Source organism: Perissodus microlepis, chromosome 4 (assembly GCF_051167445.1).
Source record: "Perissodus microlepis isolate ML-2025 ecotype Zambia chromosome 4, ASM5116744v1, whole genome shotgun sequence".
NCBI classification, from domain to species: Eukaryota; Metazoa; Chordata; class Actinopteri; order Cichliformes; family Cichlidae; genus Perissodus; species Perissodus microlepis.
In genome coordinates, this window is record NC_140464.1 from 21,876,074 (window position 1) to 21,945,372 (window position 69,299).

The 69,299-nt window shown below is 39.7% G+C and overlaps 2 protein-coding genes across 8 annotated transcripts in view; both read right to left on the reverse strand.

Annotated features, from left to right (window-relative positions):
* LOC146388893 (dynein axonemal intermediate chain 2-like) overlaps positions 1-11,243 on the reverse strand; it is a 12,767-nt gene extending 1,524 nt beyond the window's left edge. The window contains exons 1-7 of one of the 6 annotated variants that reach the window (XR_014800102.1): positions 11,090-11,243; positions 9,345-9,477; positions 7,523-7,706; positions 4,693-4,855; positions 1,089-1,709; positions 792-924; positions 1-441 (exon numbers count right to left, since the gene is read on the reverse strand). The exon at positions 1-441 is cut by the window's left edge and continues 1,524 nt beyond it. Coding sequence is in view for 1 of the 6 variants with exons in the window: in XM_084926462.1 (XP_084782588.1) it covers positions 4,772-4,855; positions 7,523-7,705 (267 nt within the window). In the remaining 5 variants the exon portion in view is untranslated. Of the gene's footprint in view, positions 442-791; positions 925-1,088; positions 1,710-1,999; positions 4,856-7,522; positions 8,866-9,344 lie in introns of those variants that run through there. The other 5 variants (XR_014800101.1, XR_014800100.1, XR_014800098.1 and 2 more) reach the window with 5 other exon arrangements.
* Positions 11,244-52,907: 41,664 nt separating this feature from the next.
* On the reverse strand, positions 52,908-60,704 carry LOC146388894 (dynein axonemal intermediate chain 2-like). 2 transcript variants are annotated; one of them, XR_014800103.1, is made up of 6 exons: positions 59,439-60,704; positions 59,144-59,327; positions 54,699-58,023; positions 54,253-54,403; positions 53,956-54,088; positions 52,908-53,605 (listed from the first exon to the last, which is right to left on the reverse strand). XR_014800103.1 is itself a non-coding variant. In XM_084926463.1 (6 exons), exons 2-4 carry the CDS (start codon positions 59,324-59,326, stop codon positions 54,870-54,872), a joined length of 354 nt encoding a protein of 117 aa, XP_084782589.1. In that variant the 5' UTR covers position 59,327; positions 59,439-60,704; the 3' UTR covers positions 52,908-53,605; positions 53,956-54,088; positions 54,253-54,869. The 2 variants fall into 2 exon arrangements, 1 of the variants encoding a protein (XP_084782589.1); XM_084926463.1 differs by having other exon boundaries at positions 54,253-54,873; positions 57,857-58,023.
* Between the last annotated feature and the right edge of the window lie 8,595 nt (positions 60,705-69,299).

Below are 69,299 nucleotides of genomic sequence, written 5' to 3' on the forward strand. Positions count from 1 at the left end.
AATTCTGGAAAAAGCAGTTGCAGATCAACTTACTGCTTTTTTAGAAAAACATGACAAATTTCAGTCTGGTTTCCGTAAGTGTCACTCAACAGAAACCGCATTAATTAAGGTCTCTAGTGTTTGCAAGAGGGTCTGCAGAGGAGAGACACTGCATGGTGAAACAACCTTAAACTTAAACTTCTTTCTTTGTCTCTATAAAATGCTAGTGTACAAGCATCTGATTGTGTATTAGAGAAACATTTGGCTCAAAGACACTCAGTAATCTCCTATTACAGCTACGCTAGGAAATCACACACTAACCGGCAGGTCCGGGTGATGGCGAGGGCAAACAGAAAAACTGGGACTGGGACAATCGCCCAACAACCGTGTGAGATTGAACCTCCACCTCTTCTGACTTCAAGGTTTGGGGATGAAGGAACGCAGCTGTTTGGACTGAGTGTACTGAAACAAACAATAAATGATATACAGACAGGGATGTCATACATGCATCTTACATGCAGTGTATAATGAATAACGCCATAATGAATAATGAAGTTACATGTAAAATTATTAGACTGATAGAAAAGTATTATACAAAGATTTTCCATGATTGAATTCTTTTGAAAAAAGAAACAAAGAAAACAAATCATCATCCTTGAGAGTGAGAGGAAGATCATGCATCTAGGCCAGACAATGTGGTACACATGTACATATTTTAATAAATAACCATCAGATCCTAAAACATAAAAATATTTGCATATGTGAGAAAGAGATGCCAGAAAATCTTTTTTTTCCCATGCCATGACACTGACCGTGGATTCTGGCGAAGCTCTTAATGATGATGGCGCATCCTTCCAGGTGTCGCGGCTCTTGGGCAGCGTGCTCTCTGCTGGATCCCTCTCCATAGTTCTCGTCACCAACTACCACCCAGCTCGCTCCGTTAGCCTGTAACGTAAAAGGAATATCTGAGGAACATTTTTAACTGCATCTGCTCTTAAAGCCCTGAGCCGAAAATGGAGAAATAGTCTGTTAGAAAAAGATGAAACATCAAAAGGAAGGTGTGCAAATTCAATCAATCTTAACCTGACGCGGTCTCGCATCACATTTACCTTGTAGTAGCGAGCCACATCTGACACCCCACCATACTCTCCCGTCAGCTGGTTCTTGATCTTGTTGACGGCGGCGTTCTCGATGTTGACCGCACCGATCAGCAGATTGTTGGAGATGTTGTTCAGGTGGCCGCGAAATTTCAGCTAGGGCCTGAAGTTAACAGTTAAGTTTTCAGTCAAAATGGAGCTTATGAGATATTCTACCAGGTTTACAAGGATCACTTCATTGTGATAGTTTGGACTGTCATGTCCTCTAGGTCTTTTCCATTCCACTTGTTGAATGGCTCCAGCAGCTGCAGGCGCTTAGTGGAAGGATTTACATCTACCTGAACATTATCAAATAAGGGAGAGAAATAAAGGCTCTATGTATTTACAAAATATAGTGAGTCAAACAGGATTTGTCAGATCTTCGTAGACTGGGTTCTGTATCTGAAAAGAGTTATCACCTTGACTGAGCTGCTCTCAGCAGGGGGGTGCTGGTAGGTGTCCTGGTCTGGGTCAAAGTCTCTGGAGGAGCGCTAGTGGGGGGCTCCAGCTTGAACTTCTCCCCATTGGAGCAGTCAGGTAGTCATTTTCAGGGTTGAAGCTGAGGGTCTCGGCGAGGGCCAGGGCAGTGACTATCTACATAAAGTAACACAATGGGTCGACAGGTATAAGTGACATTTTTTAAGGTCACAAATATTCAGAGAAAGCCCATGTGTGGTCCCTGTAACTTCTTTCCTCAGGAGAAGTGACAAAAGTATTAGTGGCTGGGTTAGCATCGTTCCTGGCAGTGAGGTTCCTGTTGAAAGTTAATACAGTATTTTGTTACATTTCATTCTACACTGACCGGCCACTTTGTAAGGTGCACTTGTCTAACTCTTATTATTATTATTTAATGATGTATTTGCCATGGTCCTGGGTCATTTTGAGCCAGCGTTTTGTGTTAATTCTGATTTTGTATTTGTTTTTAGGGTTGGTTTTGGTGTTTAGTGTTTTATCATCCCTACCTGTGTCTTTCCTCTGTGCTCTGTTCGTCTCCCCGGGTTTTGTGTTGTAAAACAGTCTGTGAGTTTCCTGTTTTACTTTGTAGGTCTGTGTCTCGTTATGCTCTGAGCCTGGTTCTGTCGGAGGTTTCTTCCTGTTAAAAGGGAATTTTTCCTTCCCACTGTCATCAAAGTGCTTGCTTATAGGGGGTCATATGATTGTTGGGTTTTTCTCTGTATGTATTATTGTAGGGTCTGCCTTACAATATAAAGCGCCTTGAGGCGACTGTTGTTGTGATTTGGCACTGTATAAATAAAATTGAATTGAATTGAACTTTTACGTTTTTCTCAATCACTTTGGCACACTCCTCACAGCAGAAAAGTCAATCTCACCGCACAGATTCACTTGTGCAAAAGACACAACAACAATCAAAGCCTTTTTCACATTTGGCAAAACATGAGTAGTCAGTCAATGATTCAATTCTGTGATGAATGAATAGAAACTTTTCAGCACCCTTTAAAGACTCATTGAGTCATCAAAATATTTAGTGTTTTTCTCAAAAACTTACTGACTTGGGAAAGAGTTCCTGAAAAAACGAAGACCTGATGTAGAGTAAAAAGTGTTCAGACACAAAAATGAAATGTAAAGTATTATTTTGGAAACAAAATACAAAACAAAATTACCTTAATGGAGAAAGCAAAATGATACCTGTGAAACTATACGTGTCAGAAAACAGACAAAGAAAATGCATACAGTCTGAGACCATAGCACCATCTACTGTATAGTTCGGTATAGTCACGCTGTACAATCAGCACCTATTTTATTAGGCACAGCCTGTTCCACTGCTCGCTACAGTAATGCAAATATTAAATTAGCCAATCATGAGTCAGAAACTCAAAGCATTACAGGATACAGACATTGTCAAAAATAATAAACCTCTGACAGCATGTTACTGTATTTACTCTTTCGTCCATATTTGAAAAAAGTTTGAAGTAATTTGATTTAAAACACAAATGCAATGCTGGACACTATTCAGCAAGGTGGGTGGTTAAGAGTGAAAACAGAAGGTAGCACCCCCCTCCCAATATCTGAGGGTGCGGGCACAGCTGCTACTTCATACATCAGTTTTATGGTGTCAACAATCCAGAGAGGATGCTGTTGTTTGGAGAGCGTTTCCCTTGTTCTATCCAAGGAGCTGCTCTGTGCGCCTGAAGCTCTGTATTGCCGTTATGTGCAGCCACAGTGATCCAACCGGCAAATGAGCCCTTTTGTCCCACTCTGATTGAAATGGATGCTCTATGGGCTCATTTCCTGACAAGGCCTTGGGGAAAACAACTTTTGTCCGCATACGGCTGACAAAGACGATACACACCTCATTCACCAGCTTATTATCCATAACTGCTAAAAGAAAAGCACTATGCTTGGACCTCTCTCTCTGGGGCATTCCTGTCCTGGTCTCAAAGGGTGACTTTTCTAAGACTTGCTAAACCAATGGGAGGCCACATGTTGCAGCACGCCTCACGCTGAGCCTCATACAATCTGTGTCACCAAGAAATGTGCATTGACTAACTTGTCATCAGTTTGGTAATAATATACAAATACAGCTATCACATGAACCTTTAGTGTTGAAGTTGCTCGGCTGGCTTCAACAGGGTTCCCTCAAATGCCACAGTGTGTCATGCAAAAGGGAAGAGACTTTCCCTGTGCCATGAAGAGAATCAAACTCAACACCTCTGATTCAGCATCCTTGCTCAAGTCCTTGCATTTTACAGGGTATTAAAATCAGTCAGTAACAGCTGTGATACTTTTCCAGCCAGCTAGTACAAAAAGTCCATTCTTCTCTGGGTCTCCATTCAGCAGACAGAGAAGAGTCGAAAACCAGATCACTCACTGCCACTTGTGCTCCTTTAAGGCAGCAAACTCGCTATATTCTATTCATTATACCAATTAATAACACCAGTGGTAAACAAAAACACTACTTTAAAACAACTCAGTGCAAATAGGCATGCATGTTCATTTTCTTTCAACTCACAACAACAACTCAACTTCCAAACCAAAACACCAACACAAAGGAGTGTGAGTTTAGACAGCAGCAGTTAGCTAATCACATAGAACTGTAATCTTTGACATTTGTTTACCAAGTGAACAGCTTTAACATTTAAGCAGCTGCAACTGTTAGTGCAAACACTGTGTATTTATAAGGAAAGAGCTTCAGGTCTCCAGATCTACTAGCTAACAAAAGACACATTACGCTTTCACCTGCTTCTCTGCTTCAACAGCAACAATGTTCCTCTTACGTCAGAGGCACAGCTACAGCAAGTGTAGAGCTAAGCAGCCTCACCAGCGTAACCAGTGTTGCTCTTTTAGCTTTGAATTTTTTAACTTAAATACATTAACAACTTGTGTAATAATTCTAACAAAAGGTTTCTACTTTTATCTGTTTGTAACCCTGGGCTACACAACATCCATAAACAACATGTATCCATTCAATATCAATCCAACCAACAAACCTGCATTAACCCAACCATCCATAAAGCCAGCAACCATCCCGCCAACATGCATCAACCCAAAACTCCAACCAGACAGCATGCATCATAGTAAGACTAGGTGGACTGCTGTGGATTCATTTGGATCTTACTCTGCACAGCTGCAGAACACTGTTGATGCAGCTCTCGTCCTTTTCCACCTTATTCCTGAAAAGGCTTGTTTGTTTCTTGTCAGCAGGGTCGATGTCCTTGGGCCACCCCCCCCTCCACTTGGTTTACTCCACAGCTTCTTGTCTCGTGAAGTTTTGTGTTCACCTGAAAACAACAAGTAGCACCTGAGATTCACACAGACAGGCAATTCACACAGTGCACTGTTAATCAGGAGGTAGAGCAGGTCACTAATCAGAAGGTTGGTGGTTCAGTCCTTGGCTGCATCCCTTGGGCAAGATACTGAACCCTGAATTGCTTTCTGATGCATTCATCAGAGTGTGATAAAAAAAAAAAAAAACACAGAAAAGTTGCTTTTATGAATGGGTGAATGAGGCATGTTCTGTATATAAGAACCAGTCTCTTTACTATGTACAGGGAGTGCAGAATTATTAGGCAAATGAGTATTTTGTCCATATCATCCTCTTCATGCATGTTGTCTTACTCCAAGCTGTATAGGCTCGAAAGCCTACTACCAATTAAGCATATTAGGTGATGTGCATCGCTGTAATGAGAAGGGGTGTGGTCTAATGACATCAACACCTTATATCAGGTGTGCATAATTATTAGGCAACTTCCTTTCCTTTGGCAAAATGGGTCAAAAGAAGGACTTGACAGGCTCAGAAAAGTCAAAAATAGTGAGATATCTTGCAGAGGGATGCAGCAGTCTCAAAATTGCAAAGCTTCTGAAGCGTGATCATCGAACAATCAAGCGTTTCATTCAAAGTAGTCAACAGGGTCGCAAGAAGCGTGTGGAAAAACCAAGGCGCAAAATAACTGCCCATGAACTGAGAAAAGTCAAGCGTGCAGCTGCCAAGATGCCACTTGCCACCAGTTTGGCCATATTTCAGAGCTGCAACATCACTGGAGTGCCCAAAAGCACAAGGTGTGCAATACTCAGAGACATGGCCAAGGTAAGAAAGGCTGAAAGACGACCACCACTGAACAAGACACACAAGCTGAAACGTCAAGACTGGGCCAAGAAATATCTCAAGACTGATTTTTCTAAGGTTTTATGGACTGATGAAATGAGAGTGAGTCTTGATGGGCCAGATGGATGGGCCCGTGGCTGGATTGGTAAAGGGCAGAGAGCTCCAGTCCGACTCAGACGCCAGCAAGGTGGAGTACTGGTTTGGGCTGGTATCATCAAAGATGAGCTTGTGGGGCCTTTTCGGGTTGAGGATGGAGTCAAGCTCAACTCCCAGTCCTACTGCCAGTTTCTGGAAGACACCTTCTTCAAGCAGTGGTACAGGAAGAAGTCTGCATCCTTCAAGAAAAACATGATTTTCATGCAGGACAATGCTCCATCACACACGTCCAAGTACTCCACAGCGTGGCTGGCAAGAAAGGGTATAAAAGAAGAAAAACTAATGACATGGCCTCCTTGTTCACCTGATCTGAACCCCATTGAGAACCTGTGGTCCATCATCAAATGTGAGATTTACAAGGAGGGAAAACAGTACACCTCTCTGAACAGTGTCTGGGAGGCTGTGGTTGCTGCTGCACGCAATGTTGATGGTGAACAGATCAAAACACTGACAGAATCCATGGATGGCAGGCTTTTGAGTGTCCTTGCAAAGAAAGGTGGCTATATTGGTCGCTGATTTGTTTTTGTTTTGTTTTTGAATGTCAGAAATGTATATTTGTGAATGTGGAGATGTTATATTGGTTTCACTGGTAAAAATAAATAATTGAAATGGGTATATATGTTTTTTGTTAAGTTGCCTAATAATTATGCACAGTAATAGTCACCTGCACACACAGATATCCCCCTAAAATAGCTAAAACTAAAAACTACTTCCAAAAACATTCAGCTTTGATATTAATGAGTTTTTTGGGTTCATTGAGAACATGGTTGTTGTTCAATAATAAAATTATTCCTCAAAAATACAACTTGCCTAATAATTCTGCACTCCCTATATGTAATTTCAACCCTTTTGGCAATCCAGTTCAAGCTGTGTGTAGGTGATCAGTTGCTGCAGGAGCGTCACACTCATTTTAGTTCATGGACTGCTTCTAGCTTGATTTATCCTAGCCCAATACTAATAAGATAATAATAATGAATACTGTATTGATCCCCGAGGGAAAATCCCTCTCTGCATTTAACCCATTCACTCAGAGAAGGAGTGGGAAGCCACTGGGCACCCAAAGAGCAGTGCGTAGAGACAGCACCTTGCTCAGGGGTACCTCGGGGGAGCTGTTCAGTGGATTCAAACCCCCAACCTTCCAATCATAGGGCCACCACTGTACCTACTGAGCTATCCCTGCCCATAACTCTAGAGTATTCACATTTCTCTGTGTAAAAGCGGCTGATCTGACAGTGTCCACAACTCATAAATAATTTCTAAAACTCAGCAATAGCCTGAGATGTCTTCAGAAAAATAAAACATCTCCATTTCTACAAACTACAAAGAAACGCTGCAGTAAAAATTAGAGAAAACCATCAGCATGGCTCCTCAGGCTCACAGTCTATGATGGGGCAGGCAATTAATTCTCCCAAGGGCCCACATAAGAAACTGGGAAGTTCTGGCAGATCACGGTCACATATTCTAGTCTTGTATCTCTATTCAAACTTTTTGGAATGAAGTTTAAGTAATAAGTTACTTAAGTGGCAGGTAATTTCAGACTGACATAAGTCATTTCAGTCTGCATGCATCAAGACCCTTCAGATTCATACAATTTTGTTTTTAACGTTTTCTGTAATAATTATTTTATTATTTGATTTTGATAATTTAGTTGATAATTATCCCATGATCTCTTGGGAGTGAGGCTCACCTCGTGCTCTGACATCTCCACACCTGTCTGTGTGGCCAGGTCCCGGTGGCTCTTCTGGCTGAAATTGAGGGCCAGGCTTGGGTCCGGGTGGATGTCCACCAGCAGCTCAGCAGGCGAATCCGAAAACTGACACTGACGGCCAAACTCGCAGCGGTGCTTGGAGTAAGCATAAGTGTTTTCCATGCTGCCATGAAAACACAGAAGAGCCTGCTCTGTACTTGATTCTCTTAAGTACAGAGGTGGGAAGTGACGAAATACAAATATTTTGTTACTGCTACATTATGTGGTGTGAAATTGTGCCTATAAATCAATTTCCAGTAGACAAAAACCTGTTGATGAAAGTCAGAGAAAGTGGTTGGCAATCTATGAGATTCAAAGTCAAAGCGTACTTTAAAGTCTATTCCTCCAGAATTTAAAAATATTACATGAGGCATAATGAACCAGAATGACTGTTTGCTATATGGAAAGGACTTTACCCATTTAAGCTTTAAAACACCATGACACCAAAATAACTTGTTAGTTGTATAAAATGCTTTGAGTGCTCAGATACAGTAAAAAACAAAAAGCGCTATATGAGAACCAGACAATTTACCATAGATAAGCCCAGACAAACAGCACATCCTTGTCTTATCCCCTTTTTGATTTCAAATATCGGACATGCTCCATGACCTAAAGCTACTGAGCTGTTGATACTGTTATATAGCATCCCAATTACCTGGTTTTAAGGAACGTGTGAATAAATCACTGTCGTCAAGCAGATGAGAGGCTTTTTATTAATCTGTACGGATCAGGTAATACCGCTCTTCTTCTCGGCTTCTGTCCCCACACACCTAACTTCCTTTCAGAATTCCTCCACCAATCACAGGGCAGGGAACAGAACGCTACCAGGTGCTACTCCGTACATGAATAGGTGTATTTTTTTTCCATTACTGTCTTTGTTTGCCATATCTGTGCATCCTTCAAGTTTCCAAAAGCAGCTGTTAGATCAGCTTAGTACAATTCAATATGAGTCCTTAACTACTGCACTGCTGGTTCACAGAATGCAGGTGGTCGCCCTCTGGTGGACTATGTGAGAGCTGCATCTTGTAATTAGATTAACAAGAAAGACGCAAAGGAATAAAGCCATGAGGTTTAAAATGTTGATGTTAATCTTCCTTTTCTGACTTGTTTTTGATCCTGAACTTATATCTCATCTTAGCTGAAAAGAACTAAAATGGACCAGTGCCTGTGACATGCAAGAAGTAAAGCTGTTACTGGAGAATCATCCTTAACAAGCAAATCATCAGTGGAACAAAAAGAAAACAGAGAAGCAAATCCTTCATCTTTATCTGCTGTGATGATCAATATCTGAGCTACACAAACATAACAGCCACACAAGTAGGATGTGTTTTTTTTTTTGGTGGTGGTGGGGGGGGTTATTATTATTTAAAATTCACTCTGAATCCCCTGCGTGCTCTCCCTGCTGTCCTCCCCCTGCCGTCCTCCCTTCATGTTCAGGTTTGCTACTCTTTGGTTTAGTTTCTCCCAGTTTAGTTCATCCATAGTTCTGTTTTGCCATCCCCACTTTATGTTTGGTATTCTTAATAAATCACCCTCACATCTGAATAAGTGCTGCATTTGAGTCCTCCTTCCACACATCACACGGCTGCTGCCCCAGTCGTGACAGTATCAAAATTATGAATGAACACATATGGAATTATGTAGTAAACAAAAAAATGTGAAATAACTCTAAACATGTTTTATATTTTAAGTTCATTAAAATAGCTCCCGTTCGCTTTGATTACTCCTTTGCACATTCTCTCAATGAGCTTCATGTTGTCACCTGAAATGGCTTTCCAACAGTCATAAAGGAGATCCAGAGATGCTGAGCACTAGTTGGCCCTTTTGCCTTCACTCTGCAGTCCATCTCTTCTAGACAGGTGGTTCTTCTTCAGTGTCCTCAAGAAAAAGAGGTGCTGATGACTCAACCAGAGGAAGACAAGAAAAACAGGACAGGAGAGAAAGAAGAGAGGTTAGATTTAAAGGTAAGTGGAATTTGATAAACTGTCAATTTAAAGCTTACATGTAAGTCCTCATGTTCTTAAGCCAGACATTGGATCTGTACATGTGACAATGTTTTTTGTAATATATTTTGAAACGGGCTGTAAAACAAACTGATGTAGAATAAATGTGCTATTTAAAGACTGCATGAAAATCCTCTGCACATTAGTGCAGGATAAACGGATTAGTTTGCTCAAGTTAGTTGTTCAATTCAATTTTATTTATACAGCGCCCACTCACAACAACGGCTGCCTCAAGTCGCTTTATATTATAAGGTGGACCCTACAATAATACATATACAGAAAAACATATAGACAGTGGAAAGGAAAAACTCCCTTTTAACAGGAAGAAACCACCGGAAGAACGAGGCTCAGGGAGGGGCAGCGATCTGCTGCGACCGGTTGGGGTGAGAGAAGGAAGACAGGACAAAAGACATGCTGTGAAAGAGAGCCAGAGATTAATAACAAGTGCGGTCTCGATCAAAAGTTTAAGACCACTTGAAAAATGGTAAAATAATAATAATAAATCATATTTTGCATGGTTGGAACTTAACAAGGTTGCAAGTAGAGCTTCAACATGCAACTAGAAGAATTGGGAGTGAGACAAAACATTGTTTTGAACGTGCAATTTAACAGCGCTTAAACTGAAACAGACTGTTTTAAACCTAAGGTTGTCGAATAACTTTGAACTGTATCTCTTCTTAACTGTATAATGAAGCCTTTTTCTACAACCTTATGTCTCTGAAATATATTCTGTTTCCCTTGGACTAGCTGGCGCTTGGAGGCAGGGCAAGACATTGCATGTCTCTGCAGCTTTCAGCGCCAAAACCAAGGTGGGCATGAATCACTTCGAGCCGGCTCCAGCATTATGAGAAGTTGCATAAGAATACGGCTCATTTCTGCACAACTACAAGGCTGCAGTGGAAAAAGTCCAGCGCTGCCCCCTGCTGGATGATCCACAGCTGCCCTCAGGAGCTCTGATAGACTGAGCCAAACACCTGGGCAACCTGACTGTTGCGGCTCCTCCAACCTATGGCCGCGGCAGGCTAAACATGAGGACACAGATGACGCGCAACAATAAACGCATAAAATACACTTCTGTACCATTTGCTCCTTTTATTCCACATGCAACTGTCCAATATATAAATCAGCACATGGGATTAACTATTAAACAAATGCACAGATTGCACAAACAAATAACTGCAACTCACCAATAACTGCACTAATTACAATGCCAACTTACAATTTGGCCTATGGCATCAATTAGTGCACAGATATACAAAAACCATCAAGTTACAGTCAAAATACATCAAAATCATTCAAGCTGCGCTCAACAGAAAGTTTTGCCTCATGCTCACCCTACCTTTCTGCTCATCAACATCAGGTGCCATGAACAGGTGAGTGCAACCACATTTATCATCTACCACACCCATGAGACACGCCCCACACCCGTGCACCAATACAGTGAGTCCATTTAAACCAACCCACTTAGTCAAAAAGGAACAACTCATATGGCTCCTACACTGACCTTCAACATCTGGAACAACATGAAGGACATGGTCTCCTACACTCCTCTCATTCTGGGCCCAAACACTGCTCATCCAGACCTTATCCTGTCTGAAGATCTGAACAGTGAGAGAAGGAGCGAGGCAGCGGCTTCCTGATAGAAACCAACAGCCTCTTTCCTTGTTTTCTACAGTCATTGACTGCAGTGCAGAACAGTGGGTGGACACGCATAGTCATACTCACAGCGAGATGTGTCACTCTTCCAAACATTTTTTTCTCGGTAGTAGAATTGTCGTGCTCTCTCTATACTGATAGTGAACAAACATGCTTGCAACAAGATGAAACTTTTTATGCTCTCTGGTTTGATAGTCACAGTTTAATGACTGAATTAGCGCCTATCTGACCCGAGCGGATTGACGGACGCAGAAAGTAAAATTCAGACTGGATATAAACATCTTGATCTTCACTTACACATGCACTCTTTGACAGCAAAGGGACAGCAAAGGGGCGAAGGGGCAACAATTACTGGTATATAAAGCTCACCTCAGTCATTACTGTACAGTTGCATCAAAAATATGAAAACTCCGGAGTTATTTCTGCCTTTTCCTTGTCACGGCCTCTACGAAAGGACATGAAAATGGTAAGAGACTAATCCTCAGTAGCCTAACTGCATTCAAATTTACTGATCGGAGAAATGTATACAGTGCTGTAAATCTAAATGTTACGAATGTGAAATTGAAACTTTATAAATCCAGAATATAAAAGACAATAATAATACGGGGGATCTGGATTATACAGACTATTAGATACGACTGTTAAAGTGAGACCTACATTGCCAGAAAGAGGAAGTTTATGATCTTCCACCGTAGTTCTTTTTTGCACCTACGGGTGGTGGTATTTCTGTGGACCAAAACGAAGTAAAGTCTGTACTACTTAAATTCACTCACGGTTTAACATTTCTTTTCAAGAACAACGAAAACTGTAAGTCAGAAGAAGCAGCATAGGTAAGAACAAACTATAACAGCTACTCAGCCACAACTTTAAATATGTTTGATTTTATGGTTTCCCAAATTTCTTAGTTTTAGGGAGAAAAGAGAGGACAGTGGCTCTTATTAGTGGTTCTTATTAATGATTCTTCTTCTTATTATTAGTATTATCATTATTAGTTGTTGTAGTATTGGTAGTAGTAATAACAGAAGTATATACAACTGGAGAATTTAACTGTGAATGAATGAGTTTACTGTATCAGTCCTGTGTATTTCCACTATAGAAAAATCCTTTCTGTTAGAGGAAGGATTAAATGCATCCCTTGGCCAGCGGAAACAAACAAACAAACAAACAAACAATGAACAGAGGTGTCATTGAGAATAAGGAAAACGAAGGTTAACTGCAGAATGTGTATTAAAATATGGCAGCCCCAGTGTCATTATCAACTTTTATACTTTAAAAGTTAAGCTACTTATTTCCCCCTTTTCCTCACTGTGTTTGGTTATTACATGACCTACAGCTGTGGACAGATGTTTACATCCATCATGCGCATGAATGTCAGGGTCATTTTTGGAGTTTTAATGATTTCTCTGAACTGAACTTTTCTTAGGGAGGAAGAGCATACATCTTTAATGATTTCTGATTATTTCTGATTTTCTTGAATCCACGTGCACATGCTCATACATATCCCCACCATGATACATCAACCTGTCATCCTATGCTACCTCCATCAACCTTCTCTTACCACTGTGGTCACTCTCTACCACTTCATCAAACGTACTCCACAATTCATCTTTCTCCTCCAGCTGATATCCAACCTGGGAAGTGTGCATGCTGACAGCCAGCGTTTTAGGTCTTTGTCAGAGGTGAGATATTTAAAATATGAGCTATTGGTGGACACTTTGTGCACACCACCGGTGACAACATAGTGGAGTCTGTGCAGGCACGTATAGAGGGGGTGGAGGGGGCTTGAGCACCTTCCTGTTTTCCTCTTGGATCCCCCAAGCGCCCTTTTTTTTTCTAAATAAAAGCATCTGGCACATGATGCGGCAGAGCGTGCTGGTTACAAGCCGGGAGCGAGCTGGAAAAAAGCACACGCATTTTTGAGAAGGAGGCGGCTGCTCAGCCCCGGCTGTGTAGTCCAGAAAGGTCAAGTCAAGTCATAAAAGCTGGTCTGTTGAGTGCAATTACCAAAGTCACCTTGAATTTGGTTTTTATTAAACCTTTATTCATCCAGGTAAAAAAATCTCATTAAAAATCTAATTTCCAAGAGAGACCTGGCATCATGGCAACAAAAGTCAAAATACACATATGACATAAGGATAAGGTTGCTACTTTATTACCGAGATTACGGTAAGGGTGCTGAGTAGCTGAATAAGAAGTCTGTGCTGCAATTTTGAAACTGTTAATTTATTTGCAAAAGTTTCATTCTGCTACTTAATTCAATACAGGTTTTTATAATAAATTATTATGCATACATTATAAATCATAACAAAAATGTAATGAGTCATAAATCATGTAATACGTAAATCCTTAAGAGCTGACGACAAATCTGTAAAGAAATTCCATTTTGACTTTCATTCTATCGACAATTACTATTGATTGATTTTCATTACAAAAAAGATTTAATAGGTTCCTTTAAATAATAATAATAATAATAATAAAGAAGGAAAGAAGTCAAAAGTTATCTCGATGAATTATCAGATGAGTGCGTCATAAACTTTAACTCACCAAACTAGCAGCATAAATTATGATCTACAGACAAACATCGTTAACCAGATAAAGTTGTCAAACTTAATTTAAATCTTTTCTTTCAGCCAATGGGAAACTGTCAATCACATGCTAGCTTTCTAAATTGCCACTCAGCCACCAAAACAAAAATGTTGTAAAAGGGCAGGGAGATGCAGAACTCAAGAGAAAAACTTTATCGCTCGGTTTCTTTTGAAGCTGATATAAAATTGTATCAAAAACTCACACAGACGCAAAAGATTTGGACGTTTTTGGAATTCTAGCAAGTGTGAAATGACTTGCTATTGTTGGGATTTCTGCTTTGATATATTGGGGATTTTACCTTGCAATATAAGTCCTTTCATACAACACAATAAAACACAACAGAAATCAGAAGGTTTTTGTGATTTGGATTTTTATTTATTTATTCATTTTTTCTTTTCTTTTTTTGTCAGGTTAGTACGGTGGCCCTGAGAGGCCAAACGGACTGCAACTTAAGAAAACACCAGCGATGAGAAAAATGCTGTTTTGTTTTTTCCTATTTCCGTTGTGTTTTGTGTGCTTTTGCAGCATTTTTCTTACTGCTGGTGTTTTCTTAAGTTGCAGTCCGTTTGGCCTCTCAGGGCCACCGTAGGGTTGGAGATTTTGATTAATTTCAATGAAGTATACTTTAGTTTTATTGTTTTACTTTGATGCTATAATAGATGTTTATAAAATTCAGTTATATTTAAGATTATATAGCATCATGGCAAAACAACAGTCTCCTCAAGCTGCTTTATACTGTAAGGTGAAAACATTACAGTATAAGCAAGACAAACCCCAACAATCCAAAGATCCCCTTTGAGCAAGCACTGGGCGACAGTGGGGAGGAAAAACTCCCTTTAGGAAGAAACCTCCAGCAGAACCAGGCTCAAGAAGGGGCGGCCATCTGCTGCGACCGGTTGGGGGTGATGGAAAGAGAATATAGGGAGACAAGATGAAGTATACTTCTAATGGCCTATTACAGGGGTGGCCAACTCCAGGCCTCGAGAGCCGCTGTCCTGCAGGTTTTAGATGCGTCCTTGATCCAACACAGCTGATTTAAATGACTAAATGACCTCCTCAACATTTCTTGAAGTTCTCCAGAGGCCTGGTAATGAACTGATCCTTTGATTCAGGTGTGTTGACCCAGGGCGTTATCTAAAGCCTGCAGGACACCGGCTCTCGAGGCCTGGAGTTGGCCACCCCTGGCCTGTTAGATTATTTTTGATGAAATTACTAAATGCTTCAAAACCCTTTTGAAGTTTTAGCAGTTAATTTTTAACAATTAATTGGTGGTAAACCATCATCAGCATTGAGGAAAGGTGGTGTTGATGGAGACTCTACAGGGAGATACACTGGGGAAGGCCTTCCTATACGTCTGCCAGGGTGTTTTGGAGGCACTTGAATAAATTTAGTTTGCACTGGAGGTGGACGAGGTTTAATCTGAGACGGAGTCGGAGTCTCCCCATAACATCTCCCCATCACGCTTCTATGGACCAACGATGCGAGCTTTTGTCCTTTCTGTTTTTCTAATTTAAGCTCGAGTTGAACGTCTTTCACTCTAGATTTTAGATGACCTATCTCTTTTTCTTCATTGTCAGCCTTTCTGATCATCTGGTTCACTGGTCCAATGAGCTCCTGTTTTTGTTTGAATAAAGCGTATTCGGAAGACTTTACCATATCATTGTACTTCCTTTTAAATGATTCCAGCTCCCGTTTTTTATCTAGTAAAGCTGCCTCTAGATCCTTGCATCTGGTACGTAGAAAGTTCAGCTGTTTTTCAAGAAACTCCTTCGTTGTTCCAACAAAGGGGATGCCTTCCACACCGTCTACGTATTTCTTTTTCAAGTTGAGGAATATATCCCTAAATTCCACCTTTTCTTTTTCTCTGAAGTGACCTGCATGTGGAAATGCCTTTTCAAAGGACAAAACGCACTGGTACAATTCCTCTTGGAAGTGGCGCTTTTTCTTTTCCAGGCAATTCGTTTTTTGTGTGAATATTTCTGTTTGCTTTTTTGTGGAGCGCAGTTGCTCTTCCAGCGAGATCTTTTCAGCCAGTGCCTGATTGTGTGCCGTTTTTACTTTATGCCTGTCCACTGCTGTCTTTCTGTGTTCTTCCTTCTCTTTGCTTAAGGCCTTTTTTAGGTCTTCATTTTTCTTTTTCAGAGAAACAACTACTTCTTCGACCATAGCCTTCATTTTCTTTTCAAAGGCCACAGCCCTAATATTGCTCTGACATTTTTGTTTCATCTCCATTTGCTGGGCCGTTTTTTCGTTGATGGTCTTCCCCATTTGATCTTTCTCGTCTGTTAAATCTTTCACAGTTTTACCCATTAATTTGTTTTGGTCCTGTAGCTTTGTATTACGTGTCAAAAGGCCCTCGATCCAAAACTGCGAGGATTTATGTTCCTCCTCGCGTTCTTTGACTGCATTGATGGTCAGACTTTTACCAATTTCCATTTGCTTCTCAAGCTTTGCAATATATTTATCATAAATGCCTATGACGATTTTTAACGTCGTTTCTGCAGCATAAGCTTTGTCTGTGAGTTTTGATGTATTCTCGTCATAAAATTGCTGCATCTGATTTTTCTCCTCTTTGTGGCGTTTCACCAGTAAGTCAACGACTTGGCTGTTGTGAAACTGCTGACGCGCAACTTTTTCTTTTTCCGTTTCCAGCAGTGCTTGCAGCACTTCAACATCTTCTTCATGTTTCCTATTAAGTTCAGCCAGAGTTTGCTCCGTCTCTGCGCGGAACTTTATGAGAGCTTGGTGGTCATCTTTTATGGAGTTTAACCTGTCAGAGATACTGGTCCTGTCGTCCACGACAGAAGACAGCATCTTATTATTCTGCCAAAGTTCTTTGTTTTCTTTAGTTAGATCCTCGATCCGTTTGTTCTTGATTGTCTGCTGTTTTTTGAAGTATTCAAGCTCTGTTTTAAGCTTTTCAACTTCATCAATCATTGGTTGCAGTCTTTGGTCAAACTGGCTGGCATACGTGTCTTTTTCTTTTTGACATTTGCCTTTTAAACGGTTAACAATCTTTTTCAAGGTATTAACTTCACTTTCTTTCTTAGGTTTTGAACTCATTTTTGCTTTTTAAATGCTGTATCACTCCAACAGTAACAATGATATACAATAAACAATACACAAATGAACCCCTACTTAAGGGTTTAGGGACATCAAAGAAAACAAAAGATGAAAGGACTGTCATTAAACGTCACCGTGCACGTTCTGTGTCGTCAGCGGCTCCACGGTTTCTTGTGTACTTTTAAACAACAGATTCGAACATCAACTCTGCCTTTCCTCCGCCTCTGCGCGACACCTAAGGCGGGGTGCGCGCTCTTTTTTTTTTGAATACACTTTATTGACAAAGCACAAAATACAGATATACAAATACAAAATAGCAAACACAATGTCAGGGGGTTCGTATAAAAAACCCCCAAAATAGACACAGTCTATTAAAGAATCACATGATATTGAACAGGGAACATAAGTTTATGGTTTTGACAGCTTTTAGATTTTGAGAATGTTGTATGGTTTTAACATATTGTTTGGTTTCATTTAAAAAGCACTGAAAGGATGGTTTTGCGTTAGAAAATTTCGACTTATGTATATGAAATTTAGCCAATAATATCAATAAATTAATCAAATAAAATTCGTTTGCCCTGTGCATGGGGTACTTAAAGAAACCAAACAATATTTTCTCGTAACAAAGAGAGAACTCAGAAAAGATAAAGGAAACAACAAAAACACAAAATTCTTGCCAGAAAAGATTGGGGTGCGCGCTCTTCATTTATCCGCCTGGGCTCGGCTAGACGCGCTGCTGGTTGTAACACACGCCTTGAAAGTCTGCTGTCACACGGAAACCTGACGACAACCACACCGTAAACAACTGGCAGTAACCTTTTTCTTACCGGAAGTCCGGTGACAGTCAAAAGGTAAGATCTCACCTAAACAAATTGTATTTTATTGTAAGATTTAGCCAAATTTTTACTGGAAGAATTAAACTTCCCACATCAAATTTTCAGGTTTGCAAAACTAAAAATCTCAAGGTCTATAGGCACCAAAATAGAACTATATTATATGTTAAATGGTTCAATCCTCAATCCGAATTAGCAGAGCAGAGCGATCGTGGCTGAAATGCAGCGGAGCGGAGGTGTAAATGCCTGGCTTAAAACAGGACATGTTAGCTGCATTTAAAATGCTGTTACTCTTTATATAGTTAGGTAGGAGTCAGACCATGTTTCTTCTTAGCTGTAAAACATTACACCAAGGCAACCTGCAGTGTTGAAAACGTGTTTTCCGACAATTTTTGCTACCTTACAATCCGTCCTGCTCTGTAGTGAAATCAGCGAAATTCGACCGTCCTGTTGCTCCGATTGAAATTTATACAGCCTATTTAAAATCTAAAACGTAGTTGTCCGTAGTCTACTGTTGTTGTCCTGTTTGAAATGGAGCTGGTTATTTTGTCATATGTGCATGTGCCGATATTAAACCCAGGAGCAACATTCAGGTAAAACCGTAAGATCAAATGATCCCTCAATAAAGGATAATGTTGGATCAGTGTTTTAATATTTATATCTTTTATTAGATGTTGTTTGGTTCTTTGCCTTTTGGTTGAAAGTACACTGAGGACTTTTTTAAGTGATCTTAATAGTATTTTTCTTTTCATCTAATTGAATACAAACTATTTGTGTGTGATTGTCAGTCCAAAGAGGGAGAGAGGAAAGAGGGCAACATAAGGAGAAAGTGCAAGGTCAGGAAGAACCAGGTAAGAAAACAGACAGGGAATAGTGACAGCAAAACAGAAACTGCTAAACTGTTTGTGAGAGTTGACCACCAAAAAGCGATAGACAGATTTTCCAACCTCAAGGTGAGGTGAAATAGGTTAAAATAAAATAAAAAAAAAATGGCCAGACTGTACCTATTTTTAAAAGGTGGAGACAAAATCAGCTGCTGTTCGTTCTTACAGTATCACTCAGCTTCTCAATTTGTATGGGCCAGAAGCTGCTCAAAACTGCTGTGACTGTATTTTAACTTGAACACGATCCTGATCAGATTCTCTTTTATTTCTGCTTTACTATGTTTTTCGTGTTCCTGTTGATTAAGCTTGTTTGAGGAGAGTTTGTCTGTACTTGTAAAAGCGACTTTAAAAGATTGTAAGCAATAGAAATGGTGACTTCCAGAATTATCTTTGTACTCTTAAACCTGATAATGCTAATGAAATATATTTAAAAGCGATGCTACAATCAAAATGCTAATTATATTTAACTGTGTGTTTTCTTTATATTATGTTTTGACTACTGAATTAATAGAAAAGATCTAATTCATGATGTAAAAATTGTAATTCTTTCTTTCTTTTAAATAAAAGAAAAACCCATAAAAACCCAAAACATCCTACTTGTGTGGCTGTTATGTTTGTGTAGCTCAGATATTGATCATCACAGCAGATAAAGATGAAGGATTTGCTTCTCTGTTTTCTTTTTGTTCCACTGATGATTTGCTTGTTAAGGATGATTCTCCAGTAACAGCTTTACTTCTTGCATGTCACAGGCACTGGTCCATTTTAGTTCTTTTCAGCTAAGATGAGATATAAGTTCAGGATCAAAAACAAGTCAGAAAAGGAAGATTAACATCAACATTTTAAACCTCATGGCTTTATTCCTTTGCGTCTTTCTTGTTAATCTAATTACAAGATGCAGCTCTCACATAGTCCACCAGAGGGCGACCACCTGCATTCTGTGAACCAGCAGTGCAGTAGTTAAGGACTCATATTGAATTGTACTAAGCTGATCTAACAGCTGCTTTTGGAAACTTGAAGGATGCACAGATATGGCAAACAAAGACAGTAATGGAAAAAAAATACACCTATTCATGTACGGAGTAGCACCTGGTAGCGTTCTGTTCCCTGCCCTGTGATTGGTGGAGGAATTCTGAAAGGAAGTTAGGTGTGTGGGGACAGAAGCCGAGAAGAAGAGCGGTATTACCTGATCCGTACAGATTAATAAAAAGCCTCTCATCTGCTTGACGACAGTGATTTATTCACACGTTCCTTAAAACCAGGTAATTGGGATGCTATATAACAGTATCAACAGCTCAGTAGCTTTAGGTCATGGAGCATGTCCGATATTTGAAATCAAAAAGGGGATAAGACAAGGATGTGCTGTTTGTCTGGGCTTATCTATGGTAAATTGTCTGGTTCTCATATAGCGCTTTTTGTTTTTTACTGTATCTGAGCACTCAAAGCATTTTATACAACTAACAAGTTATTTTGGTGTCATGGTGTTTTAAAGCTTAAATGGGTAAAGTCCTTTCCATATAGCAAACAGTCATTCTGGTTCATTATGCCTCATGTAATATTTTTAAATTCTGGAGGAATAGACTTTAAAGTACGCTTTGACTTTGAATCTCATAGATTGCCAACCACTTTCTCTGACTTTCATCAACAGGTTCTTGTCTACTGGAAATTGATTTATAGGCACAATTTCACATCACATAATGCAGCAGTCTGGAATAATAGCTATACTGTTATTCATAGAAAATCTGGATATATGGAGAATCTTTTTTCCACAGGTGCTTGGGGAATATCACATGAATGATCTTGGTGATGTTATTGTGTAAAGAATTTTGTACAGTAGCTATGGCTCCGATCTCAGACACAGGATGGGCCAGGTTGGGTATGTACGGTCTGTTTATGTGGGGCTTCAGCTTTTATATGACAGCTTTTATATCACAGAGGCAAAATAAAGGAAGGTCAGGCACAAGTAGGGCTTTTTAAAGGTAGTGTTTTTATTTGCCCTCATAGGTCTATTATAACTGCACATGTGCATCATCAACTACAAACCTATAAATGTGTTGAACAGCCACACCCTGAGTGTGCTTGACTATGAGATCTTTGATACACAGTTATTTTAACAGTGCTTTCTTTACGATACATACAAACAAAACTGAGTAGTCTTCTGATTCCTAATCTTCTTGTCATGCTACTTCATGAAGTGTTTGAGCTCACCTTGCTCAGGTTGATCTCAGTATTTTGAGCCTGTATCTGGGACCAAGTCATCTTTGAACTGATCAGCCAGAGAGGCAGTCTCTGTAAAAGAAGTCACTGACTGACCTTCAAGGCCAGTTTTCTCCAGGTATGTCTTCATACGGTGGATGTAAAGGAGATACAAATTGATGTGAGACTGAAATAATGAACATTTTCTTTTAAATGTCAATTCCACCTTCTGTGCACAACACTGATATTCTTATGCAACTTCTCATAATGCTGGAGCCGGGCTCGAAGTGATTCATGCCCACCTTGGTTTTGGCACTGAAAGCTGCAGAGACATGCAATGTCTTGCCCTGCCTCCAAGCGCCAGCTAGTCCAAGGGAAACAGAATATATGTCAGAGACATAACGTTATAGAAAAAGGCTTCATTATACAGTTAAGAAGAGATACAGTTCAAAGTTATTCGACAACCTTAGGTTTAAAACAGTCTGTTTCAGTTTAAGCGCTGTTAAATTGCACGTTCAAAACAATGTTTTGTCTCACTCCCAATTCTTCTAGTTGCATGTTGAAGCTCTACTTGCAACCTTGTTAAGTTCCAACCATGCAAAATATGATTTATTATTATTATTTTACCATTTTTCAAGTGGTCTTAAACTTTTGATCGAGACCGCACTTGTTATTAATCTCTGGCTCTCTTTCACAGCATGTCTTTTGTCCTGTCTTCCTTCTCTCACCCCAACCGGTCGCAGCAGATCGCTGCCCCTCCCTGAGCCTCGTTCTTCCGGTGGTTTCTTCCTGTTAAAAGGGAGTTTTTCCTTTCCACTGTCTATATGTTTTTCTGTATATGTATTATTGTAGGGTCCACCTTATAATATAAAGCGACTTGAGGCAGCCGTTGTTGTGAGTGGGCGCTGTATAAATAAAATTGAATTGAATTGAACAACTAACTTGAGCAAACTAATCCGTTTATCCTGCACTAATGTGCAGAGGATTTTCATGCAGTCTTTAAATAGCACATTTATTCTACATCAGTTTGTTTTGCAGCCCGTTTCAAAATATATTACAAAAAACATTGTCACATGTACAGATCCAATGTCTGGCTTAAGAACATGAGGACTTACGTGTAAGCTTTAAATTGACAGTTTATCAAATTCCACTTACCTTTAAATCTAACCTCTCTTCTTTCTCTCCTGTCCTGTTTTTCTTGTCTTCCTCCGGTTGAGTCATCAGCACCTCTTTTTCTTGAGGACACTGAAGAAGAACCACCTGTCTAGAAGAGATGGACTGCAGAGTGAAGGCAAAAGGGCCAACTAGTGCTCAGCATCTCTGGATCTCCTTTATGACTGTTGGAAAACCATTTCAGGTGACAACATGAAGCTCATTGAGAGAATGTGCAAAGGAGTAATCAAAGCGAACGGGAGCTATTTTAATGAACTTAAAATATAAAACATGTTTAGAGTTATTTCACACTTTTTTGTTTACTACATAATTCCATATGTGTTCATTCATAATTTTGATACTGTCACGACTGGGGCAGCAGCCGTGTGATGTGTGGAAGGAGGACTCAAATGCAGCACTTATTCAGATGTGAGGGTGATTTATTAAGAATACCAAACATAAAGTGGGGATGGCAAAACAGAACTATGGATGAACTAAACTGGGAGAAACTAAACCAAAGAGTAGCAAACCTGAACATGAAGGGAGGACAGCAGGGAGAGCATGCAGGGGATTCACAGAGTAATGCAGAGTACGCAGGCTAACACAGAGGATGAACACAGACGACGCGACGAGGAACTGAGGGAAACACACACGATAAATACACAGAGGGACACTGGGAAATCACACACAAGTGGGAGACACAGCTGGACCTGATTAACCTGACGAGACAGGGGAACACTAACACCAGGGACCAACAGAGGGAGCACAAACCCAGAAACCCAGTATCTAAAATCCCAAAACACAAACCATCCCAAAACAGCCCACAAATAATAATGAAAATAATAACAATAAATACACCAAACACAAAATCACTGAGTCATGGACTCAGGATCATGACAGATGCCTTCAGTGAGAATCTACAATGTAAATAGTCATGAAAATAAATGAGAAGGTGTGTCCAAACTTTTAACTGGTAGTGTAAGTAAAAATTTTAATAACAATGTACCATATTTTGTTTATAGGTTGGTATAACTTGCACTGCCAGACTGTACTCACACAGTTTATGTTTGGCAGAGTGGTCTTATAAAAAGTGGCCAGCTACTGTAACTGCTGATACACTGTTTTTACTGGATATCTTCAGGACATTTGAAGAGATAAAAACTGTTGCAGCCAGTTTGCCAAGGTAAGGATTTCTGCAGAAGTTGGAGAGGAGGACTTGTCGCTTTGGAAGGGTAAGATCGGTGTGGACTAAAGCCACCTGACGTGGTAATCCAAGTGTACCTGTTTTTTTTAACTGATACAATGACAGTTGTAAAGCATTTTGTATGCTTGTACTTTGTGCTGATGCTAATTGAAAACTGTACAGATTTCAGCAATCAAAGCGGTGTGTTGTTTTATACTTCATTGTTGCCATATCTGTGTATTTAAAACACCGTGAGTCGAATTGTCATCTTGGTTAATCTTTTATTGTTACCTTTTTTCATGTGTTTATATTTAACAAAATGGATATTTAAAAACTATGAAAGTTGGATGTAACTTCCTTTATTTTTGGATCTACAGTGCGTGTTTGATTGTTCTTTGCCAGATTTGTGATGACAAGATTGTAAGTCTGTGTGAAGATATAAAATGTTCATGTTTGAGGCAGGAAGGATTTAAATCAACAAGTAGAAATTTGTTTTTGTCACGGCTGAAAGGCAGAAGTAGGAAAACGGACTCAAATGCAGACTGAGACGGAGGCACTGAGAAACGTGATAACAATACTTTATTTACAAACTGTAAGGGAAAACTTGAAAAGTCAATGATGTACTGTGAGCGCGCGCGCGCACACACACACACACACACACACACATGCGTGTGTGGTTGGAGAGGGAAGATAGTCAGAACTGAGGGGATCGAACTACCAGAAGGCAACACTGCAGACATCGAGGACAGTTACAAGTACCTGGGGATCCTACAGGCAAATGGAAACCATGAAGAGGCTGCTAAGAAAGCACCCACCAAGTACCTTCATTTTGTCACTCCTAGCTCTCCATACATACATACATGACAGCCTCTTTCCTTGTTTTCTACAGTCATTGACTGCAGTGCAGAACAGTGGGTGGACACGCATAGTCATACTCACAGCGAGATGTGTCGAGATGTGTCACTCTTCCAAACATTTTTTTCTCGGTAGTAGAATTGTCGTGCTCTCTCTATACTGATAGTGAACAAACATGCTTGCAACAAGATGAAACTTTTTATGCTCTCTGGTTTGATAGTCACAGTTTAATGACTGAATTAGCGCCTATCTGACCCGAGCGGATTGACGGACGCAGAAAGTAAAATTCAGACTGGATATAAACATCTTGATCTTCACTTACACATGCACTCTTTGACAGCAAAGGGACAGCAAAGGGGCGAAGGGGCAACAATTACTGGTATATAAAGCTCACCTCAGTCATTACTGTACAGTTGCATCAAAAATATGAAAACTCCGGAGTTATTTCTGCCTTTTCCTTGTCACGGCCTCTACGAAAGGACATGAAAATGGTAAGAGACTAATCCTCAGTAGCCTAACTGCATTCAAATTTACTGATCGGAGAAATGTATACAGTGCTGTAAATCTAAATGTTACGAATGTGAAATTGAAACTTTATAAATCCAGAATATAAAAGACAATAATAATACGGGGGATCTGGATTATACAGACTATTAGATACGACTGTTAAAGTGAGACCTACATTGCCAGAAAGAGGAAGTTTATGATCTTCCACCGTAGTTCTTTTTTGCACCTACGGGTGGTGGTATTTCTGTGGACCAAAACGAAGTAAAGTCTGTACTACTTAAATTCACTCACGGTTTAACATTTCTTTTCAAGAACAACGAAAACTGTAAGTCAGAAGAAGCAGCATAGGTAAGAACAAACTATAACAGCTACTCAGCCACAACTTTAAATATGTTTGATTTTATGGTTTCCCAAATTTCTTAGTTTTAGGGAGAAAAGAGAGGACAGTGGCTCTTATTAGTGGTTCTTATTAATGATTCTTCTTATTATTATTAGTATTATCATTATTAGTTGTTGTAGTATTGGTAGTAGTAATAACAGAAGTATATACAACTGGAGAATTTAACTGTGAATGAATGAGTTTACTGTATCAGTCCTGTGTATTTCCACTATAGAAAAATCCTTTCTGTTAGAGGAAGGATTAAATGCATCCCTTGGCCAGCGGAAACAAACAAACAAACAAACAAACAATGAACAGAGGTGTCATTGAGAATAAGGAAAACGAAGGTTAACTGCAGAATGTGTATTAAAATATGGCAGCCCCAGTGTCATTATCAACTTTTATACTTTAAAAGTTAAGCTACTTATTTCCCCCTTTTCCTCACTGTGTTTGGTTATTACATGACCTACAGCTGTGGACAGATGTTTACATCCATCATGCGCATGAATGTCAGGGTCATTTTTGGAGTTTTAATGATTTCTCTGAACTGAACTTTTCTTAGGGAGGAAGAGCATACATCTTTAATGATTTCTGATTATTTCTGATTTTCTTGAATCCACGTGCACATGCTCATACATATCCCCACCATGATACATCAACCTGTCATCCTATGCTACCTCCATCAACCTTCTCTTACCACTGTGGTCACTCTCTACCACTTCATCAAACGTACTCCACAATTCATCTTTCTCCTCCAGCTGATATCCAACCTGGGAAGTGTGCATGCTGACAGCCAGCGTTTTAGGTCTTTGTCAGAGGTGAGATATTTAAAATATGAGCTATTGGTGGACACTTTGTGCACACCACCGGTGACAACATAGTGGAGTCTGTGCAGGCACGTATAGAGGGGGTGGAGGGGGCTTGAGCACCTTCCTGTTTTCCTCTTGGATCCCCCAAGCGCCCTTTTTTTTTCTAAATAAAAGCATCTGGCACATGATGCGGCAGAGCGTGCTGGTTACAAGCCGGGAGCGAGCTGGAAAAAAGCACACGCATTTTTGAGAAGGAGGCGGCTGCTCAGCCCCGGCTGTGTAGTCCAGAAAGGTCAAGTCAAGTCATAAAAGCTGGTCTGTTGAGTGCAATTACCAAAGTCACCTTGAATTTGGTTTTTATTAAACCTTTATTCATCCAGGTAAAAAAATCTCATTAAAAATCTAATTTCCAAGAGAGACCTGGCATCATGGCAACAAAAGTCAAAATACACATACGACATAAGGATAAGGTTGCTACTTTATTACCGAGATTACGGTAAGGGTGCTGAGTAGCTGAATAAGAAGTCTGTGCTGCAATTTTGAAACTGTTAATTTATTTGCAAAAGTTTCATTCTGCTACTTAATTCAATACAGGTTTTTATAATAAATTATTATGCATACATTATAAATCATAACAAAAATGTAATGAGTCATAAATCATGTAATACGTAAATCCTTAAGAGCTGACGACAAATCTGTAAAGAAATTCCATTTTGACTTTCATTCTATCGACAATTACTATTGATTGATTTTCATTACAAAAAAGATTTAATAGGTTCCTTTAAATAATAATAATAATAATAATAAAGAAGGAAAGAAGTCAAAAGTTATCTCGATGAATTATCAGATGAGTGCGTCATAAACTTTAACTCACCAAACTAGCAGCATAAATTATGATCTACAGACAAACATCGTTAACCAGATAAAGTTGTCAAACTTAATTTAAATCTTTTCTTTCAGCCAATGGGAAACTGTCAATCACATGCTAGCTTTCTAAATTGCCACTCAGCCACCAAAACAAAAATGTTGTAAAAGGGCAGGGAGATGCAGAACTCAAGAGAAAAACTTTATCGCTCGGTTTCTTTTGAAGCTGATATAAAATTGTATCAAAAACTCACACAGACGCAAAAGATTTGGACGTTTTTGGAATTCTAGCAAGTGTGAAATGACTTGCTATTGTTGGGATTTCTGCTTTGATATATTGGGGATTTTACCTTGCAATATAAGTCCTTTCATACAACACAATAAAACACAACAGAAATCAGAAGGTTTTTGTGATTTGGATTTTTATTTATTTATTCATTTTTTCTTTTCTTTTTTTGTCAGGTTAGTACGGTGGCCCTGAGAGGCCAAACGGACTGCAACTTAAGAAAACACCAGCGATGAGAAAAATGCTGTTTTGTTTTTTCCTATTTCCGTTGTGTTTTGTGTGCTTTTGCAGCATTTTTCTTACTGCTGGTGTTTTCTTAAGTTGCAGTCCGTTTGGCCTCTCAGGGCCACCGTAGGGTTGGAGATTTTGATTAATTTCAATGAAGTATACTTTAGTTTTATTGTTTTACTTTGATGCTATAATAGATGTTTATAAAATTCAGTTATATTTAAGATTATATAGCATCATGGCAAAACAACAGTCTCCTCAAGCTGCTTTATACTGTAAGGTGAAAACATTACAGTATAAGCAAGACAAACCCCAACAATCCAAAGATCCCCTTTGAGCAAGCACTGGGCGACAGTGGGGAGGAAAAACTCCCTTTAGGAAGAAACCTCCAGCAGAACCAGGCTCAAGAAGGGGCGGCCATCTGCTGCGACCGGTTGGGGGTGATGGAAAGAGAATATAGGGAGACAAGATGAAGTATACTTCTAATGGCCTATTACAGGGGTGGCCAACTCCAGGCCTCGAGAGCCGCTGTCCTGCAGGTTTTAGATGCGTCCTTGATCCAACACAGCTGATTTAAATGACTAAATGACCTCCTCAACATTTCTTGAAGTTCTCCAGAGGCCTGGTAATGAACTGATCCTTTGATTCAGGTGTGTTGACCCAGGGCGTTATCTAAAGCCTGCAGGACACCGGCTCTCGAGGCCTGGAGTTGGCCACCCCTGGCCTGTTAGATTATTTTTGATGAAATTACTAAATGCTTCAAAACCCTTTTGAAGTTTTAGCAGTTAATTTTTAACAATTAATTGGTGGTAAACCATCATCAGCATTGAGGAAAGGTGGTGTTGATGGAGACTCTACAGGGAGATACACTGGGGAAGGCCTTCCTATACGTCTGCCAGGGTGTTTTGGAGGCACTTGAATAAATTTAGTTTGCACTGGAGGTGGACGAGGTTTAATCTGAGACGGAGTCGGAGTCTCCCCATAACATCTCCCCATCACGCTTCTATGGACCAACGATGCGAGCTTTTGTCCTTTCTGTTTTTCTAATTTAAGCTCGAGTTGAACGTCTTTCACTCTAGATTTTAGATGACCTATCTCTTTTTCTTCATTGCCAGCCTTTCTGATCATCTGGTTCACTGGTCCAATGAGCTCCTGTTTTTGTTTGAATAAAGCGTATTCGGAAGACTTTACCATATCATTGTACTTCCTTTTAAATGATTCCAGCTCCCGTTTTTTATCTAGTAAAGCTGCCTCTAGATCCTTGCATCTGGTACGTAGAAAGTTCAGCTGTTTTTCAAGAAACTCCTTCGTTGTTCCAACAAAGGGGATGCCTTCCACACCGTCTACGTATTTCTTTTTCAAGTTGAGGAATATATCCCTAAATTCCACCTTTTCTTTTTCTCTGAAGTGACCTGCATGTGGAAATGCCTTTTCAAAGGACAAAACGCACTGGTACAATTCCTCTTGGAAGTGGCGCTTTTTCTTTTCCAGGCAATTCGTTTTTTGTGTGAATATTTCTGTTTGCTTTTTTGTGGAGCGCAGTTGCTCTTCCAGCGAGATCTTTTCAGCCAGTGCCTGATTGTGTGCCGTTTTTACTTTATGCCTGTCCACTGCTGTCTTTCTGTGTTCTTCCTTCTCTTTGCTTAAGGCCTTTTTTAGGTCTTCATTTTTCTTTTTCAGAGAAACAACTACTTCTTCGACCATAGCCTTCATTTTCTTTTCAAAGGCCACAGCCCTAATATTGCTCTGACATTTTTGTTTCATCTCCATTTGCTGGGCCGTTTTTTCGTTGATGGTCTTCCCCATTTGATCTTTCTCGTCTGTTAAATCTTTCACAGTTTTACCCATTAATTCGTTTTGGTCCTGTAGCTTTGTATTACGTGTCAAAAGGCCCTCGATCCAAAACTGCGAGGATTTATGTTCCTCCTCGCGTTCTTTGACTGCATTGATGGTCAGACTTTTACCAATTTCCATTTGCTTCTCAAGCTTTGCAATATATTTATCATAAATGCCTATGACGATTTTTAACGTCGTTTCTGCAGCATAAGCTTTGTCTGTGAGTTTTGATGTATTCTCGTCATAAAATTGCTGCATCTGATTTTTCTCCTCTTTGTGGCGTTTCACCAGTAAGTCAACGACTTGGCTGTTGTGAAACTGCTGACGCGCAACTTTTTCTTTTTCCGTTTCCAGCAGTGCTTGCAGCACTTCAACATCTTCTTCATGTTTCCTATTAAGTTCAGCCAGAGTTTGCTCCGTCTCTGCGCGGAACTTTATGAGAGCTTGGTGGTCATCTTTTATGGAGTTTAACCTGTCAGAGATACTGGTCCTGTCGTCCACGACAGAAGACAGCATCTTATTATTCTGCCAAAGTTCTTTGTTTTCTTTAGTTAGATCCTCGATCCGTTTGTTCTTGATTGTCTGCTGTTTTTTGAAGTATTCAAGCTCTGTTTTAAGCTTTTCAACTTCATCAATCATTGGTTGCAGTCTTTGGTCAAACTGGCTGGCATACGTGTCTTTTTCTTTTTGACATTTGCCTTTTAAACGGTTAACAATCTTTTTCAAGGTATTAACTTCACTTTCTTTCTTAGGTTTTGAACTCATTTTTGCTTTTTAAATGCTGTATCACTCCAACAGTAACAATGATATACAATAAACAATACACAAATGAACCCCTACTTAAGGGTTTAGGGACATCAAAGAAAACAAAAGATGAAAGGACTGTCATTAAACGTCACCGTGCACGTTCTGTGTCGTCAGCGGCTCCACGGTTTCTTGTGTACTTTTAAACAACAGATTCGAACATCAACTCTGCCTTTCCTCCGCCTCTGCGCGACACCTAAGGCGGGGTGCGCGCTCTTTTTTTTTTTTGAATACACTTTATTGACAAAGCACAAAATACAGATATACAAATACAAAATAGCAAACACAATGTCAGGGGGTTCGTATAAAAAACCCCCAAAATAGACACAGTCTATTAAAGAATCACATGATATTGAACAGGGAACATAAGTTTATGGTTTTGACAGCTTTTAGATTTTGAGAATGTTGTATGGTTTTAACATATTGTTTGGTTTCATTTAAAAAGCACTGAAAGGATGGTTTTGCGTTAGAAAATTTCGACTTATGTATATGAAATTTAGCCAATAATATCAATAAATTAATCAAATAAAATTCGTTTGCCCTGTGCATGGGGTACTTAAAGAAACCAAACAATATTTTCTCGTAACAAAGAGAGAACTCAGAAAAGATAAAGGAAACAACAAAAACACAAAATTCTTGCCAGAAAAGATTGGGGTGCGCGCTCTTCATTTATCCGCCTGGGCTCGGCTAGACGCGCTGCTGGTTGTAACACACGCCTTGAAAGTCTGCTGTCACACGGAAACCTGACGACAACCACACCGTAAACAACTGGCAGTAACCTTTTTCTTACCGGAAGTCCGGTGACAGTCAAAAGGTAAGATCTCACCTAAACAAATTGTATTTTATTGTAAGATTTAGCCAAATTTTTACTGGAAGAATTAAACTTCCCACATCAAATTTTCAGGTTTGCAAAACTAAAAATCTCAAGGTCTATAGGCACCAAAATAGAACTATATTATATGTTAAATGGTTCAATCCTCAATCCGAATTAGCAGAGCAGAGCGATCGTGGCTGAAATGCAGCGGAGCGGAGGTGTAAATGCCTGGCTTAAAACAGGACATGTTAGCTGCATTTAAAATGCTGTTACTCTTTATATAGTTAGGTAGGAGTCAGACCATGTTTCTTCTTAGCTGTAAAACATTACACCAAGGCAACCTGCAGTGTTGAAAACGTGTTTTCCGACAATTTTTGCTACCTTACAATCCGTCCTGCTCTGTAGTGAAATCAGCGAAATTCGACCGTCCTGTTGCTCCGATTGAAATTTATACAGCCTATTTAAAATCTAAAACGTAGTTGTCCGTAGTCTACTGTTGTTGTCCTGTTTGAAATGGAGCTGGTTATTTTGTCATATGTGCATGTGCCGATATTAAACCCAGGAGCAACATTCAGGTAAAACCGTAAGATCAAATGATCCGTCAATAAAGGATAATGTTGGATCAGTGTTTTAATATTTATATCTTTTATTAGATGTTGTTTGGTTCTTTGCCTTTTGGTTGAAAGTACACTGAAGACTTTTTTTAAGTGATCTTAATAGTATTTTTCTTTTCATCTAATTGAATACAAACTATTTGTGTGTGATTGTCAGTCCAAAGAGGGAGAGAGGAAAGAGGGCAACATAAGGAGAAAGTGCAAGGTCAGGAAGAACCAGGTAAGAAAACAGACAGGGAATAGTGACAGCAAAACAGAAACTGCTAAACTGTTTGTGAGAGTTGACCACCAAAAAGCGATAGACAGATTTTCCAACCTCAAGGTGAGGTGAAATAGGTTAAAATAAAATAAAAAAAAAATGGCCAGACTGTACCTATTTTTAAAAGGTGGAGACAAAATCAGCTGCTGTTCGTTCTTACAGTATCACTCAGCTTCTCAATTTGTATGGGCCAGAAGCTGCTCAAAACTGCTGTGACTGTATTTTAACTTGAACACGATCCTGATCAGATTCTCTTTTATTTCTGCTTTACTATGTTTTTCGTGTTCCTGTTGATTAAGCTTGTTTGAGGAGAGTTTGTCTGTACTTGTAAAAGCGACTTTAAAAAGATTGTAAGCAATAGAAATGGTGACTTCCAGAATTATCTTTGTACTCTTAAACCTGATAATGCTAATGAAATGTATTTAAAAGCGATGCTACAATCAAAATGCTAATTATATTTAACCGTGTGTTTTCTTTATATTATGTTTTGACTACTGAATTAATAGAAAAGATCTAATTCATGATGTAAAAATTGTAATTCTTTCTTTCTTTTAAATAAAAAAAAAAACCCATAAAAACCCAAAACATCCTACTTGTGTGGCTGTTATGTTTGTGTAGCTCAGATATTGATCATCACAGCAGATAAAGATGAAGGATTTGCTTCTCTGTTTTCTTTTTGTTCCACTGATGATTTGCTTGTTAAGGATGATTCTCCAGTAACAGCTTTACTTCTTGCATGTCACAGGCACTGGTCCATTTTAGTTCTTTTCAGCTAAGATGAGATATAAGTTCAGGATCAAAAACAAGTCAGAAAAGGAAGATTAACATCAACATTTTAAACCTCATGGCTTTATTCCTTTGCGTCTTTCTTGTTAATCTAATTACAAGATGCAGCTCTCACATAGTCCACCAGAGGGCGACCACCTGCATTCTGTGAACCAGCAGTGCAGTAGTTAAGGACTCATATTGAATTGTACTAAGCTGATCTAACAGCTGCTTTTGGAAACTTGAAGGATGCACAGATATGGCAAACAAAGACAGTAATGGAAAAAAAATACACCTATTCATGTACGGAGTAGCACCTGGTAGCGTTCTGTTCCCTGCCCTGTGATTGGTGGAGGAATTCTGAAAGGAAGTTAGGTGTGTGGGGACAGAAGCCGAGAAGAAGAGCGGTATTACCTGATCCGTACAGATTAATAAAAAGCCTCTCATCTGCTTGACGACAGTGATTTATTCACACGTTCCTTAAAACCAGGTAATTGGGATGCTATATAACAGTATCAACAGCTCAGTAGCTTTAGGTCATGGAGCATGTCCGATATTTGAAATCAAAAAGGGGATAAGACAAGGATGTGCTGTTTGTCTGGGCTTATCTATGGTAAATTGTCTGGTTCTCATATAGCGCTTTTTGTTTTTTACTGTATCTGAGCACTCAAAGCATTTTATACAACTAACAAGTTATTTTGGTGTCATGGTGTTTTAAAGCTTAAATGGGTAAAGTCCTTTCCATATAGCAAACAGTCATTCTGGTTCATTATGCCTCATGTAATATTTTTAAATTCTGGAGGAATAGACTTTTAAGTACGCTTTGACTTTGAATCTCATAGATTGCCAACCACTTTCTCTGACTTTCATCAACAGGTTCTTGTCTACTGGAAATTGATTTATAGGCACAATTTCACATCACATAATGCAGCAGTCTGGAATAATAGCTATACTGTTATTCATAGAAAATCTGGATATATGGAGAATCTTTTTTCCACAGGTGCTTGGGGAATATCACATGAATGATCTTGGTGATGTGTTATTGTGTAAAGAATTTTGTACAGTAGCTATGGCTCCGATCTCAGACACAGGATGGGCCAGGTTGGGTATGTACGGTCTGTTTATGTGGGGCTTCAGCTTTTATATGACAGCTTTTATATCACAGAGGCAAAATAAAGGAAGGTCAGGCACAAGTAGGGCTTTTTAAAGGTAGTGTTTTTATTTGCCCTCATAGGTCTATTATAACTGCACATGTGCATCATCAACTACAAACCTATAAATGTGTTGAACAGCCACACCCTGAGTGTGCTTGACTATGAGATCTTTGATACACAGTTATTTTAACAGTGCTTTCTTTACGATACATACAAACAAAACTGAGTAGTCTTCTGATTCCTAATCTTCTTGTCATGCTACTTCATGAAGTGTTTGAGCTCACCTTGCTCAGGTTGATCTCAGTATTTTGAGCCTGTATCTGGGACCAAGTCATCTTTGAACTGATCAGCCAGAGAGGCAGTCTCTGTAAAAGAAGTCACTGACTGACCTTCAAGGCCAGTTTTCTCCAGGTATGTCTTCATACGGTGGATGTAAAGGAGATACAAATTGATGTGAGACTGAAATAATGAACATTTTCTTTTAAATGTCAATTCCACCTTCTGTGCACAACACTGATATTCTTATGCAACTTCTCATAATGCTGGAGCCGGGCTCGAAGTGATTCATGCCCACCTTGGTTTTGGCACTGAAAGCTGCAGAGACATGCAATGTCTTGCCCTGCCTCCAAGCGCCAGCTAGTCCAAGGGAAACAGAATATATGTCAGAGACATAACGTTATAGAAAAAGGCTTCATTATACAGTTAAGAAGAGATACAGTTCAAAGTTATTCGACAACCTTAGGTTTAAAACAGTCTGTTTCAGTTTAAGCGCTGTTAAATTGCACGTTCAAAACAATGTTTTGTCTCACTCCCAATTCTTCTAGTTGCATGTTGAAGCTCTACTTGCAACCTTGTTAAGTTCCAACCATGCAAAATATGATTTATTACTATTATTTTACCATTTTTCAAGTGGTCTTAAACTTTTGATCGAGACCGCACTTGTTATTAATCTCTGGCTCTCTTTCACAGCATGTCTTTTGTCCTGTCTTCCTTCTCTCACCCCAACCGGTCGCAGCAGATCGCTGCCCCTCCCTGAGCCTCGTTCTTCCGGTGGTTTCTTCCTGTTAAAAGGGAGTTTTTCCTTTCTACTGTCTATATGTTTTTCTGTATATGTATTATTGTAGGGTCCACCTTATAATATAAAGCGACTTGAGGCAGCCGTTGTTGTGAGTGGGCGCTGTATAAATAAAATTGAATTGAATTGAACAACTAACTTGAGCAAACTAATCCGTTTATCCTGCACTAATGTGCAGAGGATTTTCATGCAGTCTTTAAATAGCACATTTATTCTACATCAGTTTGTTTTGCAGCCCGTTTCAAAATATATTACAAAAAACATTGTCACATGTACAGATCCAATGTCTGGCTTAAGAACATGAGGACTTACGTGTAAGCTTTAAATTGACAGTTTATCAAATTCCACTTACCTTTAAATCTAACCTCTCTTCTTTCTCTCCTGTCCTGTTTTTCTTGTCTTCCTCCGGTTGAGTCATCAGCACCTCTTTTTCTTGAGGACACTGAAGAAGAACCACCTGTCTAGAAGAGATGGACTGCAGAGTGAAGGCAAAAGGGCCAACTAGTGCTCAGCATCTCTGGATCTCCTTTATGACTGTTGGAAAACCATTTCAGGTGACAACATGAAGCTCATTGAGAGAATGTGCAAAGGAGTAATCAAAGCGAACGGGAGCTATTTTAATGAACTTAAAATATAAAACATGTTTAGAGTTATTTCACACTTTTTTGTTTACTACATAATTCCATATGTGTTCATTCATAATTTTGATACTGTCACGACTGGGGCAGCAGCCGTGTGATGTGTGGAAGGAGGACTCAAATGCAGCACTTATTCAGATGTGAGGGTGATTTATTAAGAATACCAAACATAAAGTGGGGATGGCAAAACAGAACTATGGATGAACTAAACTGGGAGAAACTAAACCAAAGAGTAGCAAACCTGAACATGAAGGGAGGACAGCAGGGAGAGCATGCAGGGGATTCACAGAGTAATGCAGAGTACGCAGGCTAACACAGAGGATGAACACAGACGACGCGACGAGGAACTGAGGGAAACACACACGATAAATACACAGAGGGACACTGGGAAATCACACACAAGTGGGAGACACAGCTGGACCTGATTAACCTGACGAGACAGGGGAACACTAACACCAGGGACCAACAGAGGGAGCACAAACCCAGAAACCCAGTATCTAAAATCCCAAAACACAAACCATCCCAAAACAGCCCACAAATAATAATGAAAATAATAACAATAAATACACCAAACACAAAATCACTGAGTCGTGGACTCAGGATCATGACAGATGCCTTCAGTGAGAATCTACAATGTAAATAGTCATGAAAATAAATGAGAAGGTGTGTCCAAACTTTTAACTGGTAGTGTAAGTAAAAATTTTAATAACAATGTACCATATTTTGTTTATAGGTTGGTATAACTTGCACTGCCAGACTGTACTCACACAGTTTATGTTTGGCAGAGTGGTCTTATAAAAAGTGGCCAGCTACTGTAACTGCTGATACACTGTTTTTACTGGATATCTTCAGGACATTTGAAGAGATAAAAACTGTTGCAGCAAGTTTGCCAAGGTAAGGATTTCTGCAGAAGTTGGAGAGGAGGACTTGTCGCTTTGGAAGGGTAAGATCGGTGTGGACTAAAGCCACCTGACGTGGTAATCCAAGTGTACCTGTTTTATTTAACTGATACAATGACAGTTGTAAAGCATTTTGTATGCTTGTACTTTGTGCTGATGCTAATTGAAAACTGTACAGATTTCAGCAATCAAAGCGGTGTGTTGTTTTATACTTCATTGTTGCCATATCTGTGTATTTAAAACACTGTGAGTCGAATTGTCATCTTGGTTAATCTTTTATTGTTACCTTTTTTCATGTGTTTATATTTAACAAAATGGATATTTAAAAACTATGAAAGTTGGATGTAACTTCCTTTATTTTTGGATCTACAGTGCGTGTTTGATTGTTCTTTGCCAGATTTGTGATGACAAGATTGTAAGTCTGTGTGAAGATATAAAATGTTCATGTTTGAGGCAGGAAGGATTTAAATCAACAAGTAGAAATTTGTTTTTGTCACGGCTGAAAGGCAGAAGTAGGAAAACGGACTCAAATGCAGACTGAGACGGAGGCACTGAGAAACGTGATAACAATACTTTATTTACAAACTGTAAGGGAAAACTTGAAAAGTCAATGATGTACTGTGAGCGCGCGCGCGCACACACACACACACACACACACGCGTGTGTGGTTGGAGAGGGAAGATAGTCAGAACTGAGGGGATCGAACTACCAGAAGGCAACACTGCAGACATCGAGGACAGTTACAAGTACCTGGGGATCCTACAGGCAAATGGAAACCATGAAGAGGCTGCTAAGAAAGCACCCACCAAGTACCTTCATTTTGTCACTCCTAGCTCTCCATACATACATACATGACAGCCTCTTTCCTTGTTTTCTACAGTCATTGACTGCAGTGCAGAACAGTGGGTGGACACGCATAGTCATACTCACAGCGAGATGTGTCGAGATGTGTCACTCTTCCAAACATTTTTTTCTCGGTAGTAGAATTGTCGTGCTCTCTCTATACTGATAGTGAACAAACATGCTTGCAACAAGATGAAACTTTTTATGCTCTCTGGTTTGATAGTCACAGTTTAATGACTGAATTAGCGCCTATCTGACCCGAGCGGATTGACGGACGCAGAAAGTAAAATTCAGACTGGATATAAACATCTTGATCTTCATTTACACATGCACTCTTTGACAGCAAAGGGACAACAAAGGGGCGAAGGGGCAACAATTACTGGTATATAAAGCTCACCTCAGTCATTACTGTACAGTTGCATCAAAAATATGAAAACTCCGGAGTTATTTCTGCCTTTTCCTTGTCACGGCCTCTACGAAAGGACATGAAAATGGTAAGAGACTAATCCTCAGTAGCCTAACTGCATTCAAATTTACTGATCGGAGAAATGTATACAGTGCTGTAAATCTAAATGTTACGAATGTGAAATTGAAACTTTATAAATCCAGAATATAAAAGACAATAATAATACGGGGGATCTGGATTATACAGACTATTAGATACGACTGTTAAAGTGAGACCTACATTGCCAGAAAGAGGAAGTTTATGATCTTCCACCGTAGTTCTTTTTTGCACCTACGGGTGGTGGTATTTCTGTGGACCAAAACGAAGTAAAGTCTGTACTACTTAAATTCACTCACGGTTTAACATTTCTTTTCAAGAACAACGAAAACTGTAAGTCAGAAGAAGCAGCATAGGTAAGAACAAACTATAACAGCTACTCAGCCACAACTTTAAATATGTTTGATTTTATGGTTTCCCAAATTTCTTAGTTTTAGGGAGAAAAGAGAGGACAGTGGCTCTTATTAGTGGTTCTTATTAATGATTCTTCTTCTTATTATTAGTATTATCATTATTAGTTGTTGTAGTATTGGTAGTAGTAATAACAGAAGTATATACAACTGGAGAATTTAACTGTGAATGAATGAGTTTACTGTATCAGTCCTGTGTATTTCCACTATAGAAAAATCCTTTCTGTTAGAGGAAGGATTAAATGCATCCCTTGGCCAGCGGAAACAAACAAACAAACAAACAAACAATGAACAGAGGTGTCATTGAGAATAAGGAAAACGAAGGTTAACTGCAGAATGTGTATTAAAATATGGCAGCCCCAGTGTCATTATCAACTTTTATACTTTAAAAGTTAAGCTACTTATTTCCCCCTTTTCCTCACTGTGTTTGGTTATTACATGACCTACAGCTGTGGACAGATGTTTACATCCATCATGCGCATGAATGTCAGGGTCATTTTTGGAGTTTTAATGATTTCTCTGAACTGAACTTTTCTTAGGGAGGAAGAGCATACATCTTTAATGACTGTGTGCACAAGTTTGAATTTATTTCTGATTTTCTTGAATCCACGTGCACATGCTCATACATATCCCCACCATGATACATCAACCTGTCATCCTATGCTACCTCCATCAACCTTCTCTTACCACTGTGGTCACTCTCTACCACTTCATCAAACGTACTCCACAATTCATCTTTCTCCTCCAGCTGATATCCAACCTGGGAAGTGTGCATGCTGACAGCCAGCGTTTTAGGTCTTTGTCAGAGGTGAGATATTTAAAATATGAGCTATTGGTGGACACTTTGTGCACACCACCGGTGACAACATAGTGGAGTCTGTGCAGGCACGTATAGAGGGGGTGGAGGGGGCTTGAGCACCTTCCTGTTTTCCTCTTGGATCCCCCAAGCGCCCTTTTTTTTTCTAAATAAAAGCATCTGGCACATGATGCGGCAGAGCGTGCTGGTTACAAGCCGGGAGCGAGCTGGAAAAAAGCACACGCATTTTTGAGAAGGAGGCGGCTGCTCAGCCCCGGCTGTGTAGTCCAGAAAGGTCAAGTCAAGTCATAAAAGCTGGTCTGTTGAGTGCAATTACCAAAGTCACCTTGAATTTGGTTTTTATTAAACCTTTATTCATCCAGGTAAAAAAATCTCATTAAAAATCTAATTTCCAAGAGAGACCTGGCATCATGGCAACAAAAGTCAAAATACACATACGACATAAGGATAAGGTTGCTACTTTATTACCGAGATTACGGTAAGGGTGCTGAGTAGCTGAATAAGAAGTCTGTGCTGCAATTTTGAAACTGTTAATTTATTTGCAAAAGTTTCATTCTGCTACTTAATTCAATACAGGTTTTTATAATAAATTATTATGCATACATTATAAATCATAACAAAAATGTAATGAGTCATAAATCATGTAATACGTAAATCCTTAAGAGCTGACGACAAATCTGTAAAGAAATTCCATTTTGACTTTCATTCTATCGACAATTACTATTGATTGATTTTCATTACAAAAAAGATTTAATAGGTTCCTTTAAATAATAATAATAATAATAATAAAGAAGGAAAGAAGTCAAAAGTTATCTCGATGAATTATCAGATGAGTGCGTCATAAACTTTAACTCACCAAACTAGCAGCATAAATTATGATCTACAGACAAACATCGTTAACCAGATAAAGTTGTCAAACTTAATTTAAATCTTTTCTTTCAGCCAATGGGAAACTGTCAATCACATGCTAGCTTTCTAAATTGCCACTCAGCCACCAAAACAAAAATGTTGTAAAAGGGCAGGGAGATGCAGAACTCAAGAGAAAAACTTTATCGCTCGGTTTCTTTTGAAGCTGATATAAAATTGTATCAAAAACTCACACAGACGCAAAAGATTTGGACGTTTTTGGAATTCTAGCAAGTGTGAAATGACTTGCTATTGTTGGGATTTCTGCTTTGATATATTGGGGATTTTACCTTGCAATATAAGTCCTTTCATACAACACAATAAAACACAACAGAAATCAGAAGGTTTTTGTGATTTGGATTTTTATTTATTTATTCATTTTTTCTTTTCTTTTTTTGTCAGGTTAGTACGGTGGCCCTGAGAGGCCAAACGGACTGCAACTTAAGAAAACACCAGCGATGAGAAAAATGCTGTTTTGTTTTTTCCTATTTCCGTTGTGTTTTGTGTGCTTTTGCAGCATTTTTCTTACTGCTGGTGTTTTCTTAAGTTGCAGTCCGTTTGGCCTCTCAGGGCCACCGTAGGGTTGGAGATTTTGATTAATTTCAATGAAGTATACTTTAGTTTTATTGTTTTACTTTGATGCTATAATAGATGTTTATAAAATTCAGTTATATTTAAGATTATATAGCATCATGGCAAAACAACAGTCTCCTCAAGCTGCTTTATACTGTAAGGTGAAAACATTACAGTATAAGCAAGACAAACCCCAACAATCCAAAGATCCCCTTTGAGCAAGCACTGGGCGACAGTGGGGAGGAAAAACTCCCTTTAGGAAGAAACCTCCAGCAGAACCAGGCTCAAGAAGGGGCGGCCATCTGCTGCGACCGGTTGGGGGTGATGGAAAGAGAATATAGGGAGACAAGATGAAGTATACTTCTAATGGCCTATTACAGGGGTGGCCAACTCCAGGCCTCGAGAGCCGCTGTCCTGCAGGTTTTAGATGCGTCCTTGATCCAACACAGCTGATTTAAATGACTAAATGACCTCCTCAACATTTCTTGAAGTTCTCCAGAGGCCTGGTAATGAACTGATCCTTTGATTCAGGTGTGTTGACCCAGGGCGTTATCTAAAGCCTGCAGGACACCGGCTCTCGAGGCCTGGAGTTGGCCACCCCTGGCCTGTTAGATTATTTTTGATGAAATTACTAAATGCTTCAAAACCCTTTTGAAGTTTTAGCAGTTAATTTTTAACAATTAATTGGTGGTAAACCATCATCAGCATTGAGGAAAGGTGGTGTTGATGGAGACTCTACAGGGAGATACACTGGGGAAGGCCTTCCTATACGTCTGCCAGGGTGTTTTGGAGGCACTTGAATAAATTTAGTTTGCACTGGAGGTGGACGAGGTTTAATCTGAGACGGAGTCGGAGTCTCCCCATAACATCTCCCCATCACGCTTCTATGGACCAACGATGCGAGCTTTTGTCCTTTCTGTTTTTCTAATTTAAGCTCGAGTTGAACGTCTTTCACTCTAGATTTTAGATGACCTATCTCTTTTTCTTCATTGCCAGCCTTTCTGATCATCTGGTTCACTGGTCCAATGAGCTCCTGTTTTTGTTTGAATAAAGCGTATTCGGAAGACTTTACCATATCATTGTACTTCCTTTTAAATGATTCCAGCTCCCGTTTTTTATCTAGTAAAGCTGCCTCTAGATCCTTGCATCTGGTACGTAGAAAGTTCAGCTGTTTTTCAAGAAACTCCTTCGTTGTTCCAACAAAGGGGATGCCTTCCACACCGTCTACGTATTTCTTTTTCAAGTTGAGGAATATATCCCTAAATTCCACCTTTTCTTTTTCTCTGAAGTGACCTGCATGTGGAAATGCCTTTTCAAAGGACAAAACGCACTGGTACAATTCCTCTTGGAAGTGGCGCTTTTTCTTTTCCAGGCAATTCGTTTTTTGTGTGAATATTTCTGTTTGCTTTTTTGTGGAGCGCAGTTGCTCTTCCAGCGAGATCTTTTCAGCCAGTGCCTGATTGTGTGCCGTTTTTACTTTATGCCTGTCCACTGCTGTCTTTCTGTGTTCTTCCTTCTCTTTGCTTAAGGCCTTTTTTAGGTCTTCATTTTTCTTTTTCAGAGAAACAACTACTTCTTCGACCATAGCCTTCATTTTCTTTTCAAAGGCCACAGCCCTAATATTGCTCTGACATTTTTGTTTCATCTCCATTTGCTGGGCCGTTTTTTCGTTGATGGTCTTCCCCATTTGATCTTTCTCGTCTGTTAAATCTTTCACAGTTTTACCCATTAATTCGTTTTGGTCCTGTAGCTTTGTATTACGTGTCAAAAGGCCCTCGATCCAAAACTGCGAGGATTTATGTTCCTCCTCGCGTTCTTTGACTGCATTGATGGTCAGACTTTTACCAATTTCCATTTGCTTCTCAAGCTTTGCAATATATTTATCATAAATGCCTATGACGATTTTTAACGTCGTTTCTGCAGCATAAGCTTTGTCTGTGAGTTTTGATGTATTCTCGTCATAAAATTGCTGCATCTGATTTTTCTCCTCTTTGTGGCGTTTCACCAGTAAGTCAACGACTCGGCTGTTGTGAAACTGCTGACGTGCAACTTTTTCTTTTTCCGTTTCCAGCAGTGCTTGCAGCACTTCAACATCTTCTTCATGTTTCCTATTAAGTTCAGCCAGAGTTTGCTCCGTCTCTGCGCGGAACTTTATGAGAGCTTGGTGGTCATCTTTTATGGAGTTTAACCTGTCAGAGATACTGGTCCTGTCGTCCACGACAGAAGACAGCATCTTATTATTCTGCCAAAGTTCTTTGTTTTCTTTAGTTAGATCCTCGATCCGTTTGTTCTTGATTGTCTGCTGTTTTTTGAAGTATTCAAGCTCTGTTTTAAGCTTTTCAACTTCATCAATCATTGGTTGCAGTCTTTGGTCAAACTGGCTGGCATACGTGTCTTTTTCTTTTTGACATTTGCCTTTTAAACGGTTAACAATCTTTTTCAAGGTATTAACTTCACTTTCTTTCTTAGGTTTTGAACTCATTTTTGCTTTTTAAATGCTGTATCACTCCAACAGTAACAATGATATACAATAAACAATACACAAATGAACCCCTACTTAAGGGTTTAGGGACATCAAAGAAAACAAAAGATGAAAGGACTGTCATTAAACGTCACCGTGCACGTTCTGTGTCGTCAGCGGCTCCACGGTTTCTTGTGTACTTTTAAACAACAGATTCGAACATCAACTCTGCCTTTCCTCCGCCTCTGCGCGACACCTAAGGCGGGGTGCGCGCTCTTTTTTTTTTTGAATACACTTTATTGACAAAGCACAAAATACAGATATACAAATACAAAATAGCAAACACAATGTCAGGGGGTTCGTATAAAAAACCCCCAAAATAGACACAGTCTATTAAAGAATCACATGATATTGAACAGGGAACATGAGTTTATGGTTTTGACAGCTTTTAGATTTTGAGAATGTTGTATGGTTTTAACATATTGTTTGGTTTCATTTAAAAAGCACTGAAAGGATGGTTTTGCGTTAGAAAATTTCGACTTATGTATATGAAATTTAGCCAATAATATCAATAAATTAATCAAATAAAATTCGTTTGCCCTGTGCATGGGGTACTTAAAGAAACCAAACAATATTTTCTCGTAACAAAGAGAGAACTCAGAAAAGATAAAGGAAACAACAAAAACACAAAATTCTTGCCAGAAAAGATTGGGGTGCGCGCTCTTCATTTATCCGCCTGGGCTCGGCTAGACGCGCTGCTGGTTGTAACACACGCCTTGAAAGTCTGCTGTCACACGGAAACCTGACGACAACCACACCGTAAACAACTGGCAGTAACCCTTTTCTTACCGGAAGTCCGGTGACAGTCAAAAGGTAAGATCTCACCTAAACAAATTGTATTTTATTGTAAGATTTAGCCAAATTTTTACTGGAAGAATTAAACTTCCCACATCAAATTTTCAGGTTTGCAAAACTAAAAATCTCAAGGTCTATAGGCACCAAAATAGAACTATATTATATGTTAAATGGTTCAATCCTCAATCCGAATTAGCAGAGCAGAGCGATCGTGGCTGAAATGCAGCGGAGCGGAGGTGTAAATGCCTGGCTTAAAACAGGACATGTTAGCTGCATTTAAAATGCTGTTACTCTTTATATAGTTAGGTAGGAGTCAGACCATGTTTCTTCTTAGCTGTAAAACATTACACCAAGGCAACCTGCAGTGTTGAAAACGTGTTTTCCGACAATTTTTGCTACCTTACAATCCGTCCTGCTCTGTAGTGAAATCAGCGAAATTCGACCGTCCTGTTGCTCCGATTGAAATTTATACAGCCTATTTAAAATCTAAAACGTAGTTGTCCGTAGTCTACTGTTGTTGTCCTGTTTGAAATGGAGCTGGTTATTTTGTCATATGTGCATGTGCCGATATTAAACCCAGGAGCAACATTCAGGTAAAACCGTAAGATCAAATGATCCGTCAATAAAGGATAATGTTGGATCAGTGTTTTAATATTTATATCTTTTATTAGATGTTGTTTGGTTCTTTGCCTTTTGGTTGAAAGTACACTGAGGACTTTTTTTAAGTGATCTTAATAGTATTTTTCTTTTCATCTAATTGAATACAAACTATTTGTGTGTGATTGTCAGTCCAAAGAGGGAGAGAGGAAAGAGGGCAACATAAGGAGAAAGTGCAAGGTCAGGAAGAACCAGGTAAGAAAACAGACAGGGAATAGTGACAGCAAAACAGAAACTGCTAAACTGTTTGTGAGAGTTGACCACCAAAAAGCGATAGACAGATTTTCCAACCTCAAGGTGAGGTGAAATAGGTTAAAATAAAATAAAAAAAAAATGGCCAGACTGTACCTATTTTTAAAAGGTGGAGACAAAATCAGCTGCTGTTCGTTCTTACAGTATCACTCAGCTTCTCAATTTGTGTGGGCCAGAAGCTGCTCAAAACTGCTGTGACTGTATTTTAACTTGAACACGATCCTGATCAGATTCTCTTTTATTTCTGCTTTACTATGTTTTTCGTGTTCCTGTTGATTAAGCTTGTTTGAGGAGAGTTTGTCTGTACTTGTAAAAGCGACTTTAAAAAGATTGTAAGCAATAGAAATGGTGACTTCCAGAATTATCTTTGTACTCTTAAACCTGATAATGCTAATGAAATGTATTTAAAAGCGATGCTACAATCAAAATGCTAATTATATTTAACCGTGTGTTTTCTTTATATTATGTTTTGACTACTGAATTAATAGAAAAGATCTAATTCATGATGTAAAAATTGTAATTCTTTCTTTCTTTTAAATAAAAAAAAAAACCCATAAAAACCCAAAACATCCTACTTGTGTGGCTGTTATGTTTGTGTAGCTCAGATATTGATCATCACAGCAGATAAAGATGAAGGATTTGCTTCTCTGTTTTCTTTTTGTTCCACTGATGATTTGCTTGTTAAGGATGATTCTCCAGTAACAGCTTTACTTCTTGCATGTCACAGGCACTGGTCCATTTTAGTTCTTTTCAGCTAAGATGAGATATAAGTTCAGGATCAAAAACAAGTCAGAAAAGGAAGATTAACATCAACATTTTAAACCTCATGGCTTTATTCCTTTGCGTCTTTCTCGTTAATCTAATTACAAGATGCAGTTCCCACATAGTCCACCAGAGGGCGACCACCTGCATTCTGTGAACCAGCAGTGCAGTAGTTAAGGACTCATATTGAATTGTACTAAGCTGATCTAACAGCTGCTTTTGGAAACTTGAAGGATGCACAGATATGGCAAACAAAGACAGTAATGGAAAAAAAATACACCTATTCATGTACGGAGTAGCACCTGGTAGCGTTCTGTTCCCTGCCCTGTGATTGGTGGAGGAATTCTGAAAGGAAGTTAGGTGTGTGGGGACAGAAGCCGAGAAGAAGAGCGGTATTACCTGATCCGTACAGATTAATAAAAAGCCTCTCATCTGCTTGACGACAGTGATTTATTCACACGTTCCTTAAAACCAGGTAATTGGGATGCTATATAACAGTATCAACAGCTCAGTAGCTTTAGGTCATGGAGCATGTCCGATATTTGAAATCAAAAAGGGGATAAGACAAGGATGTGCTGTTTGTCTGGGCTTATCTATGGTAAATTGTCTGGTTCTCATATAGCGCTTTTTGTTTTTTACTGTATCTGAGCACTCAAAGCATTTTATACAACTAACAAGTTATTTTGGTGTCATGGTGTTTTAAAGCTTAAATGGGTAAAGTCCTTTCCATATAGCAAACAGTCATTCTGGTTCATTATGCCTCATGTAATATTTTTAAATTCTGGAGGAATAGACTTTTAAGTACGCTTTGACTTTGAATCTCATAGATTGCCAACCACTTTCTCTGACTTTCATCAACAGGTTCTTGTCTACTGGAAATTGATTTATAGGCACAATTTCACATCACATAATGCAGCAGTCTGGAATAATAGCTATACTGTTATTCATAGAAAATCTGGATATATGGAGAATCTTTTTTCCACAGGTGCTTGGGGAATATCACATGAATGATCTTGGTGATGTGTTATTGTGTAAAGAATTTTGTACAGTAGCTATGGCTCCGATCTCAGACACAGGATGGGCCAGGTTGGGTATGTACGGTCTGTTTATGTGGGGCTTCAGCTTTTATATGACAGCTTTTATATCACAGAGGCAAAATAAAGGAAGGTCAGGCACAAGTAGGGCTTTTTAAAGGTAGTGTTTTTATTTGCCCTCATAGGTCTATTATAACTGCACATGTGCATCATCAACTACAAACCTATAAATGTGTTGAACAGCCACACCCTGAGTGTGCTTGACTATGAGATCTTTGATACACAGTTATTTTAACAGTGCTTTCTTTACGATACATACAAACAAAACTGAGTAGTCTTCTGATTCCTAATCTTCTTGTCATGCTACTTCATGAAGTGTTTGAGCTCACCTTGCTCAGGTTGATCTCAGTATTTTGAGCCTGTATCTGGGACCAAGTCATCTTTGAACTGATCAGCCAGAGAGGCAGTCTCTGTAAAAGAAGTCACTGACTGACCTTCAAGGCCAGTTTTCTCCAGGTATGTCTTCATACGGTGGATGTAAAGGAGATACAAATTGATGTGAGACTGAAATAATGAACATTTTCTTTTAAATGTCAATTCCACCTTCTGTGCACAACACTGATATTCTTATGCAACTTCTCATAATGCTGGAGCCGGGCTCGAAGTGATTCATGCCCACCTTGGTTTTGGCACTGAAAGCTGCAGAGACATGCAATGTCTTGCCCTGCCTCCAAGCGCCAGCTAGTCCAAGGGAAACAGAATATATGTCAGAGACATAACGTTATAGAAAAAGGCTTCATTATACAGTTAAGAAGAGATACAGTTCAAAGTTATTCGACAACCTTAGGTTTAAAACAGTCTGTTTCAGTTCAAGCGCTGTTAAATTGCACGTTCAAAACAATGTTTTGTCTCACTCCCAATTCTTCTAGTTGCATGTTGAAGCTCTACTTGCAACCTTGTTAAGTTCCAACCATGCAAAATATGATTTATTATTATTATTTTACCATTTTTCAAGTGGTCTTAAACTTTTGATCGAGACCGCACTTGTTATTAATCTCTGGCTCTCTTTCACAGCATGTCTTTTGTCCTGTCTTCCTTCTCTCACCCCAACCGGTCGCAGCAGATCGCTGCCCCTCCCTGAGCCTCGTTCTTCCGGTGGTTTCTTCCTGTTAAAAGGGAGTTTTTCCTTTCCACTGTCTATATGTTTTTCTGTATATGTATTATTGTAGGGTCCACCTTATAATATAAAGCGACTTGAGGCAGCCGTTGTTGTGAGTGGGCGCTGTATAAATAAAATTGAATTGAATTGAACAACTAACTTGAGCAAACTAATCCGTTTATCCTGCACTAATGTGCAGAGGATTTTCATGCAGTCTTTAAATAGCACATTTATTCTACATCAGTTTGTTTTGCAGCCCGTTTCAAAATATATTACAAAAAACATTGTCACATGTACAGATCCAATGTCTGGCTTAAGAACATGAGGACTTACATGTAAGCTTTAAATCAAAGAAAACAAAAGATGAAAAGACTGTCATTAAACGTCACCGTGCACGTTCTGTGTCGTCATCGGCTCCACGGTTTCTTGTGTACTTTTAAACAACAGATTCGAACAACAACTCTGCCTGCTTCCTCAAGGTTGGTTGATAAACAATGTTCCCTCTAACCTGCGCGCACTGTTGGCACGGTCTCCGCACACAGAAAATCTGCGTTGTGCACAAAAAAAATCTAACCTGAATTGAAATTAAAATAAATCTGTTAATAATTTATTCTGTTTTGCAGTGTGAGTCAGTAGTGACCGGTGACTGGCTGCTCCAGCCAGTGATGCACAACTAATCAACGTCGTTGACAGGCTATGACAGCGTCCTTATGTGCCGACACCGGTGTTTTAGCTAGCAAAGCGGCATAGCTTTGCTAGCTAAGCTGATGTGGCGTGAAACCACGTTAATGACAACGTGTAAAACCATTGGAGATGTGAGCAGGACAGACGGAATGTGTGGACTTTATACCAGTTTTTAAATTGTGTTAAAACCAGAGTTGTGATAAAAAATATATGCAATGTTTGTTGTTTTCTGAATACTGTTTATTCATATATAGATATATATCGTGAAGAAACGGTAAAAACTGCATTTTAGAAGGAAAGCGCTCGAAAGCACTCTCTGCCTGTGAGCAAAAACAAACAAAACCCCCCCCCACCCTTTCCTATTGGTGGAAAAATGCGCAATGTCGACTAATCAAAAAACGATATGGCAACATGGCATTTAGTTGTTTAGGAAGTTAGTTAATGAGTCAGTTAATAAGAGGGGGAAAAAACAAAACAGATTTTCGGTCTTTTTATGTTCTCATTTGTGCATTTTCTCTGCTTTACTGCATATAGCTCCATACAAACAATAAAAATGTGTGATAGTCTCAATAAATTGTCCTCCGTCCTGCATTTATTTATTTTTTTTAAAAACTCTTATTAGCTCCACTTTGATCTTAAATGTAACAAATATGTGATTTAACCCTCCTCTGTTAGTGAACGGGACTTGAACATGACAGGGCTTGTGGTGTCTTACATAAACTCGAGCTTTCTGGCTTTAGATGATAAATTGGTACTCCATGCTCTTGTCTAATTATGATCACTTCTGGATCCAAAAAAATCAACATGGTGGTGTCCATCACACTACACACAACACAGAGTGCAATAACCAGGGGGTGAGGTCACGGTGGCTGTGTCCAATTTGATATCACATGTCAGCGTGTTTGCTTCAGTTCCTCAAGCTCCTGAAGCCAAAGCCGGCCAGCCTGAGGCGAAAGAAGAAACAACACCCCCAGCCGATGCACCAGTCAAGGAAGAGCCACCTGCTGCCACTGCGGCTGCTGTCTCGGCACCCTCGGAGCCTGAGGCCACGCCTTCCTCATTTCCTGATGACACTTAGCTGAAGAACCACGAGCCTCATTTGGGACCCAAGCCTCGCACCCACAACAGGGTCCTCAACGCTCCTGGAGGAAAGTCTAGTGTGGTATTCTACTGGTCAGCTGAGCGTGCCACCTCTCCCAGTTTGTGTCCATAAAGCTCTTTGTGAGCTCCCCTACACTGCTCTTTTGATGGTCATGTGATCTGTACACCTAAATGCAGCCCAGTTATTGTTGTTGTTCACACCTGACGCCTGGGCTCATAAGTTGTCCTCAACATCTTGCATTTCCATCCCCCGTTTCTGACTCCCTGCCGTCTGTCTTCTCCTTGAAATTCTTCTATAATGAAACCTGCAATCACCAATGAGTCGGCTGAATGGCTGGCTTATCATTTTAACTGTAACACTGTTCAGTCTCAACTTTGCAGCTACCGTTTTCATCATTTATGTCACAAGCATTTGCAAGTGCAGCTTGTTTGGAGGCACAATCGTCTGATTTTTGTGTGTGTGACAACATTTCTGCATCTCAAGAACGGTTTAGTTTGGACTACTTGCACAATTTTGCGCTTTAAACTGACCTGCAATTTGGTTTGACTAAAAACTTCACAGCAGACATTTGCCCAAATTTCTGGGAGCTTTCTGGGGTGAACGCAGCCCCTCATCAGTTTAATATATGAAGTGCCAGATCTTTATTGCATGTCCACATCTCCACTCATGTGACTGAGGCCTGGTATCAGCTTGGCGTCCTTTCATCTCTCTAGCCTTTTAGTTAATTATGCCTTACTAAAAACGTGTACAACAGAGAGCACAATCTGTGATTAGGTATTGAAACAGCTGTTTACTCCCCAGATGTTTGTGTCCTCAAAGAAATTCCATTTTGATTTATGTGAATGTATTGTGCAGGTACTTTCTCTGCTTCGCCCTCATTGCTTGCTTTATCTGAGAACATAATCTGCCTTCTTTTAGCTTGGGGTAGGCCTCAGTTTATGTTTTAAATTAAAACGCTTGAAGACAAAGTGAACTCTGGACAAGCGTGCGGCCTACTTGAAGTCCTGGTGGGCTCGATGATAATCACATTTTCACACTCATCTCGGAGCACATCCGTGGTGTTCTGGTGCCAGCCTGTCCCCTCTGTTTTTGTGGGGGTTTTCCCCACATACAAAAATGGCCGCTTCTGCCTGGAGGGAGTTTTTTATTTTTGCTTTGCAGCTGCACAGGATCTGTATAGAAGTTTTAAACATTTCTCTTTTAGGCAATTTTATAATATTTTAGACGACAGCACATAAAACACTGTTTGCTTGCGTGCGTGTGCGTGTGTAAAAACTGAGATGTTCAGAGGTCTTGCTTCATGGCATTGAGCAGCCCACACAAAACAGGGTCTTTATGTTTTAATTTAAGTGCTGATGTAAACCACAATGTTCAGCAAACATCTATCAGGTCATTGGACTGTATTTTTTTAAAGCTTAAGTCTGCGCACATGGGATATATTAAAAACTGACAAGCCGTTTGAACACATGATGTGAAATCACTTAATTAACCTGCTGGATTTGCCAAAAGTTAAAATATTTATACTACTTTGGCACATTACTCTTAACTTCTTAAGTGGCTATTAGTGAGGGTCATGATAATCGATTCAATTGAGCAGAAGTGACATTCTTACTTCGATTTGTCCAAATTCATGTGAGTTTCAGTCTGTTCAGCCTGTTTCTGTGTAGCACCAAGCAGTAGATCTAAACCTGGATGTGCTTCTGGGTTCTGCCTCTAATGAAAACGGATGAGTGTAAAATGCAACCATTGTTTGTAGTTTGCTGCCACCTACTGAGTGAAAAAAGAACTGAAGCTGTAAAAAGCAAACAGACGTTACAACAAAGTCAGTATTCCTAATGATAGGCTTCGTTTTGTTTCAGTTTCAGTTCACTATACAGCTCATCAAACTGTTTTCCCTTTACGTTTTGATATAATAGCTTTTTAGTACTACTGAGACACATATTGTTAATAAATTACTGCCTTTTTCTTCCGTTAGAGTAATATTTTCTTGAGCTGTGTAACTGGATTTGTTCAAACATAGAGGTAGTTTGGATTCACTGACACAGGAGCCATACGCCCTTTCTGCAGTTTCTATGCTTCCTTAGCTCGTTTATGTCGCCATTGTTAATCCTGTCCTGTGCAAACAAAAGCCCAAGCTACACTTGTCTGACTGACAGAAGGTTCAAGAGAAGGACATTTGCTCTCAACTCTTTCCCTGTTGAAATGTTATTCCAAGGAAGTGAGTTTCCTACAGGGTATGGAGGGTTAGCATGTGTTAATGATTTCAGTGTCATGCAGGGGAAAGTAGCATTCAGTGGAAGCTTCTCGGTGATTGTTTTAAATGCAAATATGACCCTTATTTGTGGCGCATGTTAACATACAGTCAGCTCAGGAGTTAGTATCAGTGATGTGGTTGTAAAATTAGTAAATACAACCTCAGATTATCACATATTGCACAACATCTAAGTTTATTTAGCAAAAGTTGAGTCACAATGCAGAAGCAGTATGTGAAAATCTATACTCTTACTGTTTCCATAGGAATTAAAAGGGTAAGAAGCAGTCATTTGCTGCTAATAATTGAATGCAAATTTGCAAATGTTAATGCAAGATTTTTTAGGTTAATTAGAAAAATCTAAATTGCCCATAGGCGTGAGTGCGAATGGTTGTCTGTCTCTATGTGTCAGCCCTGCAACAGACTGGCGACCTGTCCAGGGTGTACCCCTCGCCCTATGACAGCTGGGATAGGCTCCAGCACCCGCCGCGACCCTGAAAAGGATAAGCAGAAGTGAATGGATGAACACGATGTTGGGTGAGACTGGGTGGATTTCTGTTTGCTGTTTTGAGAATATGAGGCATAGTTTGAAGAAATGTGTTAAAACAATCGAGACAAACTGTAAAACACTAAAATCTCATTTGTGTTATGATGAAAGTCTTTAATCAAACAGAATTCAAACATCAGAAACATTTCATATGTGGAGTTAAAAATGAATCATTGTTTCAACAATATATTTGTTTTCATAAACAGACAAGAAGACAACAACAATCTGCTCCTCGCATTCAACACATGTCAGTCCATATCCCAGCAAACTAAATCATCTCCATTTACACACATCAAATAGAAACATGAACCACTTGTAATGATTAGAAACTTGATGAATTTCAAATCTGGTTTGGGGAGTCATTCAGTGAGAAACAATGAAATGATTTTCAATGTGAAAAGGTGGAGAGCAGGAACAATGAGAACTAAAAAAGAAACAAAGGGCTTTGGAACCAAGAGGCAGCAGGAGGACAGCTGCAGTTTAACAGCTTCAACTCACTGACAGGAAACAACATGAGAAATATAATCATCCTCAACTCATCTGCTCCACTGACACCTTCAACAGCAACACCTTCACATCATCCCCAGTTTGGATAAATGGAAACATCCTGTGAGCGAAAGTGTGTGTGAAGGTGTGTATGTGTGTGTTAGTATTGGGCCCAGAGAACGACAGCTTTCCTCTGTTCCAGTCCAGATTCACTCTGATCCTCTGGAGCTTCTTCTGAACTGAGAGAGCAGTGAATCCAGCTGATGGTGAGCGTGTTGAGTATTTACCTAAACAGCCCACTACTCCCCAAAACCCAGACTCTGTGTTTCCCTTCCTGTTGATGTGATCAGGGGCTGCACTGATGCTGATGTTGCTGGCACCTTTAAAAACTGTCATTGCTGCCCCAAAAAGCTCATCCGTGGATAAACGATGCTTGACATACAGATTTTTCTGCTATTCCCGGCAGTGGCTGTTCTATCTTGTAAGAATACTCTATTTATAGATATTCCAGCATTATTAGTATGTTTCAATCGGGGAGCAAGTAATCATTAATATTGCTACTACTGTTAATATTGGTTAAGATTTATGTCAATATTGATTAATGTTAAGACCTGGTTTTTTGAGGCTAGCAGATGTTAATGTTAATATTAAACTATAAGGACACGCACTACTATATTATTGTTGATTTCTTTTTTTTCCTTTTTCTTTTTTTTTTCTTTTTGTTTGTTTGGTTTTGGGGTTTTTTGTATGGGTCAATTCATTTTCTTTGTAACATTCATTTTTTACATTATTAAAAAAAGAAGAGAGGAAAAAAAATAAAAACGAAAACATTTTCTATAAAAGTGTTTCACACTCCATTTATTTTTCCTACATGATGAATGTGAATAAAACCTACTCGACAAAGCATTATAGGCCTATCTCTAAGCTCCTATTACTGTCAAAAATTCTGGAAAAAGCAGTTGCAGATCAACTTACTGCTTTTTTAGAAAAACATGACAAATTTCAGTCTGGTTTCCGTAAGTGTCACTCAACAGAAACCGCATTAATTAAGGTCTCTAGTGTTTGCAAGAGGGTCTGCAGAGGAGAGACACTGCATGGTGAAACAACCTTAAACTTAAACTTCTTTCTTTGTCTCTATAAAATGCTAGTGTACAAGCATCTGATTGTGTATTAGAGAAACATTTGGCTCAAAGACACTCAGTAATCTCCTATTACAGCTACGCTAGGAAATCACACACTAACCGGCAGGTCCGGGTGATGGCGAGGGCAAACAGAAAAACTGGGACTGGGACAATCGCCCAACAACCGTGTGAGATTGAACCTCCACCTCTTCTGACTTCAAGGTTTGGGGATGAAGGAACGCAGCTGTTTGGACTGAGTGTACTGAAACAAACAATAAATGATATACAGACAGGGATGTCATACATGCATCTTACATGCAGTGTATAATGAATAACGCCATAATGAATAATGAAGTTACATGTAAAATTATTAGACTGATAGAAAAGTATTATACAAAGATTTTCCATGATTGAATTCTTTTGAAAAAAGAAACAAAGAAAACAAATCATCATCCTTGAGAGTGAGAGGAAGATCATGCATCTAGGCCAGACAATGTGGTACACATGTACATATTTTAATAAATAACCATCAGATCCTAAAACATAAAAATATTTGCATATGTGAGAAAGAGATGCCAGAAAATCTTTTTTTTCCCATGCCATGACACTGACCGTGGATTCTGGCGAAGCTCTTAATGATGATGGCGCATCCTTCCAGGTGTCGCGGCTCTTGGGCAGCGTGCTCTCTGCTGGATCCCTCTCCATAGTTCTCGTCACCAACTACCACCCAGCTCGCTCCGTTAGCCTGTAACGTAAAAGGAATATCTGAGGAACATTTTTAACTGCATCTGCTCTTAAAGCCCTGAGCCGAAAATGGAGAAATAGTCTGTTAGAAAAAGATGAAACATCAAAAGGAAGGTGTGCAAATTCAATCAATCTTAACCTGACGCGGTCTCGCATCACATTTACCTTGTAGTAGCGAGCCACATCTGACACCCCACCATACTCTCCCGTCAGCTGGTTCTTGATCTTGTTGACGGCGGCGTTCTCGATGTTGACCGCACCGATCAGCAGATTGTTGGAGATGTTGTTCAGGTGGCCGCGAAATTTCAGCTAGGGCCTGAAGTTAACAGTTAAGTTTTCAGTCAAAATGGAGCTTATGAGATATTCTACCAGGTTTACAAGGATCACTTCATTGTGATAGTTTGGACTGTCATGTCCTCTAGGTCTTTTCCATTCCACTTGTTGAATGGCTCCAGCAGCTGCAGGCGCTTAGTGGAAGGATTTACATCTACCTGAACATTATCAAATAAGGGAGAGAAATAAAGGCTCTATGTATTTACAAAATATAGTGAGTCAAACAGGATTTGTCAGATCTTCGTAGACTGGGTTCTGTATCTGAAAAGAGTTATCACCTTGACTGAGCTGCTCTCAGCAGGGGGGTGCTGGTAGGTGTCCTGGTCTGGGTCAAAGTCTCTGGAGGAGCGCTAGTGGGGGGCTCCAGCTTGAACTTCTCCCCATTGGAGCAGTCAGGTAGTCATTTTCAGGGTTGAAGCTGAGGGTCTCGGCGAGGGCCAGGGCAGTGACTATCTACATAAAGTAACACAATGGGTCGACAGGTATAAGTGACATTTTTTAAGGTCACAAATATTCAGAGAAAGCCCATGTGTGGTCCCTGTAACTTCTTTCCTCAGGAGAAGTGACAAAAGTATTAGTGGCTGGGTTAGCATCGTTCCTGGCAGTGAGGTTCCTGTTGAAAGTTAATACAGTATTTTGTTACATTTCATTCTACACTGACCGGCCACTTTGTAAGGTGCACTTGTCTAACTCTTATTATTATTATTTAATGATGTATTTGTCATGGTCCTGGGTCATTTTGAGCCAGCGTTTTGTGTTAATTCTGATTTTGTATTTGTTTTTAGGGTTGGTTTTGGTGTTTAGTGTTTTATCATCCCTACCTGTGTCTTTCCTCTGTGCTCTGTTCGTCTCCCCGGGTTTTGTGTTGTAAAACAGTCTGTGAGTTTCCTGTTTTACTTTGTAGGTCTGTGTCTCGTTATGCTCTGAGCCTGGTTCTGTCGGAGGTTTCTTCCTGTTAAAAGGGAATTTTTCCTTCCCACTGTCATCAAAGTGCTTGCTTATAGGGGGTCATATGATTGTTGGGTTTTTCTCTGTATGTATTATTGTAGGGTCTGCCTTACAATATAAAGCGCCTTGAGGCGACTGTTGTTGTGATTTGGCACTGTATAAATAAAATTGAATTGAATTGAACTTTTACGTTTTTCTCAATCACTTTGGCACACTCCTCACAGCAGAAAAGTCAATCTCACCGCACAGATTCACTTGTGCAAAAGACACAACAACAATCAAAGCCTTTTTCACATTTGGCAAAACATGAGTAGTCAGTCAATGATTCAATTCTGTGATGAATGAATAGAAACTTTTCAGCACCCTTTAAAGACTCATTGAGTCATCAAAATATTTAGTGTTTTTCTCAAAAACTTACTGACTTGGGAAAGAGTTCCTGAAAAAACGAAGACCTGATGTAGAGTAAAAAGTGTTCAGACACAAAAATGAAATGTAAAGTATTATTTTGGAAACAAAATACAAAACAAAATTACCTTAATGGAGAAAGCAAAATGATACCTGTGAAACTATACGTGTCAGAAAACAGACAAAGAAAATGCATACAGTCTGAGACCATAGCACCATCTACTGTATAGTTCGGTATAGTCACGCTGTACAATCAGCACCTATTTTATTAGGCACAGCCTGTTCCACTGCTCGCTACAGTAATGCAAATATTAAATTAGCCAATCATGAGTCAGAAACTCAAAGCATTACAGGATACAGACATTGTCAAAAATAATAAACCTCTGACAGCATGTTACTGTATTTACTCTTTCGTCCATATTTGAAAAAAGTTTGAAGTAATTTGATTTAAAACACAAATGCAATGCTGGACACTATTCAGCAAGGTGGGTGGTTAAGAGTGAAAACAGAAGGTAGCACCCCCCTCCCAATATCTGAGGGTGCGGGCACAGCTGCTACTTCATACATCAGTTTTATGGTGTCAACAATCCAGAGAGGATGCTGTTGTTTGGAGAGCGTTTCCCTTGTTCTATCCAAGGAGCTGCTCTGTGCGCCTGAAGCTCTGTATTGCCGTTATGTGCAGCCACAGTGATCCAACCGGCAAATGAGCCCTTTTGTCCCACTCTGATTGAAATGGATGCTCTATGGGCTCATTTCCTGACAAGGCCTTGGGGAAAACAACTTTTGTCCGCATACGGCTGACAAAGACGATACACACCTCATTCACCAGCTTATTATCCATAACTGCTAAAAGAAAAGCACTATGCTTGGACCTCTCTCTCTGGGGCATTCCTGTCCTGGTCTCAAAGGGTGACTTTTCTAAGACTTGCTAAACCAATGGGAGGCCACATGTTGCAGCACGCCTCACGCTGAGCCTCATACAATCTGTGTCACCAAGAAATGTGCATTGACTAACTTGTCATCAGTTTGGTAATAATATACAAATACAGCTATCACATGAACCTTTAGTGTTGAAGTTGCTCGGCTGGCTTCAACAGGGTTCCCTCAAATGCCACAGTGTGTCATGCAAAAGGGAAGAGACTTTCCCTGTGCCATGAAGAGAATCAAACTCAACACCTCTGATTCAGCATCCTTGCTCAAGTCCTTGCATTTTACAGGGTATTAAAATCAGTCAGTAACAGCTGTGATACTTTTCCAGCCAGCTAGTACAAAAAGTCCATTCTTCTCTGGGTCTCCATTCAGCAGACAGAGAAGAGTCGAAAACCAGATCACTCACTGCCACTTGTGCTCCTTTAAGGCAGCAAACTCGCTATATTCTATTCATTATACCAATTAATAACACCAGTGGTAAACAAAAACACTACTTTAAAACAACTCAGTGCAAATAGGCATGCATGTTCATTTTCTTTCAACTCACAACAACAACTCAACTTCCAAAGCAAAACACCAACACAAAGGAGTGTGAGTTTAGACAGCAGCAGTTAGCTAATCACATAGAACTGTAATCTTTGACATTTGTTTACCAAGTGAACAGCTTTAACATTTAAGCAGCTGCAACTGTTAGTGCAAACACTGTGTATTTATAAGGAAAGAGCTTCAGGTCTCCAGATCTACTAGCTAACAAAAGACACATTACGCTTTCACCTGCTTCTCTGCTTCAACAGCAACAATGTTCCTCTTACGTCAGAGGCACAGCTACAGCAAGTGTAGAGCTAAGCAGCCTCACCAGCGTAACCAGTGTTGCTCTTTTAGCTTTGAATGTTTTAACTTAAATACATTAACAACTTGTGTAATAATTCTAACAAAAGGTTTCTACTTTTATCTGTTTGTAACCCTGGGCTACACAACATCCATAAACAACATGTATCCATTCAATATCAATCCAACCAACAAACCTGCATTAACCCAACCATCCATAAAGCCAGCAACCATCCCGCCAACATGCATCAACCCAAAACTCCAACCAGACAGCATGCATCATAGTAAGACTAGGTGGACTGCTGTGGATTCATTTGGATCTTACTCTGCACAGCTGCAGAACACTGTTGATGCAGCTCTCGTCCTTTTCCACCTTATTCCTGAAAAGGCTTGTTTGTTTCTTGTCAGCAGGGTCGATGTCCTTGGGCCACCCCACCCCCCCTCCACTTGGTTTACTCCACAGCTTCTTGTCTCGTGAAGTTTTGTGTTCACCTGAAAACAACAAGTAGCACCTGAGATTCACACAGACAGGCAATTCACACAGTGCACTGTTAATCAGGAGGTAGAGCAGGTCACTAATCAGAAGGTTGGTGGTTCAGTCCTTGGCTGCATCCCTTGGGCAAGATACTGAACCCTGAATTGCTTTCTGATGCATTCATCAGAGTGTGATAAAAAAAACACAGAAAAGTTGCTTTTATGAATGGGTGAATGAGACATGTTCTGTATATAAGAACCAGTCTCTTTACTATGTATGTAATTTCAACCCTTTTGGCAATCCAGTTCAAGCTGTGTGTAGGTGATCAGTTACTGCAGGAGCGTCACACTCATTTTAGTTCATGGACTGCTTCTAGCTTGATTTATCCTAGCCCAATACTAATAAGATAATAATAATGAATACTGTATTGATCCCCGAGGGAAAATCCCTCTCTGCATTTAACCCATTCACTCAGAGAAGGAGTGGGAAGCCACTGGGCACCCAAAGAGCAGTGCGTAGAGACAGCACCTTGCTCAGGGGTACCTCGGGGGAGCCGTTCAGTGGATTCGAACCCCCAACCTTCCAATCATAGGGCCACCACTGTACCTACTGAGCTATCCCTGCCCATAACTCTAGAGTATTCACATTTCTCTGTGTAAAAGCGGCTGATCTGACAGTGTCCACAACTCATAAATAATTTCTAAAACTCAGCAATAGCCTGAGATGTCTTCAGAAAAATAAAACATCTCCATTTCTACAAACTACAAAGAAACGCTGCAGTAAAAATTAGAGAAAACAATCAGCATGGCTCCTCAGGCTCACAGTCTATGATGGGGCAGGCAATTAATTCTCCCAAGGGCCCACATAAGAAACTGGGACTGGGAAGTTCTGGCAGATCACGGTCACATATTCTAGTCTTGTATCTCTATTCAAACTTTTTGGAATGAAGTTTAAGTAATAAGTTACTTAAGTGGCAGGTAATTTCAGACTGACATAAGTCATTTCAGTCTGCATGCATCAAGACCCTTCAGATTCATACAATTTTGTTTTTAACGTTTTCTGTAATAATTATTTTATTATTTGATTTTGATAATTTAGTTGATAATTATCCCATGATCTCTTGGGAGTGAGGCTCACCTCGTGCTCTGACATCTCCACACCTGTCTGCGTGGCCAGGTCCCGGTGGCGCTTCTGGCTGAAGTTGAGGGCCAGGCTTGGGTCCGGGTGGATGTCCACCAGCAGCTCAGCAGGCGAATCCGAAAACTGACACTGACGGCCAAACTCGCAGCGGTGCTTGGAGTAAGCATAAGTGTTTTCCATGCTGCCATGAAAACACAGAAGAGCCTGCTCTGTACTTGATTCTCTTAAGTACAGAGGTGGGAAGTGACGAAATACAAATATTTTGTTACTGTACTTACTTATAGTAACTTACTTAATGTGGCCGGGGTGTGTGATCTTTCTTCCCCTTCTGTGTATTTAGTAACGGTGGAGCCGGAGGAGCGGATTGGTTGCAGCAGCTAAGGTGTGCCTGTTTCCTGCGTCTGAGTACCGAAAACAACAGTATCAGCTGCTGAGTATTCAATAAAAGCCACACTGAGCACGCAAAGATTGTGTGTGTTGGGTCGATTTCTTCACACTTAGCAGAATTTAAAGACATCTGTATTTTACTTGAGTAGTTTTTTCTCACTACTTTTTACTCTTACTCCATACATTTTTAAACAAATATTTGTACTTTCTGCTCCTTACATTTTCAAAGAGGCCTCTTTTGTTTTAATGCATTTCGGAGGAGTTATTATTTCACATTACTATTAGCCTCCAAAAATCTTTGTTTATTATGCAGCAGCCTATATTATAGGATAATGAGAGATGATTTCTGCCAAAGTAAGGGGTTAAAGTGGAGCAGTGTTTTGTTGAGGTTTGTTTCTTCATTTTGTTTTTGCCACAACACCAGAACGGAAGTGCAGGTAATAATAATAATAATAATGGATTGCATTTATAGAACGCTTTTCGAGATCCTCAAAGCGCTTTACAATTCCACTATTCATTCACTCACTGGTGGAGGCAAGCTACAGTTGTAGCCACAGCTGCCCTGGGGCAGAGTGACAGAAGCGAGGCTGCCATATCGCGCCATCGGCCCCTCTGGCCATCACCAGTAGGCAGTAGGTGAAGTGTCTTGCCCAAGGACACAATGTAATCTTTCATAAAACTACTAAGGTAAAAGCAAGGTTATTCTTTTTTCCCTCTCTTTTGTCTTTGAAATCAGTTTAACTTTAAGAAGACTTGTCATGTGAGTTTAAATGTCAAACTTGTATTTTTATGGTCATAAAAATAAAACAGTACAGCACTGAGAGTTTTTTACTCACCACAGTAGTCAGCTAAGTGGAATGAGGGCGGTTGGCGCAGCAATGGGAAGTAATGAGTTGACAGTTAGTATCAGCGAGTGAGTGACATACAGAGAGAGAGTGGGACTGGCATCAAATGAACTGTTTTGTAGTCTATTCCATGTATCTGCTGAGAAAGCTCAAATCTCAAATACTGTATCGAATCATTGGTTTACTTTGTGGTAATAGTGGTAGTAGTGCCACCTAAAGTCAGCTTTACAAATGACACTAAAGTTTATTATGTGATAAAAAAAAAATTGAATTCTTTTTTTAGAAAAGAAATTAATCAAAAAAGTTTAAGACACCACTTAATACAGATACAAAAACCTGGCTAGGTCTCACGTTGATTAAAAAATTCCCTTTTACAATTGTCTACTTGTTATATCTCTAGCTCTGTTCTGCTGAGCATGTGCCACTCCTGCATAAAAAAAATAAGTTTTTTGACTGACTGTAACTTTTTTACTGGGGAAAATAACTTTGAACCTACAATGAAACTTGTAAGATTATGATGTCAAATTTCTTAGAAAGGGCCCTGCAAGGGAGAGATCATTGCCACTATCTGCACTAGTGATGTGTCGGTCGCGAACGAAACAAATCTTAGAGCCAGATCTTTGAAGTGAATTTCCCCGTACCTCCCTGCATATCTGTTTCTGGTTAGTTTCTGTTAGTTTTTCCCAGTTTAGGTTTTCTTAGTTTCATGTTCACCCTCACCATTGCTGTTGTATCCTCTTTTGGTTTAAAAAACTCACTTGCACCACAGCTGCCGCATTTTGGGTCGTAAATAATTCTCACACGGCTTGCCCCGGCAACCCGTGACAGAAAGCTGAAAATTTAAATAGTTAAAAGTTAAAATGTAAATAGTTTTTGTATTTTTTGTATTGTAGTTTTTGTAACACTGCTCATGTAAAAAAAAGTGGAACAACTAAGGTTTTAAAAGCTGTAGAAGCTTTACAGTTATATTTTATTACATCGGTTGAACACAGAAACATAAAAAACAACCCTAATGAGACTCATGAGACTCATTTTTCATTTATATTAAGAACAAAGGAATTTCACTGATTATTACTCTGAGGACAGCCTGCGTTCCCCCTAGCTGCACAGAAAATGGGCAAAAACTTTTATCTGGTAGGACCAGCGACTTTAAAAAGCCACAAGCCTCTTTAGTAAGCTGCAGAACACAGCTTTTGTTTATCACTAAAGCTTTACATGCAGGTCAATTTGTGGCACAACAAAAACCGGTTCACATGACCACTCCACATCCTTATAAGCCTCTTAAGAATTAAACTAATGTCTAAATATTGTGCATTTTTTAATTGTCTCCTTTCTATCCTCTGTCTTCAGCAGAGTGTCGTTCTTCAGTCATAAATAATGAAGGGATACAGCTCTCGCCAAACTACCCAATGAACAATGAACAACCACAAGTGCATCTACAGCATCAAGGTCATAGATCTTAACGCTTCAGAATATGCATGACATGAGTTTTTATTGAGAAAAATAATGGCTATTGATCATTGCAAGTATTTAAGAGATGTCAAATGTATTACCAGTCTTCAAACCTTTGTGGGAGCTGGGAAAGGAATCAACATCTCTGCAAGAACCTTTCATCTTGCCCAGGGTGATATACTCAAAGTAAACTCACGCACACATTTGGTCTTTGCCCTTGACAGAAGGATACAAACTGGTGTACTCAAGTAAGTTAGCAGTGAACACCACCGTTTAGTATAGAGCGAAGGCCTAATCTGTTTCTCCAAGACTTCATTGAAGATTCATTCAGGAGGTGACAAAAACCCCCACAACAACATTTCAGGTTCCACTTGCCTCATTTAAGGTCAGAGTTCATGAAATGGAAGTTTTAGAGTGGCCTAGCATATTTGGTATTGACTCTGCCAGTATCTTTGTCTAATCTTTGAATTTTCTTTGGGATTATCTGGGGCAGATGTACATACATTCTAGCAGTATGCCTCAAATTATTCACCAGTTAGATGCCTCATGACAACTGCTGATTTCTGACAAATGCAACAGGCTCACTAGAACAGTTTAACTCTAAATGGATGGATGGATCACAGAAGGAAATATGAAATTTTCCACTGAACCGATCACAAGAAAAATGTCACGTTTGATTAACAAAGCTTTCAGCGTAGGACGACGCGGTAAAGATGTGTTTTGATGTTCACCAAAGCACACCCACATTTGGCAGTGCCCTCTTAGACGCACAGTTGGAATTCTAATTGTTTAAATGGTGTCATGAAGGGTGATTGCTTAGTATTATTCACTTTGAAGTGTCAGGATCCTGGGTCTCCTGACCCAGTGTTGAGTTTCTTGTATCTCAGTGTTTTTGTACTATGATGTATGTTCTAAGTTCTCTTTGTTGCCCCAGTTTATTCTATAGAGTCTAGTGTCTTGGGTTTCTTGTATTCTGTTTAGTTTTCTGAGTATTTAGTAGCTGCCCTCTGTGCCTCCTTTATGTTGATCTCTGTGTTTCTTTGTTGCTCTGTCTCTCCTGTCAGCTGTATCTCCTAGTCCAGTCTGCGTCTCTGTGTTACATTTCCTGTTTTACTTTAAAGGTCTGTGTCCTACGTGAATATATTGTGTTTCGCTTCCCTTGGCTCTCGTTATGTCTGATTTCTCCTACCTGTGCTCCCCTTCTGTGTCTCATTCCCCTCGTTATTTCCCAGTGTATTTAAGGACACGCTGAAGAGATTATATCTCTCGGCTGGCCTGAAAACACCTTTGTGGAGGTGGCTGAGGAGCAGGAGGTCCGGGCTTCTCTGCTTAAGCTGCTTCCCCTGCAACCTGGTCCTGGATAAGTGGAAGAAGATGGATGGATGTTTTCAGTTTACCTCTCTATTGTTGCTTTAGCGGTGGCTTCTGGAGAAAGTCTCTCTTGGATCAGAATACCAACTTTTGTCTCTGTTATCAATCTGACCATTAATCTGCATTCAAAGAACAAATTAGGGCTTTACTCGTGTTGCCAGCTCACATGAAAGGCATTTTAAGGGCTTTTATTGTGAAGCAAACACAAACTTCACCAACTATACCGATTATTGACCAACTTTTTCTTTCTCTGTGCCAAGCTGAGCTTTGCTACAGTAGTAAAGCGCCCTTTAGAGCGCTCTCACCTTAAGCATAACCAGGTAGTCGTCATGACGCTGTATCTTGAGGATATTTGACAAAGCTGTAACTCCTGCTTTGAAATCTGGAGAAACCTGGAAAAAAGAAACACATTGTGGTTTTAACTCTTATCCTGTGAAGATTTAAAGAGGGAAAGAAGAAAGAATGCCAGAACGAAGCTCAAGTCAGAGTTTTACTTACTCTTGAGGTTAACCAGAGGGTCCACGGCTTTATCGCAGTTACTGGAAGCTGCCAGGGGCTGACAGTTTTTGTACTTCTCCACTGTGAAGAGACACACAAAACACGCCACTGATGAACAGACTGACTTGCACTACATCAACGGGGGAGCTCACACTAACGAGTACAAGGGTAACAATTTGTTGTTCTTATTCTGCAATAAAAGGAAACATATGAGCTGACACTTAGCAAACAGTGTTCCTTTTGTAATGTCTCCATCTCCTGGTCATCATTGGAATTTCAACTAGTGACACAGATTAAAGAGACAGAAATTGTTTGTTCTATTGACACCAATAAAACAAGAAATGTCTTCATGTAACCTGTTATATGCACGCAACTGAAAGGGACACAATAATAATTGGTGATACTTTTTTCCATACAAATGACTGGCCAGTAGGTGGCAGTTTTGTACACATCATTACTTATCCTGACCATAACCTGCTAAAACACAGATTAGGTGTGGGGCACATAACCGTGTTGATGTGAACCCCCTCTGCAAACCTGTAAATCCAGGTCAACCCTCAGGATATCTCACTAAACCTCTGCTCTGTAGCACAGCTCTCTGCACGTACTGCATTCAATTCAGCTTTTTTGATATAGCGTCCTCTTTTCGAGATAGATGATAGATGTCCGGGTTTTCCTACCCATATGTGTGACGTCATCCCTGAGCTGCTGCTTTGTGAGTTGTTGTTCCGCGCTCACAGACGGGACAGAGCTGCAAAAGAAATTTCCCTCGTACCGTCCCGGTACTGGTCATTTTTCTTATTCAGACTAGGCCTTATTTCTGTACCATTATTTAATTCCACTGGCTTTAAGTTATTATTAATTTTTTTTTGCCCTTGTTGACTTGTAAAAGCCTATATGACATTTTTTTGTTTCACCATTCACTAACGGCACCGAGAAGGCATCGTTTAAATGTTTAAAATTATCTTTTTTTCTTCAAGAAAACAGTATTATTAAAGTTTATCATGACTGGGCCGAGTGTCCTCTTTTTTGGAAATCAAAATATGGTCATCCTACGTGTGTGTGTGTTTATTTCGTGTAAACTGCACATTTCTAATTTATTAATTTATTGCACAGATAAACTACTTCATCTAAACACTAATCAAAACTAGCTAAAATTATTAAAAGTGTCGAACATAAGCAGCTTGTACATTGCTGTTTTTGTAAAGATACCTGTGTCTCACATGGAACATACATGTTCTATTAATCTGGCAGCTCTCAGTCTCCATACAGACAGGACACGTTGCAGCGTAATTGCAGACAGGTGCGTGGGCCTGAGCTCCGCCCAGGCAGAATGACGAGTGGAAGAAAGCAGCAACACAATAAACATATGTAGCCTTGCGGAGCCGGCCGGGCAGACACCGAGACCATGACAGAGTGCAAAACTTTTATACTTGACAACTGTTAAGAGTTCAAATATTGAGGAAGGAGAGTAAAAACAACCATGGTCCAGAAGAGCTTGGTCAAACAATTGATTTTAATGAACACACGTGTGGGGGGACCAGCGCCGTACGCAGACAGCGCTGATCTCCGACTAATCAAAGCATAAGCAGATATTTTATACCATCAGGGCTTGAATTTAATGACGCCCCTTCAACGTCACAGATACATTTCATACATAGGTTCCCAGACCACAATGACTTTTAACACAGTTTAAAAGAACATTGTCTCTAGCTTCATGGCAGATGTTTCCTGTCAACCTTTTGACTGCCGCTTCTCCAAAACCACAGTCCATGTTCTGCAGTGAGATAGCACTTCTGCACGCCCGCAGTTGCAAGCAAACATGATTAACCTCTCACCTATAAATGAACCCACTAACTGTATGTGTGTCTCGTCCTTAAATGCTCTCTCATCTCACCCGTTGCACTTCTGACCTTTCACCAGAACAGAGGCTCATCCTTACATGTAATAACCTAACCGGAAACCCGAAAGACAAAACGCCAAAACACAGACTTAACAATGTGGTGTATGCTGTACAGTGCAGCGAGGAATGCCCAGACCTCTACATTGGAGAGACCAAACAGCCACTTCACAAGCGCATGGCACAACACAGAAGAGCCACCTCCACAGGACAAGACTCAGCAGTCCATCTGCATCTTAAGGATAAAGGACACTCTTTCGAGGATGCCAATGTTCACATTTTGGACAGAGAGGACAGATGGTTTGAAAGAGGAGTGAAAGAAGCCATCTATGTCCACTGTGAGCGACCATCTTTGAACAGAGGCGGGGGTTTACGACACCAACTCTCTGCCATCTATAATCCAGTTTTGAGATCCCTTCCCAGACGCCTTAACGCCCACTCACATCCTGGGCCATCTGACCTCAGGAATTCGCATGATAAGGTGGGGCCAGGTTTCACAATGAACACACCCGAAACTCTGGCTGATTGGGACCCACACCCAGTTTCACACCTTGGCTCAGGCGATTAGAGGATCATCAGGGGGTCCTTTTGTCCCTCTGTGGGGGGATACTCCCACTAGGTTTATATCTGGGACTCTCCACCATTTGACCTTAGAACTGAAGAAGCTTCTCGGATGAGAGGTGAAACGTCTTCAAGTAACTTAAAGAAGTCCAGACGCTTTTCTTTGCAAGGTCCTTTGACTACGATGACCTGGATGACTGAGAACCTTCACAGACATAAAAGCAAACCTGCAGTTTCCTGTCACTCTGACTTTGCACAGAGTGTACTCAGAATCAACAGAATCAGCACATACACACTTAAGATTATAACAAGCATCCAAAAGCATTTAAGATTATAGATTCAACTCAACAGTTTAAAGTGGTTATAACTGCACCTGTAATAAAGGCTAATTGGGTGCCAATATGTTTAAACATCTGAATGCAATATCAATGCTGTAGATTATATTATTAATGCAATGGTAATGATGATGATTATTAACAATAGCAGCAAAATAATTTCCCTGATCTCCACACTCCCTCTTTTGACCCTCTTTTCCTAAAAAGAGGGTCACTGCACTTTACTTGTTTCATTTCTCTGACATCCATCCTCTGGCTCAGCAAATCAGACAACAACCTCATGTCATCTAGGTGGTCCAATAATAAAATGCCAGCTCCCACTCGAGAACACTCCATGCGTAAGATTAGGTTTTTTCTGCGTCCCTCTCTTGTGGTCCATCATGCCTCGGGCCTCCAGGATCCTCACCCCCCTGTGGTGGCCGAGATCTTCTGCAAAGGAAACAAAACAGCTTTTCCTGCGCCTCCCTAACTTGTCATGTTTGGGACTCTTTAATCAAAAGCATGATCCTAATTATGTTCTTGACTTATTGACTTGTATTTATATATATATTCTTCAACGTTACTCATCATTTTAAAACTCTTAAAGCGCTGCTTTCACGTCCCTGCATATGTTTCCTATTGCTCGCCTTATCTGATCATCAACATCCTGTACACAAAACTGTCGCTGCTGCAAGTGCCTTAACTCTGATCTAAAGTCACCTTTCACAAGAAAATCATTATAAGCGCCTATTCTACTAAAAGATCCAAGAGAGAACAACCATTTTAATCAATTAAGTTTAAGCATATAAGCAATTACTCATGCATACATTTTATCATAGCTAAACGCTGCCTAAAAACAACTCCTGTGTGTTAACACTAACTTCATTTTAACACTCACATTTCCTATGTTATAACCTGTTTTTGGTATAGCCTTTTTATTTCATTTTGCTCCTTTTAATGTAACAATACCTTCTAATTCTAGTTTATCAGACTTAACCAAAATATATACTTTCCTTCCTTTGGTCCTTCTTTAAAGCAAGAAACTCCTATTCAGTTCCTCTTTTCTGTCACTTGTTACAGGGCCAGCTCAAGTTCAATTACAAGCTAAATGAATTTCAGGCCTCTGGCCTGACAGGTTTATGGATTCTATGTGTTTGTAAGCATGTGCGGCCTTCTATGCTCCAGTCACTTAGCACAATAGATTGTTTGGCGCGAATGTCCAGGCAAAGCTTTTGACCTTCATTTTAATAGACTGAGCCACAACTCCTTAATAAGCATCAAAATGCAATGTATATAAAATCATTTCTACGTATAAGCTCTCCCCTCTATCCTAAAAATAAATCTATGTAATAACATTATAACCACTTCTTCTAGAAATCAAAAAGAAATCAAACATTTTCTACTCCTACAACCTTCACTAGTTTTCCCCAAAGCATATCTTTTTGTCAAAGTGTCCCACAATTTCCCTCTAAGATTTGTATACAGCTTTAAAAACACCGGCATTGTATCTTCTAAACAGGATTCAGTTCACTTTAATCCTTTAACCTTAACATAAAAATAACAATTTCTGCTTCAGTTTTACCATATCTAAATGATCAAAAACCCCAAAAGTTATAACATAATCCTAAAACCCATTTCAAATTAAACCTCAAATTCCCCCTTTTTTGACACATCTCATGTGTCAAAGTAAAAATGCTCCACCCAAGCTTAGGAAATTAAAAGAAAAAAGTTAGTCATATCATCCCTCAAAACACCTCAGCAATCCTCCTCTCAGGTATATTTGCTCCGACCCTGCAAACCTGTCTTTAAGGAATGAAATCCATTTAATCATCATGTCACATCTTTTCGAACTCCTGGCTCTATCCACAGCCTGCATCCTTGGAACTCCCTAAAAACAAAACCTGAACTTCACATTCCATACTCCGTTTCCCCCCTTATGATCCAATCTGTGTTATAAAAATAAACTTAAAACAGAACAGTTATCAGTCATGTGTTTCTTCAGTTAATGGTAACATGAGTTATATCAAAAAATGTTTCCCCTTTAGCATTTGGTATTCTCCCAACAATATACTATAATACCATAATCTAACCCCAGTCAATAAAACAGAAATTTTCTCAAAGCAAACATCAGCAACCCAAAATCAACATCCCCAGAATTAAGCCTTCCACTCCTCCTGCTTATGGCAAAAGCAAAGCAAAGCAAAGCAAAGCATACCCTTTCTCTTGCTGGCATGGCAAATTGTTCATTTGTTTAATTTGTCATAGTAAAATAGTTCTTTATGCTTTTGGACTGGATTGACTCGCTACAATTGTCCCGATTCGTATTTTGAGGAAAAGACAAACGACTACAAAGTCCCAATAAGGTGCGTCAAAACAAGGATTTTATTGAAATACATATGGGGGGGGAAGTCGAGCACGATCACTCAAACAGCGTCGATCTTCCCCGAACAATACTTGGGGTGTAATATTTATACATATGATGACCAGTAATATGAGTCACCGCAGATGAAAAACAACATGCATGTTCCAGTAATTCTATCTCAGGAGATATTCTAAAAAAAGAACAGTTCCTTCCTATACCACCCGCCAGATGCTTCCTGTTATTCCACTCCCTGGGCTTATCAGAACTAAACTGTCACGTATGCAGGTAAACAACTTTTGCAGTCAGTTACTAAATACTGTATACTCAGGCAGACTATGTGTCTGTGTTTTTAACCTTAGTGCATGACCCCCCTCTACGTCATCTGTTACCAGGCAAACTTCAATACCACAGGGCACACGGGCCTTTATTTCATCTCTAGACAACATGTACAATATGTGGTAAA

Bases quoted from the DNA above. Each gene is read 5' to 3' on its own strand.
- LOC146388894 (XM_084926463.1), bottom strand. From the start codon at position 59,326: ATGGAAAACACTTATGCTTACTCCAAGCACCGCTGCGAGTTTGGCCGT. The intron at 58,024-59,143 runs GTGAGCCTCACT...TGTTGTTTTCAG, and splicing joins TGGAGATGTCAGAGCACGAG to GTGAACACAAAACTTCACGA.